General features: G+C 43.7%; 2 non-coding genes across 2 annotated transcripts; both read right to left on the bottom strand.

Moving 5' to 3' along the window:
• Window positions 1-30924: 30924 nt before the first annotated feature.
• Window positions 30925-30999, bottom strand: Trnas-cga (transfer RNA serine (anticodon CGA)). The gene has a single exon. It is a non-coding gene; the product is annotated as a tRNA-Ser (tRNA).
• A 225-nt stretch (window positions 31000-31224) lies between these two features.
• On the bottom strand, window positions 31225-31299 carry Trnas-cga (transfer RNA serine (anticodon CGA)). Its single transcript has one exon. It is a non-coding gene; the product is annotated as a tRNA-Ser (tRNA).
• Window positions 31300-67640: the final 36341 nt, after the last annotated feature.

The raw sequence follows: 67640 nt of genomic DNA, 5'->3' as shown, positions 1-67640 counted from the left end.
CTTGCGTCGGCGACGTACATCAGGCGAAGACGACAAAAGGGTACAAAACGAAAGAAATGAATGACATAGATTAACAAAGATTGTGAGACAAATATTGCCTCTGTTTTACATAATTATCTAATTATCATCTTTTTAAGAAATAATTACATAATTGAATGAATGTTCTTGAGTTACGTAATTTTCCACACGTTCATATATATATAGTGTATGTTATAACACGCTTGTAGAGTATTAGAACGATATGGAGTATTAGAACGATAGACGCACCAAAAGTCCCCCGGACTCTCTGTGTACTTTACCATGTTGCTACAATCGTGTGGAAGGTGACGGTGCTTGGGTGTAATACTATAAGAATCATCTGACCGGACAAATAAGCATTATTCCATATCAGTATCGTTTCGCGAAAGAAAAAGATACCAGAGAAGCAGTTTTGACATACCTTTTACAATTCGAAAGTAGACTGAAGACAAATCAAGATATCATTCCAGCAATTGTGAACGTAGAGAAAGCCTTCGACAACTTGGAAGTGAAATAAGATGTTAACAAGCCTTGAAAGATCGTGGCTAAAGTACAGAGAAAGTCGAATAATCTACAACACTTGTTCAGTATCCTCAAGACAGAATGCCCACTGCGTCTCACTGTACAATCAACCAACTCACTGACCCGTATGTTGATACACCACCTAAATACGAAATTGTCACCTAATTAGAAAGATCGATTATGTAGTGAAGGATTTTATACTTCTAGTGGAATTGCTCCAGATGATAACGATTTCTTCAACAGATATATTGGTGAGTTTTCAAAAAAAAAGTTAAAACAAAAGAAATTCTGTACCTGCTGGAAAAATAAGCATCTCAAAAAATAGTTCAAATGGCTCTAACAGTAAGCAATATGGGAGTTAACATCTGAGCTCATAAGTCCCCTAGACTTAGAACTACCTAAACCTAACTAACCGAAGGACATCACTCACACCCATGCCCGAGGCAGGATTCGAATCTGTGACCGTAGCACGCGCGTGGTTCCGGACTGAAGCGCCTAGAACCTCTCGGCCACCGTGGCAGGCGGCATCTCAAAAAAATTGCCCAGTTAAACACTACCTGTGCTTCAGTTACGCCAAGTGGGAAGAAGAACTTTATTAACAGACGGATCGAGTATCTTTGAGTCCTGTCACCTTTCGCTTCAGATATCTTCACGGAGGCTTATCAGAAAACTGCTCTCCGAGGGACGTTTACAAAACCGTCACTTTGGCTCCGTTATTTGCATGATACGTACATAGAGTGGTCGCATGGGGACAGGAAGCTGCAGGATGTATACAGGTATCTCAACAGCATCAGTGCTAAAATTTCACTGGGAAAAGGGATTGTACTTGCGATCTGCTTTCTGTACCCCGATGTCCTAGTGTACAGAAAATCCGATGGAAAATTAGGATAAGTACCACGACACATTTCTCTGGACGCTGGCAGCAAGTGCGTGTCGTATTAGTGTCGCTGCCAGGTTAAAACAGGAATGATGACAGCCATTAATTAGTTCCCTTGTGAAAAACGTCTTCTGACTGGACCAATTGTTTCCTAATTATTCCTGAGTATTGGAAGGTAGCTCTTCCACTTTCTTTCATTCTTAAATGGTAGTACTGAGGCTCGTTTTATTATATAACTTTTTTATTTTGGCTGTTCGTTAAGAACTTATTGGTTTTTGAAACTGTAGATTGCGATCGCGCAAACCAGATCACCATTAGTCGTCTAATGTGGTCTTCCTAAAAAAATGAAAGTAACGTTTTATTTTCTTCACAGTCTTACTATCTGCAATCTATTGTACCCTGCAAGACAATAATATATTGATGACTGATAAAAGAAAGCGAAGTACGTCGGACATGACGAAAGCAATCGACACTGTTCGGAAAAAGAAGACGGAGTAGAAGAAAGCGTCTTGTCAAGTTGTCTAACAATGAGTGCGGAACACCTAAGGAAACAGTATAAACGAACTGAGGTAGGCTTGTAGTTCTGAGTAAAGATATTGAAGAAGAGATGGTCTGATAGTGTGTTACTGTTGAAACTTCTTTTTTTCTATATTTATACGAGGCGAATCGCGGCTAATCCACACAGCTAAGAGGGGAGACATTAATGCGGCTGTTAGTCCTTTCAAGAACGAAAACGCTGGGAAAAGTGGGTGGCGTAGTCTTTTCATAAAATCCCACGAAGCCACGATTGCTGGAAAGAAAGCTTCTTGGAGCTTCCAACGGCAGGGCTCTTGATTTTAGTGACGAAAACCAACTTAATAACTTTTCATATAATTTTTTGTGTTTGGGTTTTTGTACTAGAGGTCCCTCGAAATGTAATTTTAAAGAAATTACTTCAAAAGTTATTTCTTTGAAACTAATACGTATATTACATATTGCTGTGAAGGATCCACAACAAACTTTGAAAATAACTTTTAACAATATTGAACTAAAAAAGAAATTGAAAACTAAGTGTGGGTTAGAGCATGACTTTTATTTATTTACAATTTTGCCGAACTAGTACAGGGAACTGCTCCCAACTCCTCAGGTTTGCTCACTGACATCGGAACCGAACCAGTTATAACGAAATAAATCTCGGGTGAACAGCCTGATACGAGTGTGCATAGGACATACATCAGCGCACCTGATGATGGCAACGTGGTCGATTGCCGAAATATTGTGTCCTATGCACACACATACCATGCTGTTCACCCGAGATATATTTCGTCATAAAATACGCCTGGAGAAATTGAAGAATCGAACCAGTTATAAACTGACATCTGTATTTTGCTACGATTACTTATCACAGCCTCGTATATTAGAGAATCATTTTCTTTTGCATTTACATATCCATTTGTTTCGTAGCGAATACTCAGCATTTTGATGTTGACAACTGGTTTAACGTCTGCTTTACGTCCCATGTTCGCTTCTTCGCATCACATGCACGGTATGTTTAGTAACACATTCAATGTTTCTTTCCAGTTACGTGTTTTGTTATTGAACCATAGTGCGTCTCCAATTTCTATAGTAATTTATATGAACTTTGAAACATTAATTCCTGACCTGCTTATACGCTTTTTTATTTCTCCTTAGTAGGCTACGTCTCTGACTGAGGACACTCCCGATACATGTCTAATAGAATATCTGCAACTTGTGTAATAATAATATTTTAATATAAATAATGCATAATTCTGATAATGCATAATTCTGATAATGCTTTTACTGCTTGGGATTTGTTTTAAATACCAATTTGTAACAGATTTGATTCTGTCACCTGTTACCACCTGATGGAGAAATCGTGTATGTGGTTTTCGAAACACTTGTCTCTTAGACATCTATCGGTTATTACCGTGAATTATGAGACCACTTGATATTTCTCCGTACTATGAGCATCCAATGGTTGTGTTACCGTGCCTTCGCTAATCTCTGGTTCAAAAGAAAAAAAAAAAAGAAATGGTACAAATGGCTCTGAGCACTAAGCGACTTAACTTCTGAGGTCATCAATCACCTAGAATTTAGAACTAATTAAACTTAACTAACCTAAGGACATCACACACATCCATGCCCGAGACAGGATTCTAACCTGCGACCGTAGCGATCGCTCAGCTCCAGACTGTAGCGCCTAGAACCTCACGGCCACTCCGGCCGGCTAATCTCTGGTTCAAATGATGTGCTATGAGCGGAGATATCTAGGCGTAACTATCCAGAGCGACCTTAAGTGGAATGGCCATATAACATAGATAGCGGGAAAAGCAGACACTAGACTCAGATTCATCGGAAGAATCTTGAGAAAATGTACCTCATCCACAAAAGAAGTGGCCCGATTTTTTAGTATTGTTCATCTATCTGGGATTCCTATCAGGTAGGACTGATAGAGGAGATAGAGAAGATCCAACGAAGAGCGGCTGGCGAGAGAGCGTTACGGAGACGCTAAACAAACTCCAAGGGAGGCGTTGTACATCACGGAGAGATTTCCTACTGAAATTTCGGGACGTTACTTTTCAGGAGGAGCCAGACAACATATTAATCCCCCCCTTCTCCGCTCCCACGTATATATCGCGTATTGACCACCAGGAGAAAATTCGAGAAATTAGAGCCAATACAGAGGCTTACTGGCAATCATTCTTCCCACACACCATTCGCGATTGGAACAAGTACCCTCCGCCACACACCACTAGGTGGCTTGCGCAGTATGATGTAGATGTCGATGCAGATGTACGTGTTTGGTGGTAGGCCATAGAGATACGTTTCCAGAATGAGATTTTCACTCTGCTGCAGAGTGTGCGCTGGTATGACTCTTCCTGGCAGATTAAAACTGTGTGCCGGACCGAGACTCGAACTCGGCACCTTTGTCTAGTGATCTATTGATTTCAGTTGTCCAAGACAGTTTGGCGAATGGTTTGCTGCGCATGTGGCTCATCTGTCTGCTGAAACACCTTTGCCGACGGCATCCCCATCTGCAACAATTTCTTGCCCATGGAAATTAAATGTGGGCGGCGGTTTTCCTCGAAATGCACTCACAGTTTACGGCACGTGCAGAGGTATGTGAAAAGCCGATTGCTTGTATATCTTAGTGATTCATGGTTCACCATTAACAGGGTGTCATATGAAAAGCCCATTGCTTGCACGTTACAGTGGTGGGGTGCCTCATGCGTCAGTATCCATGATGCAACCACAATCAGGTCTAGTGATACCGCTCGCCTTGCCCATCCTGCAGTCGACTGTCACTCCAGCACAAGTACTAGTAATAACAGAAGTTTTACTTATAGTGTGATACTGGACATAAAAGATATAATCAGGAATTTACCTACCTACAAGTCTGCCAAGATGGTACAGTCAGTCGGCCGTGGCCTTATGGTAGCAACTATTCCGGGCATTTGACTGAAGGAATTTAGGGAAACCACAGAAAACCGGAATCAGGATGGCCAGATGGGGATAGGAGCCTCCATTTTTCGAACAGAGGACTGCGATTTGTTTAAAACAGCGCAACAACATTCGGTTTACCCTAGCGTATAATACAGTTTGGTTTACACATTCTTGCAAGTAACTTATTTAATGACATGTGGAATAATCGGGTCTACTGCCGGATGTTTGTGTCGCTCTGGCACAATATTTTGGCCACGTAACTCGTTGCCTTCTTCAGGTGCTACCTGTCTCCGGCCGAAATATTGTGCCAGAGTTACAACTTATTTAATAATGAAACAAAGTACTGCTACAGTGTGCGTTAATTTCTCAACACCAGTCACTTCACATCTCCCCCCCCCCCCCCCCCCCACGCCATGTACACCCAGTACCTGACAACATAACTATGGGAACTTTGTTTGTTTATTACTCACCTGAGAAAACCTCTCCATGATGTTGAAATTCGATAGGGGGTGGTATGTTAACTTTGGTGTGACGGTTTCCAGAAGAAACTCTTGCGATAATGCAGGAATCTCCAAACTATAGCCCGCGGGCCGAAACCGGGGTTCCGGCCCGCCAAATATTTGAGGTGGTACCTGTACTGCCAACAATTGAGTTTTGAGGCCTATCGCGACCAATACACCACGACATTGTCGGAGCTCTATCTTTACAAAGCGGAAGGTCATGGTTAAACTTTTGGCTGGCCATAATAAACAGACAGACCATTCTCCGTGCGATAGTGAAAAAAGAGAAAAAGAACGGTTAATAGACTAGTTTGGCGAAAACATTTTAAGGAAAAAAATTCTTTGCGTTTTATTCTACTCACAAGTCTGGTGCAACTCTTTCAAATGGATTGCACTTCGGCGACTAGCCTTAGTAGTCAATCATTATGGAAGATGCTTCTTAAGCGAGGTTTCACTTTCTTTTGATTACTTTGTAAAATACATACTGTCCACAAATCAAAATTATGTAATTAAATAAAAATCGTAGTTCGTTTCAGTGCTAGCTATTCCCACAACCTTAGATTTTTGCGATTTCATCTTTCCTTTCGGCTTATAGTGATCATGGAGTGCTAGGGTGCTTTAATCCCACTAGGTAGATCTTGGCCCTTATGACTTCGTGGAGGAGCCAATGTGGCCCGCAGCCTAAAAAGTTTGGAGACCCCTGTGATAATGTATTCTGGATAACGAAAGTGTTTCGTAAGTAACTAACTAACTGTTTTAAATTTTTTACCAAGCTCCTACTATTCTGTCTGACTTAATTAATCCTCAGAGTATAGAATTAATTGCTTAACACTTAGCTATAAATTTCCTTTTTAAGCCGCGCGGGATTAGCCGAGCGGTCTGAAGGCGCTGCAGTCATAGACTGCGCGGTTGGTCCCGGCGGAGGTTCGAGTCCTCCCTCGGGCATGGGTGTGTGTATTTGTCCTTAGGTTATTTTAGGTTAAGCAGTGTGTAAGCTTACTAACTGATGACCTTAGCAGTTAAGTCCCATAAGATTTCACACACATTTGAACATTTTCTTTCCTTTTCAACTATTTTTGTGATGGTAATATTGTTTAATCCCTGTAGACGCTTTGTTGTATTATCGTAGTCCTTGGTAGAAAATAGTGATTTGACTTTTATTTTCATACATTCTTAGTAAAGGTAAGTGTAGCCTAGATCTTATTTTATTGTCATTGGCAGAACTGTTTCTGCACTAGTTATCAAGGTTATTTTCGATGTGAAAAACTGACTGGTAAACATAGTCACATGATGTAGATAGAATCTCAAATGTTTCAAACGTATTTTTATAATGAGCCTGATTATTATTTTCCGTTATTATTATAGCCCTTTCCTTCGCCTTAAAGTTTGTTGAGAAATAAGAATTTTTGTAGCGAAGACGTGTGTTGAAATATTATTTCCTCAGTGACCGACTTAGACAGAGCCTAGCTGTCATCTTCGAATTTTCTGGAAATAATATTACTGCGCGTGAATAGCACAACCACAACGAGAGGACTTCCCATTTATAAAACAAATGCGCAACATTGCGTTGACAAGTCAGTTCGATTCACGCACAATAACATTTCCTCCAGAAGATACGAAGATGACAGTTCGACTCTGTCGAAACCAGTCACTGAAAAAATAAAAATATTTCAATAGGCGATCTTGGCTGCAAAAGTTCTTATTCATCACCAGATATCAGATCCCGTCCAATGAAATGTGCAACTTCAAAATTTGTGTTCACAATATGTGCATTTGTTCGCCGGAAAAGAATTCCACAGCTAAGAACTGAATGTCCATGTGAATAGTACGTAGATGAAAGGAACTGGCTGTTATAAAATGATGACAGAGCACTAAGATCATAACATTCTGTCATTCTATTTGCATATTTCTTTGCATGTTCAATCTACTTCAGCTGACATTCAGCAATCATTTCTTGAAATTATGTGTTCGTTACAAGGACTTGCGACAGGTGTGTTCTCTTTTTGTTACAGGAGCTATCCATATACTCATTATTGTATGTCGGTACATATTATATCGACTTAAGGATCCCCCATTAGAAACCTCGCTTACGAGACTCCACTCAAACTTTAGTCAGTATGGTATATTACTGCAGTCGATTTGGCAGTGATTTCAGATTAATATTGTTAGCAGCAGCCGATTGAAATTTAATGATGAGGTTGACAATCTAATTTTCAAAATCTATTTTGAACCTTGCTTCCTCCAGAAATATTTCTGATTCTATGACAATATTATTCTGTTTTCATACTTTCACCGTCCGTTGCCTTGAGCGAATTTTATTTACATTAGTTTTTCTGCAGTAAAGTAACTGACAAAGCATTTTTTGAAAGTGGAAACCGAAATCTTGCAGTGCATTCGTGCTATACTTTAGAATGGACACACAGTAAGATTTGTTTTTCGTTGTACTTTTTATTCTCTAGGCAGAGTGGTTTTGGAATGATGACTCATGACAGAGTCAAGGACTATTCAATCGAATGTCACAGGAGCTGCCAGTTGGGCAAGAGGAATCCCAATAAGGAATATCTGGGAGGCCACATCCAGTGCCGGCGTTTGACTCACAACCAAGGAAACCTCCGAATACCTTTGTTACAACCTTAGGTTTGAAACGATATTTAATTCGACTCTGTGTAGCTATGTCCCAAACTAATAACTAATAAAATAAGCCTATTGCAAGTGTACTTGTTTGTGCATATAAAGAGCAAAATCAATGATTTGTTCGAGATGTGCAGTGTACTAACATGCCATAGCTAATGATAATCAGTTGTATATTAACATTGTTATTTACAACAGTACAACAACGACACATGAGTCACGTGTCTAAGGTTCCGAGTGGAATCTGTATAGCGATACAGCAGTTTTGAAGAGCTTGCACAAAGATATAGCTCACTAAACAAGCCTTCTAAGAAAAAGCAATACAAATTAAGACTACATCTCAGTGCCGGCCCTCTTCTTCACCCGACGGCTGGGCTAAATAACCTGTTCCTGAGTTCGGGACACTCTTGCTTGTAGGTCGTTACTCCAAAGCTTTCACAAGGAGGCATCTCGGCTACACACAGGTTATAAGACCACTGCAGTTCTTTCTGTGCTCTCTTGCGCTGCTCATATCCATTTCTGTCCGTCTACTGCTCAAAGCAATCTCATTTCAGTAAAGTGCGCTCACAAAGCTTCTCCTCTCCTAAGTGTCAGCCTTCCACTATCTTATAAAGAAACTTTGGACATTGTTTTGTAGAAAGTAATCTTCGTTTACTTCCCCGTTTTGCCCATAGATATTTGCTGTTCCAACCATATAGCTAAAATTATAAATCTTTGTCTTGGGGTGGCTGCACTATGTGACCAAATGACTTACAATATCGGTAATGCTGGAATTCAATATGGTGTTGGCCCACCCTTAGCCTTGATGACAGCTTCCACTCTCGCAGGCATGCGTTCAGTAAGGTGCTGGGTTTCCTAAGGAATGGCCACCCATTCTTCACGGAGTGCTGCAGTGAGGAGAGGTATCGATGTCTATCAGTGAGGTCTGGCAAAGAAGTCGGCGTTCAAAAACATCCCAAAGGTGTTTTATAGGATTCAGGTCACGACTCTGTGCAGGCCAGTCCATTACGGGGATGTTATTGTCGTGTAACCACTCCGCCACAGGCCGTGTATTATGAACAGGTGCTCGATAGTGTTGCAGTCGCCATCCCCTAACTACTCTTCAATAGCGGGAAACAAGAAGGTGCTTAAAACATCAATGTAGGCCTGTGCTGTGATAGTGTCACGCAAAACAACAAAGGGTGCAAGCCCCCTCCATGAAAAACATGACCACACCATTACATCACCGCCACCGAATTTTGCTGTTGGCACTACACACGCTGGTAGATGACTTTCACCGGGCATTCGTCATACCCGCCTCCTGTCATCGTATCGCCACATTGTGTACAGCGATTCGTCACTCCACACAATGTTTTTCCACTGTCCAATCGTCCAATTTTTACGCTCCTTACACCAAGCGAGGCGTCGTTTGGGGTTTACCGGCGAGATGTGTGGCTTATGAGCAGCCGCTCGACCATGAAATCCAAGTTTTGTCACCTCCCGCCTAACTGTCACAGTACTTGGAGTGGATCCTGATACAGTTTGGAGTTCTTGTGTGATGGTCTGGATAGATGCCTGCCTAATACACATTACGACCCTCTTCAACTGTCGGCGGTCTCTGTCAGTCCACAGACGAGGTCGACCTGTACGCTTTTGTGCTGTGCGTGCCCCTTCACGTTTCCACTTGACTCTCGCATCGGAAGCAGTGGACTTAGGGATGTTCAGGCGTGTGGAAATCTCGAGTACAGATGTATGACACAAGTGACACTAAATCACCTGCCACGTTCGAAGTCCGTGAGTTCCGCAGAGCGCCTCATTCTGCTCTCCCACGATGTCTAATGACTACTGAGGTTGCCGATATGGAGTACCTGGCAATAGGTGACAGCACAATGCACCTAATATGAAAAACGTGTGTTTTTGAGGGTTTCCGGATATTTTTGATCACATAGTGTATCTCTGCTATGACGTATTTTGCTCCTCGATGTTGCCAGTCGTTGCTACCTCAGCTACGCCATAATTCGCATACTGGATGTTTCCAGTCTGATAATCACTCGAGAGTATGATTGTGGAACATAGTTGTCGAGCACCTGGTGATAACAGTAGTCGAGTCTTACATTCAGACATTATCAGCATATAATTTTGGAAGATAAGAAGTAATTTAGGTACTGCTCTATATAAAACGTTAAGTTCTTTGTGTGACAGTTACGTCACTGGCGTATAAAATAGTATTTAGGATTGCGTCAGAATTTAAAAAGTCCGTTTGCAACGAGAGGTCTTCCAAGGAAAATTAAAACGCTTAGAGAACCCATATATTGTTCTATGTACGTTGTAAATACTTTTGTTAGGTAATTACTCATTCATTAAACTACGGACCTGTTATGGTACAGCCTCTGAGGTAATGTAATTAGGTGACAGAACTACCACCTCTTCTTGATTAGAACATTATCCAAAGCATATTGTAAGCATAAGGGGCGATCAAAATGTTTCCTTTCAAAGGCAGTACAGTAAGAAACGGTACGCCAATTAGGAAAAATCGCAGTGAGCATTGAGGCGATTAACCCCTCGAAGCTCCAGATAAAAGAACACTTAAAAAAAAAAAGAAAAAACGTGTCCTGCAGCGTGAAGAAGTCCGTACCTACCTGCTGCACGTCCTCATCCGACTGGAATCGTCGACCCTTCAAGACCTTTTCCAAGGGACCGAAGGCATGGGGAGAGCTCAGAACTATAGGGTGGGTGCGCGAGTGTTTCCCTCTTTGGATGGCGCAACTTCTGTGTTACGTCATTTTCGACTTGAGGACGTGAGTTAAGATGAAGCTGCAACACCCCTTTTCGCACCATTAGACAGTTGTGGTTTTCGACAGACATTCTGCCCTATACACGTTCTTCATTCTCCGCTGGATGTCTACCGGTCTTTGTCCCACGTCAGCCGAGAAAAGAATAACGGCACGATGGTACTGTTTTTGCCGCATTTGGTAACAACGTATCCATAGTTTACGTTTCCACGTTTACCACGGGGATGTCGGAAAGACACGAATGCCACAGCAATCCCTTGTCTGCGTGTCAGTGCTTGTATACCAGCATCGGAGTCGCTCTACGTTGCATGCAGCTTGCAGCAAGTCCCTCAAAGCGAAAATGTTTGTTCACCCTTTCTATACAGAGCCCATAAGCGTTTTCTAGTCATGGTCTTTTGTTTTTCTGTTACTAGCTTCAATATAAAAACTTCATGTTTGCACGACTTTCAAGTCAAAATCTCAGCCACTATTGCATCATTAGTCATCAGAATGAGATTTTCACTCTGCAGCGGAGTGTGCGCTGATATGAAACTTCCTGGCAGATTAAAACTGTGTGCCCGACCGAGACTCGAACTCGGGACCTTTGCATTTCGCGGGCAAGTGCTCTACCAACTTTTCTTTTTTTTTATAGAAGACAACTTTTTTTTAAGGATGTGGGGCAGGGCGGGGGAGGCAGAGCGATCAGGGGCCATAACCCGAGGCCTGGTCGCAGTGTCCCCCCGTCCGTCAAGGAATCAGGGATGGGAAGGGGAAATCTTTTGTGGGAATTATTATTTAGCTTTATTTACTGTTTGTAATACATTCTTAATGTGGTTTTAATTTATACCACAAGAAAAATAAATGTATCTAGCACCGCATCGCGCTCTGAGAAAAAGAAAACAATATCTCGGCACGTTCCTACACCGAGGTAATGTGAAAAAAAAAAAGTGCTTCATACAGGATGCAGAAGGGTGTGTCGCTACTCTCCTTACGCTTCATCATCCAGGTACGTCTTCACGTATATCATGTTGTTCCACCGAGAATGGGTGTTCACTCAATGGGTATCTTCTCCTACCTGTTGATGATCCAGCTGCGTGGAGGGTCGCGTAGGGCACTCCCTAAGTAATTAGAAAAATACTGTCTGTATTTTGGGTTCCGTACGATCTTGCAATGACGTTCTTGTAGGTAGTTCCAAAGTCTAATACATCTTTAGGTCCATCGTGAAATAAGTAGTGTACCGCATGCGCACGGATCCACGGGACAACATTGGTCTTGGCGCGCGGGAAATACTGTTGATCCGGAAATAGTAGAAACCGAGGTGTAATGTGTTCCGGAGTCACTCGTAGAAAATAAGACAAAATTTGTCGCACCAAGCGCCATACGTCTTCTGCCGCGCCACATGTGAGACGGTGTTCCTCCGTGTCTGGTATCCCGCAGTCTACGCAGAGAGGCGAATCCCCCATGTTTATCTTGTGGAGGCGTGATCGGGTGATCTGTTTACCATTGACTGTGATGTACCATATGGATCGGACGGCTGTGTCCAGTGGAACCGCGTGAATCGTCTTCCACACCACCTTCCAATTAACCTGAAGGCTTTTGGTCTCCACGATGTTCGGTGGGCGTCTCTGCTGTAGGACATGATATACACTCCTGGAAATTGAAATAAGAACACCGTGAATTCATTGTCCCAGGAAGGGCAAACTTTATTGACACATTCCTGGGGTCAGATACATCACATGATCACACTGACAGAACCACAGGCACATAGACACAGGCAACAGAGCATGCACAATGTCGGCACTAGTACAGTGTATATCCACCTTTCGCAGCAATGCACGCTGCTACTCTCCCATGGAGACGATCGTAGAGATGCGGGATGTAGTCCTGTGGAACTGCTTGTCATGCCATTTCCACCTGGCGCCTCAGTTGGACCAGCGTTCGTGCTTGACGTGCAGACCGCGTAAGACGACGCTTCATCCAGTCCCAAACATGCTCAATGGGGGACAGATCCGGAGATCTTGCTGGCCATGGTAGTTGAATTACACCTTCTAGAGCACGTTGGGTGGCACGGGATACATGCGGACGTGCATTGTCCTGTTGGAACAGCAAGTTCCCTTGCCGGTCTAGGAATGGTAGAACGATGGTTTCGATGACGGTTTGGATGTACCGTGCACTATTCAGTGTCCCCTCGACGATCACCAGAGGTGTACGGCCAGTGTAGGAGATCGCTCCCCACACCATGATGCCGGGTGTTGGCCCTGTGTGCCTCGGTCGTATGCAGTCCTCATTGTGGCGCTCACCTGCACGGCGCCAAACACGCATACGACCATCATTGGCACCAAGGCAGAAGCGACTCTCATCGCTGAAGACGACACGTCCCCATACGTCCCTCCATTCACGCCTGTCGCGACACCACTGGAGGCGGGCTGCACGATGTTGGGGCGTGAGCGGAAGACGGCCTAACGGTGTGCGGGACCGTAGCCCAGCTTCATGGAGACGGTTGCGAATGGTCCTCGCCGATACCACAGGAGCAACAGTGTCCCTAATTTGCTGGGAAGTGGCGGTGCGGTCCCCTACGGCACTGCGTAGGATCCTACAGTCTTGGCGTGCATCCGTGCGTCGCTGCGGTCCGGTCCCAGGTCGACGGGCACGTGCACCTTCCGCCGACCACTGGCGACAGCATCGATCTACTGTGGAGACCTCACGCCCCACGTGTTGAGCAATTCGGCGGTACGTCCACCCGGCCTCCCGCATGCCCACTATACGCCCTCGCTCAAAGTCCGTCAACTGCACATACGGTTCACGTCCACACTGTCGCGGCATGCTACCAGTGTTAAACACTGCGATGGAGCTCCGTATGCCACGGCAAACTGGCTGACACTGACGGCGGCGGTGCACAAATGCTGCGCAGCTAGCGCCATTCGACGGCCAACACCGCGGTTCCTGGTGTGTCCGCTGTGCCGTGCGTGTGATCATTGCTTGTACAGCCCTCTCGCAGTGTCCGGAGCAAGTATGGTGGGTCTGACACACCGGTGTCAATGTGTTCTTTTTTCCATTTCCTGGAGTGTATATCCCGCGCCGACACCTGTTTCGTCGGTGGTACTGCGATACGGACATAGCTGTGTTCAATGTAAAAGTTCCCGAAGTAGTAAAAGGGTGGGGGTATGTCTTGCGTCGTCAGTGGGGGCATAAGGGAGGGCGGAGCTAGGGCACCAACAGCAAACCTGTCAAACTTTCAGGGTGGTGGCGCCACAGCTTGATGTGTGAGCTGACGTACGGGGCCACAGCTCTGTCGTGGACATGGACTAGACCAAGACCTCCCCTTTCTGGGGGAAGGGTCAGTGGCTCATAAGTGACTTTGAAGAGCAGTCCTGCACTGACGTAGGCTCTGAATGCCGCTAATAGACTTCGAGCCATCATTAACGGTATTGGGAGAATACGCGCTATGTGTGGAAGGCGCGATGCGAGGTAAACACTGACGAAGTGTGCCCTTTGGAGAATGTCGAGGGTCCGCAGACGAAGGTTGAAGATCTGGACCCGAATTTGTTGTAATAAGCGGCGGTAGTTAAGAGCCGCAGTGCGCCGTATGTCGTCGTGAAACTCTATTCCGAGACATTTGATAATGCCACGAAGCTGTAGGGGTTCGACACACGCTGGGGTCAACCCGTCTCCTATGGCCATGGCGACCGATTTGGCGACGTTCAGACAGCTGCCGGAAGCCACACCGTACGTATTAATCCATTCTAGTGCTCTGTTGACATCGTCGCGATTGCGGAACACGAGAACCAGGTCGCCAACTGAGCTACCGAAGCACGACTCACGCCCGGTACTCACAGCTTTACTTCTGCCAGTATCTCGTCTCCTACAGGAAGTTTCATATCAGCGCAAACTCCGCTGCAGAGTGAAAATCTCATTCTGGAAAACATCCCCTAGTCTGTGGCTAAGCCATGTCTCCGCTATATCCTTTCTTTCAGGAGTGCTAGTTCTGCGAGGTTCGCAGGAGAGCTTCTGTAAAGTTTGGAAGATAGGAGACGAGACACTGGCAGAAGTAAAGCTGTGAGTAGAGGGCGTGAGTCGAGCTTCGGTAGCTCAGTTGGTAGAACACTTGCCCGCGAAATGCAAAGGTCCCAAGTTCGAGTCTCGGTCGGGCACACAGTTTTAATCTGCCAGGAAGTTTCGTATCATTAGTCATTTTACAGCTTTCAGTCTGGAGACAGAAGAGCAAAGTACTGAATCCGTCTACCGTAATTCTTTCGGTGAAGAAGTTATAAAACGATTGTTTCTTTCAATAATCGCACGAAGTGGAAATCATAGCTATTGAGATAACTGTTTGCTGCTTTAGTATCAACTGATTTTGCCTTAACGGAGGAGAGGTCTCTAGACTTCAAGAGAGACCGGCACATGAACGATTCTATTCAGGTTCCCCGAAAGAGCTGTTTTGCTTTCTGTGAGCTGTTTATCGTAGGCCTTTCGAGCACCGAAAGTTACTAACGCGTTAGAAAAAACATAAGTCCTTTCTATTTTCAAGAATGGTTATCGAACGTCCACATATTTTTAGACCTCTATCTTGACGTGAGTCTGTTGTAGAATTATGGAACAGGTATTATGCTCACGTATTGAGTTGTATTCGTCGATGGAGAAATCAGTTTATGAAGCAAGATGGAATGCGCAAATTGTGGTACGGTGAACCTCAACTTGCCCTGGTCGTCCATGGGACCCATAGACAAAGCCTGGGCCCTGCATGGTTCCGAGTTGCTTTACTTTCTTTCGGGAGGTATGCAACACAGTTTGTACTACTTAAAAAGAGGTGCTACAGACTCCAGGTGTCCACTTCTCTTTAAACAGACGTAACGTAAATGTAGAAATTAGTAAGTTATTACCAGTTCGAGGAATAAATGTATGGTGTATGACGTTTCCGTTCAAGTGAAATAATTAGTTTAAAATAGCTTACCCCTGGAGAGCTAAACTTTAATCGGCCAATTAAAAGCAATAATTGTAAAATACCAAAATAGCTCGTCAATTTCCTGAACGTACCCCATGTCTACTTTCGTACCATTAAGTGCGACACCGATGACACAGTTATTTGCAACACTATTGTTAAATTAAACTGCTTCGAGAGTCTTGGTGCGGTATAAATGGCCACAATTTTGGCCATAAGGCGAAGAATTACCAGTATTCCCCATAGCCCGGCGCCAGTGGTACTGAACACAATTTAAGTCCGCTGCTTTCGCCAGGTGATGGGGGGAGCCGCTCAACGGACAGATTTGGACGGTGAAGCTATAAAGCACTAAGTTTCTCGTGGTTTAAGCATGTTGTGCAGTCATCCTCAGTACAACTCTGTCGGCTCCGCTGCGTCAACGTGTGAGCAGTTTTTTCATGAGATGAGTCCGTTTCGTCGTTACTTTGCTTCCATACACTTTCCGCTTTGGTTAGGTCCTGCGCGACTAGCGTAGGGGAGCAATATGCTGTTTCAGTTTTTCTGTGCAATGTGTACGTATCAGTGTGAGTGCTTCATTGGACTGTTTCATTTCATTTCAAGGCGTCCTTTGCCCATATGTAGGGGCTAATGTCAATATAATGAACAGGGTTGCGGATGGAAAGATTCAACTACACTATTGGCCAATAAAATTGCTACACCACGAAGACGACGTGCTACAGACGCGAAATTTAACCGCCAGGAAGAATATGCTGTGATATGCAAATATTTAGCTTTTCAGAGCATTCACACAAGGTTGGCGCCGGTGGCGACACCTACAACGTGCTGACATGAGGAAAGTTTCCAACCGATTTCTCATGCACAATCAGTAGTTGACCTACACTGCCTGGTGAAACGTTGTTGTGATGCCTCGTGTAAGGAGGAGAAATGCGTGCCATCACGTTTCCGACTTTGATAAGGGTCGCATTGTAGCCTATCGCGATTGAGGTTTATCGTATCGCGACATTGCTGCTCGCGTTGGTCAAGATACAATGACTGTTAGCAGAATATGGAATCGGTGGGTTCAGGAGGGCAATACGGAACACCGTGCTGGATTCCAAAGGCCTCGTATCACTAGCAGTCGAGATGACAGGCATCTGATCCGCATGGCTGTAACGGATCGTGCAGCCAAGTCTCGATCCCTGAGTCAACAGATGGGGACGTTAGCAAAACAACAACCATCTGCACGAACAGTTCGACGACGTTTGTAGCAGCATGGACTATCAGCTCGGAGACCATGGCTGCGGTTACCCTTGACGCTGCATCACAGACAGAAGCGCCTGCGATGGTGTACTCAAAGACGAACCTGGGTGCACGAACGGCAAAACGTCATTTTTTCTGATCAATCCAGGTTGTGTTTACAGCATCTTGATGGTCGCATCAGTGTTTGGCGACATCGCGGTGAACGGACATTGGAAGTGTGTATTTGTCATCGCCATACTGGCGTGATGGTATGGGGTGCCATTGGTTACACGTCTCGGTCACCTCTTTTTCGCATTGACGGCGCTTTGAACAGTGGACGTTACATTTCAGATGTGTTACGATCCGTGGCTCTACCCTTCATTCGAATCCTGCGAAACCCCACATTTCAGAAAGAAAATGCACTACCGCTTGTTGCAGGCCCTTACGGGCCTTGCTGGATACAGAAAATGTTTGACTGCTGCCCTGGCCAGCACATTCTCCAGATCTCTCACCAATTGCAAACGTCTGGTCAATGGTGACCGAGCAACTGGCTCGTCACAATACCCCAGTCACTACTCCTGATGAATTGTGGTATCGTGTTGTAGCTCCATTGGCAGCTGTACCTGTACACGCCATTCAAGCTCTGTTTGACTCAATGCCCAGGCGTATCAAGGCCGTTATTACGGCCAGAGTTCGTTGTTCTGGGTACTGATTTCTCAGGATCTATGCACCCAATTTGAGTGAAAATGTAATCATAGGTGAGTTCCAGTATAATACATTTGTTAAATGAATACCAGTTTATCATCTACATTTCTTCTTGGTGTAGCAATTTTAATGGCCAGCAGTGTATATTATTATCATTATTAAAGGTATCAGTAAACGCCTTTTATTTGTTTTTCTCTCATAAAGAAGCCTCGTGCTGTGTTGATTAACGTGGAAAGGAAGTACCTTATCCGTTGCAAGTCACGGTACATAGAAAGTCAACTATCAGCAAAATTTCAGGACAGAGTTCTATCCTGCAAGAAGGCAAAGGCAATTGCTTGTGAAAGGAATAAATTTTATAGTGATTCTACTTAATTCCACACGCACAGCAACATGTACCTGAAATTAAGGGCACCCCGTCAACCGTCCCCAGCCTCACGGCTGCCCCCATCCGTTCACCTCCTCACCCCTTCCTTACCGCGACTTCCGTTCGGTCACTGTCGCTTATTGAACAACACACCACATTACGAATTACTTACATAACCATCTTTGCATTTGGATCAGTACTTAGTTTGTAGACGGAACTCAATACTCCGTTCCCAAAGGCACGAAACCTTCAAATGTAAAAACTACTTCGGGGGTATTTTCAGGGAGTTTGTAGGGTCGCTACTATTTACGATGTAAGTAAAGGGTGTGGCGGACAACGTCACGAGCTCGCGTTTGCTACTGTTGAACATCGCAAAGTGGCAATACGAGAACGCTGTTGAAAAATTCAGTAAGGCTTGCAGTGGATCTTGGGTCAAAAACTGAAGACCCTAAATTTACGTAAAGTACCTGATCAAAAGTATCCATATACTCATTAGTGGGTATTAATATAGGGTACGTCCACACTTCGATGTTATGTCAGGTGGAACTCTGCTGGGAACACTGCCAGTACTGTGTCTGAATGTCTGTGGAGGAATGGTAGCCTATACTTTCTCAAGGGCCGAAAACGGACTAGGTAGTGATGTTGGATGCTGGGCCCTGGAGCGAGGTTGTTGTTATAATTCATTCCAAAAGTGTCCATAGGGTTCATATCGGTACTCCACATAGGCCAGTCCATGTCACGAATGTTGTTGTCCATAATCCGTTCCCTCAAAGGTGTTTATGCACACGTCGTTCCCGAACTGTTCCTTTACTGCTTTAAAATGTGTTCATATCCTTCCGCATTAAAGTTCCATACAGTGACGACCTCCTCACTTGACTGTTGACCCTGCAGATGATAGCAGGTAACTTCTCACGACTTTCTTCACCATCAGAACCTCAGTCGGACTGTCACAGGGCGTAGCGTGATTAATCACTCAAACCACTCTTCCCAGCCATCCCCAGTTCAGCGCCGTCGGTCTCTACGCCTCATCAAAAGCTTCACTTAGTAATGGCTACAGAAATGTGTGGCCTACGAGGAGCTGCTCAACCATTCCACACCATTCCTTTTAAGTTTCTACGCACAGTCAGTGTGCTAGCTGAATAGGTTATAGCATTTTGGTGCTCACGAGTGATTTCTTCTGCTGATTACAAGCGACTTTTGGCAGCCTCCTTCCACAATGCTCGACGGTCTCTGTCCTGTTGTTGAATTTGGCTGTGATTATTCCTCCGTGTTTCCACTTCACAATCACATCATCAGCAGTCGACACCACGACAGGTTTAGAAGAGCTGAAATGTCCCTGACGGCGTTGTTACTGCTGGTAAGTGCAGGTTTGAAGTCTCTGATCTCTTTTCTGCGCTGCCTCTCGTGACATCTTGTGCTCATTTGCTCATTTCCGCTTCACATAGGGATGGCCGGATACTTGTATCAGGTAGTGTATTTAGGAAAGTTGTAACAACGGAAAAAGGGTAGGAAGACCTGCATACGACCGACTCTTGGTACAGCGACAGGTAATGTAACGTATTAGATATAAATAGGCGGAAAGGGCAGCTATTATTTGATTACATTACCGAAAACAGACACAATCTTGAAATGTCATAGGTACTTGTCCGTATCGGCCTAAAGTAGAACGACCACATAAAACAAGTTGTAGGAAGAGAAGTGTCTGACAGAAAGCATCGCTCGTGCGAAACGCAGCTTGCTCTTTTCTCACATGATATACTGCAAACTGTGGATGAAGGGAACAGGGAGGTTTCCGGAAAGCATTCGACACTGTATCCCACTGGAGACTGTTAACAAAGGCATGTTCATACAAAATAGGCTCCCAGGTATGTGACTGACTCGAAGACTTCTTAAGTAATAGAACCCAGTGTGGTTTCCTCGACGGCGAATATTCATCGGAGACGGGTAACATCAGCAGTGTCCCAGGGAAGTCTGACAGGACGCTGTTGTTCTCTATATACATAAATGATTTGGCGGACGGGATGGGCAGCAATCTGCGGTCGTTTGCTGATGCTGCGGTGGTGTGCATACAGGCGTCGAAGATGAGTGACTGTATTTTGATTGAAGATGACCTAGGCAAAATGGCAGCTGGTCTTCAATATAGAAAAATGTAAGTTAATGTCGATGAATAGGAAAAACAAGCCCGTAACGTTCGGAGACATTAGTAGTGCCCTGCTTCACACAGTCACTAAATATGTGGGCGTAACGTTGCGGAGCGATATGAAATGGAACGAGCACGCGAGGATTGTGGTAGGGAGGGCGAATGATCGACTTCGATTTATACGGGGAACTTTTAGGAAAGAATGGTTTATCTGTAAAGGAGACCGTATAAGGACGCTAGTGCGACCCATTCTTGAATGTTGTTCGAGTGTTTGGAATCACCACCAGGTCGGACTGAAAAAATACGTCGAAGTAATTCAGATACGAGCTGCTGCATTTGTTACCGGTAGATTCGATTAGCATGCAAGTGTTACGGATATGCTTCGGCAACTTAAGTGGGAATCCCTGAGGGGAAAGAGACATTCATTTCGAGAACACTACTGAGAAAACAGCTTCTGATGCCTCTGAGCAACAGTCATACAATATTTTTTAAAGCAACACATCGCCGTTTGATTGTTTCACAAAGCAGTCCCATGGTGGTGTGTTCCCTTAGAAAAAAAAAATACTGAGAAACTTTGGAGAACCGGCATTTGAAGCTGACTGCAGAACGATCCCACAGCCGCCAACACACATTTCTCGTCGGAACCACAGAGGTAAGATACGAGAAATTAGGGCTCATACGGAGGCATATAGACAGTCGTTTCTCCTTCGCTTTATCTGTGAGTGGAACAGGAAAGGAAATTACTAGTTGTGGTACAGGATACCCACTGTCACGCTCCGTACTGTAAGTACGTAGATGTAGATGATTCACTGGAAGAACCTTAAGGAAATGTAATTCTGCCACTAAAGGATCGCCTTACAAAACACTTGTTCGACTTGTTCCTGAGTGTTGCTTGTCAGAGTGTTGCTTATAAGATGGGATTAAGAGAGAGGATACGGGGGATCCAACGAGGAGTGGCATTTCCTGTGATGGATTCGCTTAGGGAGCGATAGGTTGCTATGAAACCCCAGTGCCAGACGCTACAAGAGAGGCGTTTTCCCTCAGGAGAGAATTACTATTCAAATTCCGAGAGCGTGCGTTTCCAGATGTCAGGCAACGTAATTACTTCATCACACATGAATGATTACAACGGGGAAAATGAGATAATTTGAAGATCACACTTAGGATTTCCAACACCATTTCTTACCTCTCACCATTGGTGACTGGAAGTCATAGTACCCTACACCATACACCATAACGTGGCTTGCGTACGTGCAACTGTAGAATGACCAGTGCCTCAGATTTTCCTTGACGGAATACGGGTAAGACGATAGTGAACAGCAATTGTGCTAACCCGGAGTACGTCCCTGCAACAGAGAAGACCCCGAACTAAAAAAAGGCGGAGTCAATTTAATTCCAACCTGGGACCAAAACGGGATTTTTTTGTCATTGATTATTTTCAAAACGTCACGACCAGTACATTTTTAATATTATTCACTTCTGTCATGAGTTTCGGTGTAAAGTAATCTCATATGGAAAACAATGAATATGCAAAAGTATCATCACACGTACAAAATTTAATCAGTAAAGTGTACCCTCACTGAGACTGAGGAGTATACTTCGTAATGAGTATTTTAATTTAAAATAAAACCGACACTACGTTATGCTGTCTTCTTCTTTGGCAGTGCGGCAACTCAAATCCCTATTCGACCAACCTGATTTAGGCTTCCCGTGGTTTCGCGAAATCACTTATGAGAACGTGACATTTCTTTAAAACGGGTATGGCCGATATCCTGCCTCCTGCTTCCCTATTCTGAGTTTTACTCTGTCACCAATGGCCCCGTTCTTGATGGGACGATGACATGTACTTTTTCTTTTTTCTCTTCACCAACTCGTTAGATGGCTACATTTATTTGTAAGATTGATGTTATAGCACTGTATCCGGCTATGTAGAACTGTAGTATTGATTTACTAAGCAGTATGTTGCCGTCGAATAGGTGCCTTTGTGGTCGGTCTACGTTTATTTTATACTTAGCTGTAAAATATGTATAGCTGCGATACTCAGATTTCACATACAAAGTATTGTTGACGTCGCTCTAAATTTATGTACTTATACACTGAAGTGCCAAAGAAACTGGTATAGGCGTGCATATTCCAATACAGAGATATGTAAACAGGAAGAATACGGCTCTGCGGTCGGCAACGCCTATATAAGACAAGTGTCTGGCGCAGTTGTTAGATCGGTCAGTGCTGCTACAATGGCAGGTTACCAAGATTTAAGTGAGTTTGAAAGTGCTGTTACAGTCGGCCGTGAATATCAGGAATCCGGTAAAATGGCCGGAAAAGGATCCTTCAAGAACGGGGCCAACGACGAATGAAGAGAATCGTTCAACGTGATTGAAGTGCGACCCTTCCGCAAATTGCTGCAGATTTCAGTGCTAAGCCATCAACAAGTGTCAGCGTGCGAACCATTCAACGAAACATCATCGATATGGGCTGTTGCAGTCGAATACCCTCTCGTGTACCCCTCATGACTGGAGGACACAAAGCTTTACGCCTCGCCTGAGCCCATCAACATCGACATTGGACTGTTGATGACTGGAAATATGTTGCCTGGTCGAGCGAGTCTCGTTTCAAATTGTATCGAGCGGATGGACGTGTGAGGATATGAAAACAACCTCATGAATCCGTGGGCCCCGCATGTCCGCAGGGGACTGTCAAGCTGGTGTAGGCTCTATAATGGTGTGGGCCTGTGAAACTAAGAGTGATGTGCGATCCCTGATACGCCTGGATACAACTCTGACAGGTGACGTAAGCGTCCTGTCTGATCACCAGCATCCATTCATGTCCATTGTGCATTCCGACAGACTTGGGCAATTCAAGCAGGACAATGCGACACCCCACTCGTCCAGTATTGCTACAGAGTGGCTCCAGGAACACTCTTCTGAGTTTAAACACTTTCACTGGCCACCAACTTCCCAGATATGAACATTATTGAGCATGTCTCGGATGCCTTGCAACTTACTGTTCAGAACAGATCTCCACCCCGGATTTATGGACGGTCCTTCAGGATTCATAGTTTCAGTTCCCTCCAGCACTACTTCAGACATTAATCGAGTCCACGCCACGTCGAGTCGCGGCTGTTCTGCGTGCTCGCGGGAGTGCTGCACGATATTAGGTATGTGTCACAGTTTCTTTGGCACTTCGGTGTATAATTTGTATTAGAAGTGAATTTAGGAGGGGACTGAAATGACACTTTTTATTGGGGGATTCTTTGTGATTAATAAACTGGTAATTTTGTGACAACCGAGCGAGGTGACACAGTGATTAGCACACTGGACTCGCATTCGGGGGGGACGACGGTTCAATCCTGATTTAGGTTTTCCGTGATTTCCCTAAATCACTTTAGACAAATGCCGGGATGATTTCTTTGAAAGGTCACGGCCGATTTCCTTCCCAATCCTTCCCTAATCCGAGCTCGTGCTTCGTCTCTAATTACCTCGTTGTCGCCGGGACGTTAAACACTAATCTCGACGGCCGGTGTGGCCATGCGTTTCTAGGCGTTTCAGTCTGTTACCGCGTGACCGCTACAGTCGCAGGTTCGAATCCTGCCTCAGGCATTGATGTGTGTGATGTCTTTAGGTTACTTAGGTTTAAGTAGTTCTAAGTTCTAGGGGACTGATGACCACAAATGTTAAGTCCCATAGGGCTCAGAGCCATTTGTACCATTTTGAACACTTATCTCCTCCTCCATTTTATGACAGATTACTCTTCTACTTGCAGACTGGTAGTTCATCAGTTTTGTGCCTCACCTGCCTGCATGATGAAGCTCTTTGCTTTCTTGGATATAGACAGCTCTCATCTGGTAACGACAGTACGAAACGAGGAGCTTCTAGTAACAACACATTATTGCTGGAGCCAGAAATAACAATACGTAAGTCCTAATAGCAAGTATGTAAGTACTCGCTGTTTTCATTATAATGCACTGCCTCGCAAAAGGAGTGAAATACCCAAAAGGGGAGGAGAAAACGAAGTGAAAGACGGGTCGAAAGTGGATGCGATGTTATTTCAGTTGTTAGAAAATCGAATTAAATTTAGAAAGAATTTGGCAGTATGAACCCACTTATTGTTATAACGTTGAAAACCTTCAGGCCTGCATACGCTGATTCGGTTGGGAGGGGTGTCGTGAAGCTGCTCTCGTGAGGCAAACTGGGTCACAGCTGTTGTCTGTGCTCCATGATGTGCTGGATACAGGCACTGGTGTGAATTTGACGTCGTAGGTGGTCCTGCTTGTGTTCTATCGTGTAAAGGTCTGGGGATCTTACTGGCCACTGGAGTATCTCAGTATCACGCAGACAGACAGGCAGACACGTGTCATGTATGGACGACTATTGTCCTGCTGAAAAATGGCACGGCGATACTGTCGCGTGAGAAGCATCAGTTGAGTACACAGAATGTCCGTGAATTACCTTTGCCCCATCAGTGCTCCTCCATTCACAACCGGCTGTGCCCTGAAGTCAATCACGATGCGTCCCATAACATTACGCCAGGTAACACAGCTGAGCTTCTCTAAAATATTGGAAGAATGGATCGTCTCCCCAGGTTGCCACCATTCTCGGCGACGATGATGTTGGCAGTAGTCCAGAACTCCAATTCATCGTTGAACCGAATTAGACGCCACTCACCAGCAGTCCATACTTTCTGGTCACAGCACCATTCCAAACGCAGCCGTTTGTGTTGTGTTGTGTTAACGGCAGCCTACGCAGGAAGCGGCAGTTCACTATCCACGTTGCTGCTCGTTTCCGACCATTGGTTGCAGGCAGTTCGTTACTTGTTCTCGGATGGCTGGAATAGACGTAAAGGTGTTGTGTTGTGCTAGGTACGCGCTACGGCGATTGGCCTTTGTGGTGGTCAGATGTAGTCGATAGGAACTTTGATGGTGAGAAACCCTGCCCTCACGTTCCCATGCAGCCCAGCACCAGGCCGCTGTCACAACTGAATGCTCCACAAATCTGGATAATACACGATACGAAAATATGACAAAATGGAGATCCTCAGTGAGCCCCCTTTTAAATTTATAATGTACCTCCTTCTACCTAGTTGTTGCTATTGTTCACCAAAGTGCAAAGTCTTTTCTGAAAAGAAGTGAGATTACAATAATTTTTTTAGTTTACTTAACTAAAGGAGTATGTCCCTTTACAAACTCTTGCTGCTGCCGGTCACACTGTCTCACACGAGTTCGTGGCACCTTCATATCCTTCAGCGTTCACGCCACACCTTACGCTGCTCACGCCACCTATGTACTCTCCCACATGTAAGCACGACAACGCTAATGCACTCTGGTGGCCATTGCATCTGTCACAGAGGACTGCAGTCCTTATATTTACACACCCACTGATGGTCTGTACATATAGTTAGTTACGTTGACTTAGCATCTGGTTGCTTCACTTTTTTTGTCAGGCAATGTATACGACTGCTCTCAATGGTATCGGTGTAGTAATAAATAATAGTATTAAAATAGTTTCTTTGGTGGTCCTTAATAAAGATTTTTCTGACATAAAACAGTTCAGCGCATTTTCAATGAAATGTGTATATTTTGTACATCCGTAATTCTCTTTTTAAGTTTTCATTCCAGTTTAAATGAAATTTAATGTATTCTATAAATATGTTGTAATGTTTTATGAAACTTTTTGCAGTTTATATGTAAAGAAAACGCTTTGGTCTGCTAAGAGAAGTATTGTTGTGCAAAATTCTGCTAAGAACGAGCTGACAAACGAAAGCAGTTAGTCGGTGCTGGGACACACACAGTGATGCAATGACGGCTGGAGAAAGGAACGTCACGTAATTAGTGAAAAGAGCGGTAATTTCGAGGAAATCGAGGCAGTTTATTTGCGCTACAAGGAAGTTTTATGTAAAGGAGAGGGATATAGTAATGAGGGGGAGAAAGTAGTTAAACTGTGAAGAGACAAGAGGAACGTAGAAATTTCCGGAAAGCTATTATTGAAGCACTGTTGCAGTGAAACGCTAAAATTCCAGGAGAGGCACGTTTCTGAGATTTCCAACAAAGAGGAAGGAATGCTATTATAGGAAGACTGCCGGAAATAAGACAGCAAGGAAGAAGATCATACTGAGTTAAATACGATGGAGTTCGATACAGAAGGACAGACAAATCAAGACACTGATATATGAGAATGAATAGTCGTCGGCACAAAATGTGAAAATACTACGACTCTGCTGAGACGGAGTACTGAATAGCTATCAGCTTTATTATTTTATGAATACTTGAGAATTTCAGCTGGAGAGCGATCATGAACTGAATGTAAAGAAAGCACCAGATATAAAGTTTAATTGCCTTGATCGCATGTGGGTTTACTGGATTACTACTTTGGGCAGGGCCAAGTTGCCGTTTTCAGATGCTCATTAGAAGCATTATTTCGTAGCCTGTACACTGAAGATTTGAAGACGGCAGCCTAGCCCTGCCGAAACTAGTAATCCAGTGTACCTACATGTGATCAGGGCAATATACCCCTCCGCGAATACCTCGCTGGTCCCAAACTTTTCATCTCAGAGTAGCACTTGCAACCTATGTCCTCAATCATTTGCTGGATGTATTCCAATCTCTGTCTTCCTCTACAGTTTCTGCCTTCTACAGCTCCCTCTTGTGCCATGGAAGTTATTCAATGATGTCTTAACATATTTCCTATCATCCAATCCCTTCTTCTTGCCAGTGTTTTCCATACATTTCTTTTCCCGCCGATTCTGCGGAGAAGGTCCTGGTTACTTATCTTACCAGTCCACCTAATTTTCGACATTCTTCTGTAGCCCCACGTGCCAGGCACTTCGATTCTCTTCTGTTCCGGTTTTCCCACAGTCCGTGTCTCACTGTCATACTGTGAAGTGCTCCAAACGTCCATTGTCACAAATATTTTCCTCAAATTAAGGTCTGTATTTGACACTGTTAGTCTCAGCCAGAAATGCCTTTCGTGACAGTGCTAGTCTGCTTATCATTTCCTCCTTGCTCTGTCCGTCACGCGCTGTTGTAGCTGCCTGAATAGCGGGTTAGGTGAAATGCAAGAGTTGAAAGTCCAAGTCCAATGTTCTTTTCTAAACTAGCTCTAAAAATTCAACAGTGAGAGGTGTACAGTTAAACGGCGCACCGGAGTGACAACCGGAATTATTTTCTTCTTTTAAATTAATTGATTCATTTGCAACATAGTGCCCTGCTACCTAGTCGTTTGCCCTCTGTCCGCAGAACATCCGTCACGGCCAGCCGCGGTGGTCTCGCGGTTCTAGGCGCGCAGTCCGGAACCGTGCGACTGCTACGGTCGCAGGTTCGAATCCTGCCTCGGGCATGGATGTGTCTGATGTCCTTAGGTTAGTTAGGTTTAAGTAGTTCTAGGGGACTGATGACCGCAGCAGTTGAGTCCCATAGTGCTCAGAGCCATCCGTCACGTGACGACTCCAACAAATGTCAGCCAACGCAGATGAGTCCCGGGAAGACAACATCTACGAGACGGATAATGTTTCCACCACTCAGTAAATATTTCTCTCGGAACAGAGCTTTACGTGCGGACATTAACGAAAGCTAGACAAATGTAAAAGACGTTAAAGGTACCTAAATATATTTTATTTCACTTAGACACAGATTTCTCTCGCAGCCAAATGTTGTTCTGACACTTTTAATTTGACACTGAAGTGAACTATGTTCAAATTTTATTGCAAGTGTCAAATACTTCAATTTCAGGCTTGTGAGGTACGCGCGCTGAGTGGGAACTTTGGAAGTCCACATGCTTACATCCATGCTAAATGATATTGACTGATTCAGTCCAATGCCGTACAACAGAAATTTCATCGAAGACACTTCACAAGTTGCCGGCGTCTTGCGATCTATAATTTCACATGGAAGTGGCTCAGTAATTTTGATAATTCATAACCAATTATGCATCTGTAACTTTACTCAAGAAAATTCACCTTCGTTTATACACAACCATTCAGTCGTCAGACAGCCTCATTCCAGTTACGCACAGAGCGCTAATTAAATGATAATAAGTCATAGTAATTTATTCGTTCATAGTTCTTTACAATAAAAGACGTGTGAAATACACTCCTGGAAATAGAAAAAAGAACACATTGACACCGGTGTGTCAGACCCGCCATACTTACTCCGGACACTGCGAGAGGGCTGTACAAGCAATGATCACACGCACGGCACAGCGGACACACCAGGAACCGCGGTGTTGGCCGTCGAATGGCGCTAGCTGCGCAGCATTTGTGCACCGCCGCCGTCAGTGTCAGCCAGTTTGCCGTGGCATACGGAGCTCCATCGGAGTCTTTAACACTGGTAGCATGCCGCGACAGCGTGGACGTGAACCGCAAGTGCAGTTGACGGACTTTTGAGCGAGGGCGTATAGTGGGCATGCGGGAGGCCGGGTGGACGTACCGCCGAATTGCTCAACACGTGGGGCGTGAGGTCTCCACAGTACATCGATGTTGTCGCCAGTGGTCGGCGGAAGGTGCACGTGCCCGTCGACCTGGGACCGGACCGCAGCGACGCACGGATACACGCCAAGACCGTAGGATCATACGCAGTGCCGTAGGGGACCGCACCGCCACTTCCCAGCAAGTTAGGGACACTGTTGCTCCTGGGGTATCGGCGAGGACCATTCTCAACCGTCTCCATGAAGCTGGGCTACGGTCCCGCACACCGTTAGGCCCTCTTCCGCTCACGCCCCAACATCGTGCAGCCCGCCTCCAGTGGTGTAGCGACAGGTGTGAATGGAGGGACGAATGGAGACGTGTCGTCTTCAGCGATGAGAGTCGTTTCTGCCTTGATGCCAATGATGGTCGTATGCGTGTTTGGCGCCGTGCAGGTGAGCGCCACAATCAGGACTGCATACGACCGAGGCACACAGGGCCAACACCCGGCATCATGGTGTGGGGAGCGATCTCCTACACTGGCCGTACACCTCTGGTGATCGTCGAGGGGACACTGAATAGTGCACGGTACATCCAAACCGTCATCGAACCAATCGTTCTACCATTCCTAGACCGGCAAGGGAACTTGCTGTTCCAACAGGACAATGCACGTTCACATGTATCCCGTGCCACCCAACGGGCTGTAGAAGGTGTGAGTCAACTACCCTGGCCAGCAAGATCTCCGGATCTGTCCCCCATTGAGCATGTTTGTGACTGGATGAAGCGTCGTCTCACGCGGTCTGCACGTCCAGCACGAACGCTGGTCCAACTGAGGCGCCAGGTGGAAATGGCATGGCAAGCCGTTCCACAGGACTACATCCAGCATCTCTACGATCGTCTCCATGGGAGAATAGCAGCCTGCATTCCTGCGAAAGGTGGATATACACTGTACTAGTGCCGACATTGTGCATGCTCTGTTGCCTGTGTCTATGTGCCTGTGGTTGTGTCAGTGTGATCATGTGATGTATCTGACCCCAGGAATGTGTCAATAAAGTTTCCCCTTCCTGGGACAATGAATTCACGGTGTTCTTATTTCAATTTCCAGGAGTGTATATTGACACACAGCAATTCGATGAAAACAGTAGAAAAAATGTGTCATTAAATTAATTATATAAATGTCTCTGTAATTTAATATTTGTAACTGTTTTTACGAACGTGTGAATGTGTGCAGGTATGTCTTCTGTCACTTGTCAAAGGCAAGAGAACGTATGAGGCTAGCAGCTATAGGTTCAAAAGAAGACTTAGTCTAGTATTGTATTATTTTAGCGAAACCGTAGCATACAAAGGATGTTGCACTTAGAGAGATCATTATTGACAGTAGACATTCAAACGAGATTCATGTTCTTTAGTCGGTCTTGAACACATTATCTGCCACCTGTGTTATTTAGGCAGTCACTCAGTATCAGTAAAGCCACAGGCAGACTCTCCCACATCTACATTTATTTAATTTCAATAAAACCATTTCATCCTTAAAATGTTTTCTCAAATACCTAAAAGTTGTGGAGCAGTGATTAAAAAATCATACTGATTACCTACTAGAGCGTAAAGTAATAACTGAAGAATATTACCTAAGACTTTTGGACCTACTGGAATAAAACATACCTGATAACAGAAATTGATTGCTAATTAGAAATAAGTCCTCATCGCTTAGAAATAAAATATTGGTTGGGCAAAAGCGAGCAGTAACAATAATATATGGTGTTCACCCTCGGTTGCCATGTACGTACCTCTTCAAGGAACCGGGCATTTTAACTATATCGTCGCAGTACATACATTCGACAATCAAATATGTCATAAATAATCCATCACAATTAAAGAAGAATAGTGATATCAATACCCACAACACTAGAGGGAAAAATCACGTTTATTCTCCATTATGAAATCTGTTCGTGGCTCTGAATAGAGTTCTATATACAGCAACAAAAGTTTTTGATCATTTTATCAACACCATAAAATGTCCGACTAGTAGAAAAACAACATTTAAATCTAACTTAAAATAACTTCTCTTACTAGACAGCAACTTCTATTCCATGGACGAATTTATGTTTAAAAACTGATAGCCTGTAAACAAAAGCCTAGAAAAAACAAATTTTTAAGTGTAGTGGCATGAGTAGGACTAAAAAAATGATTTCTTCATTAATGTTAATGCTAATCACGTACTCTTGCAAACTGAGTCGTTCAGCATCATGTCGATAATATAATCGTTAAAATAAGCAATGAAACAAGTAACTAACTCAGGACAATACACCTGCTGACAGAGGCACATTAGCTGCGTGAAGATGAGGAATGGATCCAGAATGAGATTTTCACTCTGCAGCGGAGTGTGCGCTGATATGAAACTTCCTGGCAGATTAAAAACTGTTTGCCCGACCGAGACTCGAACTCGGGACCTTTGCCTTTCGCGGGCAAGTGCTCTACCAACTGAGCTACCGAAGCACGACTCACGGCCGGTACTCACAGCCTTACTTCTGCCAGTATCCGTCTCCTACCTTCCAAACTTTACAGAAGCTCTTCTGCGAACCTTGCAGAACTAGCACTCCTGAAAGAAAGGATATTGCGGAGACATGGCTTAGCCACAGCCTGGGGGATGTTTCCAGAATGAGATTTTCACTCTGCAGCGGAGTGTGCGCTGATATGAAACTTCCTGGCAGATTAAAACTGTGTGCCCGACCGAGACTCGAACTCGGGACCTTTGCCTTTCGCGGGCAAGTGCTCTACCAACTGAGCTACCGAAGCACGACTCACGGCCGGTACTCACAGCCTTATTTCTGCCAGTATCCGTCTCCTACCTTCCAAACTTTACAGAAGCTCTTCTGCGAACCTTGCAGAACTACGGTAGGTCAGTTGGTAGAGTGACTGAACGTTGGCGAACTGGTGAGGCAGCGCCACGCCGAACTTGCCTTATGCGCATGACAGGGGTTGGTTGGGATTATTGTGGTGCGTCATGAAGGCAGCAACACCTGGAAGCCAGGCCTGGCGTCTAATGGACTGCAGCGGCGTACGAGGCTCTGAATGCGGGGCCGGGCCATGCTGGGCGAGCCATTGGCTCTTGTTGGTCTCCCAAAGTCGCTGACCGAGCGAGGTGGCGCAGTGGTTAGCACACTGGACTCGCATTCGGGAGGACGACGGTTCAATCCCGTCTCCGGCCATCCTGATTTAGGTTTTCCGTGGTCTCCCTAAATCGCTTCAGGCAAATGCCGGGATGGTTCCTTTGAAAGGGCACGGCCGATTTCCTTCCCAATCCTTCCCTAACCCGAGCTTGCGCTCCGTCTCTAATGACCTCGTTGTCGACGGGACGTTAAACACTAACCACCACCACCACCAAAGTCGCTGGCTCTGAGAGTTCGCAGAGCAACGGAGCCTGGCCAGACGGCTGGGAGATAGATAAAGGCAGTCGGTACCACCAGCACTTGATTTATACATTAATCTGGGCTAGCGTTGGGGGAGGGGGAGAGGGTTGCCGTGGGCGGCGGCGGACAAGTCTTGAGTTCGGCGGCGGCGTGGGATGGCATGCCAGCCATGCTTGCCTTTGCTATCAGCTTGCTGGCTAGAGGGTGGACTGCAGTCGTCAGCTGAAGGCTCTGGGACTGCAGCGGTCAACACATGGCGTGACCGGCTGTCAAGCAGACATCGTTTGGCCGTGGCAGCCTACGGTGTTTTCCTTCGTACATCCAGCAACTGGGAGGAATTGTGGAATACAGTTTCAGTTACATAGGTTCTTAGGGCTTAAGAGTAATTCGTATCATTGAGTGTGCCCACCTGTGCTCGTGTACTCTCGTTAGTGTCACAAGGATATGAATTGTGATAACTCAGTGTGGACATATTGCACCTATATTACTACAGTACTGCTTACCTAGTAGTTTTTGGACTGAAAATGCATGGCGACGCCATGGTGTGGTTTTCTATTGTAATTCTTTTCTTCAGGCTATCATCAAAAGCGGATATATGTTTCAGTAAACTCGTGACACAAGGATGCATTAAAACTATTTACTTATTTACTATGAGTTTCGGTAAGCGACCGTCATTTGGTACGAAAAATTGGCATGTGACTTGTACTGGCAAATTTTTCATACCAGATGATGGTCGCTGATTGATGCCGGTAGTAAATAAATAAATTGTTCTAAAGCAGTCTTGTGTCATGAGTTTCCACAACTATATTATAACTGTAATTGAATCGAAAAGCCATGTCGATGCCGTGGTGCGTATAATTGTGTCATAGATAAGCTTCGTAATTATTTCAGTTGTTTATGCTTGACTCTGTCAATGTAGAATGTGTTGTTCATACGAGATCTCAAAGGAAGATCAGCGTTTAATGTCCTATTAACAGCACATTCGTTACAGATGGAGCACCGACTCAGATTCTGAAAGGACGTGGAAGGAAATCTACCACGCGCTTCTTCAATGGGACCATCCCGGCATTTGCCTGGAGTGATTTAGGCAAATCATGGAAAACCTAAATCTGGATGGCCAGACGGGGATTTGAACCGTCATCCTTCCGAAAGCGAGTCCATTGTCCTGACCATTGTGCCTTCTCATATGTGTTTTCTCTCCAGTGTATGGTTGAGGTGTTGGTCGTTGTTGGGCATTATTGCATTTTCGATAAGCTAGTGTTATTGTGCTGAATTCTTTCTGTGGATCTTTCTGTGCGCCGCAGCCATATTTCTTACGAATAATATGTATACGCTGATAAGGCTAAACATTATGAAAACTGCCCACCGCGACGCTGGATGCCGCCTGGTGGTGCTGCGGCACTTCACCAGGAAGCAAAAGTGCGTAAGCGGAGTAGATACGGAACGAGGATCACCCTGTAAGTAGGCTGTTTAGGTTCTTATATTGGTAACTCCGCCGCCACGTAGCGCTCTGTATGAAAATCACTGGCTGTGCTGTGTGCAGTCTGTGGCTGGTTTGCATTGTTGTCTGCCATTGTAGTGTTGGGCAGCGGCAGCTAGATGTGAACAACGCGTAGCGTTGCGCAGTTGGAGGTGATCCGCCAGCAGTGGTGGACGTGGGGAGAGAGATGGCGGAGTTTTGAAATTTGTAACACTGATGTGCATGTTTATTTCTATTCTTTTGTAAAGCCTGTATTACTGCAAATGTTATCTGTACTATTATGTTCTTTAATGATATATTTTGTACCTTTGTCACTGAATTCTCATGTTATAAAATTGTAATTGACACCAGTTCATCAAATTAAGTAACTTGTAAGTTACATTTCACTGCACACGTTTCTGTTGGTCATAGTATATGGACAATATGTGAGAAGTAGGGACTGTTAGTGTTTGCACATATGTTGATAATTTAGCAAGGGACTGGTTAACAGCATTGCTGGTTCTAAGGACAATTCCAAAAACTTTGTGCGTGCACATGTGGTGGTTGATGGACTTGCTATATTCTCCGCTAGACTCTTCGATGGTGATTGTGCACTTGCACAGTCGCAACAGATGGCTGCTGGCCGTCTGTACAAGGGCTACAGTGAGTCTACACCTTCGATGGCCCACCAATACCATTATTTCTACAAGGACTGCAGTGGGTCTGCACCTCTGGTGGCCCACCAATACCCTCTACTAGGACTACAGTGGGTCTGCTCTGTGATGACCAACCTACCAATATTCTTCAAAACTTCGACTGACTCTGCTGTGGATTTGTTCTGTTGTGGCCCGTTACCTGTCTGCATGTCAAGAGTTCCGTTGGAAGGACAACACTACTTCTTCAAGACTGCATGGAAATCCACTACTTCTGTGTCCATTTTCTTTTACTGCTCAGACTTTGAGAAAAACACTGCTATTTTACTGTGATGAATGATCAGGACTGTCTTTATGGACTGTGAGAAAATTTTAGCTTTTGACCAACATTGTATCGATAAGTGTGTGCATTTGATTACCTTGTTATTGTAATTATAATTATGAAAATTTTTTTCAAATCTGTATTGGCCAGTGCCCAAAACAATTTGTAAAATTTTTTGTGGGGAGCATGGGGGCTATGTAAGTAGGCTGTTTAGATTCTTATATTGGTAACTCCGCCGCCACGTAGCTCTCTGTATGAAAATCACTGGCTGTGCTGTGTGCAGTCTGTGGCTGGTTTGCATTGTTCTCTGCCAATGTAGTGTTGGGCAGCGGCAGCTGGATGTGAACAACGCGTAGCGTTGCGCAGTTAGAGGTGAGCCGCCAGCAGTGGTGGACGTGGGGAGAGAGATGGCGGAGTTTTGAAATTTGTAAGACTGGATGTCATGAACTGCTATATGACTACTAAGCTAAATACATAGTTTGTTCTCTATCAAAATCTTTCATTTGCTAACTATGCCTATCAGTAGTTAGTGACTTCAGAAGTTTCAATCTTTTATTTAGCTGGCAGTAGTGGCGCTCGCGGTATTGCAGTAGTTCGAGTAACGAAGATTTTTGTGAGGTAAGTGATTTGTGAAAGGTATATGTTAATTTAGTCAGGGCCATTCCCTTGTAGGGATTATTGAAAGTGAGATTGCGCTGCGCTAAATATATTGTGTGTCAGTTTAAGCACAGTCTTGTATAATTGTTCTAAGGGGACGTTTCAACCCTAGTGGGTTGCAAATTGCGAAAATCCATTGAGACGAGTGACTTTGACAAAAGGCAGATTGTTATTACATAGGCCCTTTGAACGAGTAACTGCAGTGGGCATCTACGGAAAGAGATAGGACAGTGAAACTACCAGTAAATGCTTTACCGTTGGACGTCCACGACTCTTCACAAAACGTGGGTTTCAGAGGCTCGTCTGCTGTGTAAAATAGGATAGATGGTGATCTGTGGCATTCCTACAGAAGGAGCACAATGATGATGCAGGTACCAGTGTTTCGTAGGACACGATTCACCGCACATTGTTGAACAGGGAACTCCGAGCAGACTACCCCCACGTGTCCACATGTTGATCCAACGACAATTACGTTTGCATTGGGCATAGGACCATCGGGATTCGACCGTCGATCAGTGGAAACGTGTTCGCTCTTCAGGTGAATCACATTTTTGCTACCGTAGGTCGATGGTTGTCTCCACAAAACCCATTATCGAGGTGAACGGCGGCTCGAAACATACAGTGCGCCACGGACTCAGGCCGGTGGGAGCAGTATTATGTTGTAGGAGATATTCTCCTGCCCTTGCATAGGACCTGTGCTAGTAATCTAAGACACGTTGACAACTGTGGGCCACCAGAATCCCTTTATGCTTGATGTCTTCTCTGACAGCGATTCATCTTTCAGCAGTGTAACTGACCGTGTCTCCGAGCCAGAATCGTGCTACAGTGGTTTAAGGGGCATTATAGTGAACTCACGTTGACGTCTCACCAACCAAATTCACCTGATGTAAATCCTATGAAACTCATCTGGGTCGCAACCGGGCGCCATCGCGGCGTACGCAAATCAGCAGCCTTTTATTTACGCGAATCACAAGACCTGTGATCAGACTTCTAATGCCACGTACCTCCACAAACCTACCAATTAACTGTCTGATCCCTGATACACAGAATCAGTAATATCTTTCGTTCGAAAGGCGGACAAATAAGCTGTTGAGCAGGTGTTCATAATGTTTTGGCTTCTTATTGTGCATGTGTCTTAGTTTATGTACTGCTATATGTTCTTGGTGCGCCTTTTGAAGCTTTTTGGCTTTTATTACACTAGGGCGAGTATTTACCTTTTGTAAAAATTAGCCGCGCGGGTTTAGCTGAGCGGTCTACGGCGCTCCAGTCATGGACTGTGCGGCTTGTCCCGGCGGAGGTTCGAGTCCTCCCTCGGGCATGTGTGTGTGTGTTTGTTCTTAGGATAATTTAGGTTAAGTAGTGTGTAAGCTTATGGACTGATGACCTTAGCAGTTAAGTCCCGTAACATTTCACACACATTTGTTGTAAAAATTATTGTTTCGTTTAAAGTTAGTTGATTTGATAACTGATTGCAATACTTTGAACTGTTTACGTATGTATGCGCTCTGACATTGTAAATTGCTATTAATAAAATGGAACATTTTGTTAAGAAGCCCACACTCACGCAACTCCCCACCGAAATCTTGTGCCACAAGTGCTAGTATAAAAGAAGTTCGGTTACAGTGTGCTTTTAGTAGCTAAAATTTTTCAGAAACAAAACATAAAATCCTCTAACAAAACAACATCCTCTAACGATACAATCCTTCTTAATATAATTTACGTACTCTACCGAATAAATCAAACGTTCTCGGAAGTCTACAAAGTCTGAAAACCAGTACTGAGTGAGGACTCTGAAAATCTACTACAACTCCTGCTCATCGCTTCCATAGGGATCACGGAAATTAGACTAACGGCATCATGCTCAGGGGCATTTAAGCAATTATTTATGTCATGAGCATCATAGCGGCTTGCAGAATTCAGCAGAGATATATATAGATTCTGTGAAAATTCTGCCATACACAGAGACGTCCAGACACTCAGACAGCCCATCCTGCAGCGCCTTCTGACCAATGAGCAGCCTCAAAGCACTGAAGCCTCGATGTGCATTCGTAGACAGTCGTAGTTAATCTTCTGTGTTGCCAGAATTAAGTGAACATTAACTTTAAAAAACATGAACTGGCACATTAAGATAAATAAATTCTTCCATGAATATTTCACGGCGTTGGTAAGGCTTTCTACGTCAGACCCGTCAATATTGACAAAGCATATTTCACGGTCTTTTTGCAGCTCCTTTCCAGTTAGTGATCGGTACTTTCCCTCACTCTCGGCGTAACGAATGACATCCGTTCCTAAATCGCTACCTGCGGTCTGCCATGCTAATCACTACCTGTTATTCGTAAACACCAATGCCAGTGAAAATTTTGCCAACACCATACTTACATTATTGGATCATAATATTATCTCACGTGGGTGTGAAGGCGCTTCGGTCGACTTATAGTGAGATTTTATCGTCATAATTCAGGAGGACACGCTGAACCACTTGATAGTATATACACAACTGTCCTGCAAGCATTCCCATTCCGATTTGCTTTCCGTAGTAACAACTGAACTTGTTTAATGTAACGCCACCGCATGTTTCCGTTAACGGCCATGCGAGGCCAAGTGCAATAATAATGTGTTCAGCTAGTAACACGTCTGATGCTGTACCCTGATTAGAAAACCAATAAAAATTTCTTTCGTGGTGTAGACAGCATAGTCAACGGTGCCACGTTGTTCAGAGTGCATGAACCCAAGATATGACTTTGAAATCCAAGTGCAGTTTTAGCCTAAAAGACAAAGTCATTCACTAGCAGGCTTCGAATTTATCTTATTGCTCTCATTTCCTTTTATATTCTCATTGACAAGCCAATATGTTGCCAATTGGTGTCTACTACAAGGGAGTTTCAGAGAGCGGTCATGAATAACTCAATGGAATGGCGTTTTTTCTGACTAATCTAGATTCTGCCTACCCTACCACGATGGTAGGATTAGAGTCTGGAGACAAGGTGTTGAGGCTGTTGAAGTATTGCCTTACGCGTCGCCATACTGGCTCTGGACCCAGTATTATGGTTTGGGGTGGTGTTGAATTCCACTCCCGCACCCTCTAGTAAGCATTGCTGATACGCTAACCGTCAGCCTTACATCTCTGAAGTGTTTCAGCCTGTTGTCCTTTCATACCTTCGGAGCCTACCGACGGCCACATTGCAGCAGGATGATGTGCGCCAACATGTGGCACGATATGTTCAATACTTCTGCGTAGCCCATCGGATTTCATTACTGCCTTGGCATCCTTTTTGTTCCGATATGTCGTCTATCGAAAACGATTTTTCGATAATTGTGGAACGACCGGCCTCGGATGCACCACCCGGTGCTATACTAGATCAACTTCAGCAATATGTGGAAGCAACATGGACCGCTAAACGCCAACAACACTTCCAGAGTCTTTTTAATTCAATGCCACGGCCTCCTTGTTCTCTCGTCTATCGAAAACGTCTGGTCGACGACTGCGGATCGACGGGCCGGGATACACTAACTACTGCAGCACCAAATCGTCTTTGGCAATATGTGGAAGCAGCGTGGACTGCTATGTGCCAACAACGCATCCAGAGCCTCTTTGATTCAATACTGAGGCGTGTAGCTGCAGTTATAGCCAGGAATGGCGGCAACATTCATTATTGATTTCATTGCCGTAATTATTTCACATGATGCTGTATTTTCACTCATATATGAGCTCTGCACAAAGTGTTATCTCCCAGATCAATTTGATTGTGACTTCTACGGCCATTCTTGATGTTACATTTTGGATGGTCAGCAAGGTATTATTAAATTCTTATGCGATTTGCGATTATACAGTGTGCGAAATTTATTACACAGGGCTGTCACCTCTGGCAGCAGCAATAGCTTTAACATGATGTATGTATTCATACGGAAGCGTCGAATGAAAATTTTGTACCAATACGGGATTAATTAAAGCTCCTATGTCTGGGTTTCAGGAAGGATCCCCCGTTTCCTTCGATTGTGAGGTGCTATTCCAACACAATCAGAGGACCTCTGCAATGCTACTCGAGTTTACAGGGAATACCAAGTGGGCTGAGGGTTGAATAGAAAGTTATATTTGGAAGGGAGGCGTGCTAGGAAAGTCCGTACATTGCGCCACGTCATTATGCCAGGTTGGCGTAGTCGTTACCGGTTCTCGCTAGTTAGCAGGAGATCCAGTTTTGAAACCTGGCCTTGGTAAAGGTTCGGAGTTTTAGTCCGCATCTCATAGATCTTTGAGACCTGAGAAGTCTCTAGAGCCGTATAGTTTCATTTGATTAATAGCTGTGACCTTGCTGACTATCGACTCACAAATGGGGACGTCATTTCGCGCTGTCTCACATCTGTTCCAGAGTTATCAGTAACAGTGGTTAGGAAGTGGTAGCTTGTCAGTTTCCTAGCAAAATGTTTTCAATGGGTGAGGGATCTGGAGAGTGTGCCAGCCAGGGCAACAGTCGAATGCTCTGTACGAAAGTCAGAGCAAGCAGAGGCTACAAGCGGTTTGCGTTATCTTGGTGAAAGCGTCATCGAGACCTTGAAGACAGACACAGCACCGGACTTAACATTCATAAATGTTATGCCTGCTTCCACATCACCAGCTCTGCTAACCAGAGGTGATGGTGTTGTGTACCCAATGGTACCCGATAGCACCACGCCAGGCGCTGGGCTAGTTTGACGATGATAAATGCAATCTGTAACATACGTGCCATATGGCGCTTCTGGACACGGATAGAAGTTCATCCTGTACGCAGAATCGACACTGGTCTTCAAAGACGTCGTGGTGCTACACCTGGCTCCGTAGTTGTCTTCGAACACAGCGCTCACAGCGTGCCTGTCTCTGATGCCGTGTCAAGGAAAGCCGCAAAACTTGTCTCCATGTTGATGGTCCATGGTGATCTAGACATCAACGCACGTCCATGTGGATCCTTGTCTTGCAGCAAACAAGTCCGTTTCCTGACTGAAGATACGAGTCGTCGTTGTACGATCCTGCACTGCCGATCGGACAAACGTCTGTCCTCTCGGGGGATAGTTGCTTGGGCCGTTGAGATTACCCATGGTGTTAGTCCTTTCACATTCCGCCGTAGTGTATCTACGTCTTAGGAAGACGTCGCAGACGTATCTCGTCATGTAATCATATGGGCCATTTCAGATTGACGTAACTGACGTCCCGTCTAGTCATGATACATAATAATTTTCAGAGCAAACAATATGAATTAAAAATCAGCTGAAAGCCCAACACTTAAGGCTAAAAACATTAATTAAAAAAACCAAGGCCTTACGTAAAACAGTTCTTAATTAGGCAAAACTCAAGCAAAACAGAAATTTAAAAGGCAAAGCCTTATCTTAAAACAGTTCTTTAGTTAGGCTGAAGGCCCAAAGAATCAGACACTTCAAGAGCGAACAAGTTAAATTCAAATCGACTGAAGACCTAACACTTAAAACTCCATAACATTATTTTTTTAAATACCAAAGGACACGTGAAACAGTTCTTTAATTTATGCAGAAGGCCTTAAAGAGCAAAACAACTCAAACTCAGAATCGGCTGAAGGCCCAACACTTAAAGTTCAACAACATTAAAACTTTTTAAATGCCAAAGGTCTTACGTGAAACAGTTCTTTAAATTAGGCTGAAGGCCTAAAGAACCTTACACCTTAAGGGCAAAACAAGCTTAATTAAAAAAAAAAAGAAATCGGCTATAAGCCAAACAAGTACAAACAACAAAAACAAATGTACACCCAAGGGCGCTGAGATGTTCGAGGGTCGGCTTGTAATTCAAACACTAACGCTCGCTTAGGTGAGACAGGCAGTCGGGCCAACCATTCACAATCTGACGACAACCCAACCGACCGACAGTCAACGGACCCACCGACAAGATATCTTCCACTTCTTTTTACTTATAATCCGTCTTGAATGCAAAATTTTTATTCATATGCCCGGTTTCGGTTCATCCAGAAGCATCTTCAGATCTGATATTTCGGTTACAGGAGTAACCCGTCCAAATCCAGCGACTTTCATATGCTGCGTCAAAGCATGTGAAAGACGCTGGATTTGGACGGGTTACTCCTGTAACCGAATTATCAGATCTGAAGATGCTTCTGGGTGAACCGAAACCGGGCATGTGAATAAAAATTTTGCATTCAAGACGGATTATAAGTAAATCGTAAAATCACTGATTGCTGCTACCCTATCAGACATGATGTCTGTTTTTGCAAAATCTTCCACTTCACCCGACCAGGGCACAACAAGGAGTTCAACGGAAGAACGTAGAAGATATTGGCGCCCACGTCAATGGCCATGGCAGATAACTGGAACGTTTACGGCCACAGGGAACAAGATTCCACTGGTGGACTTCAATTCAAATAACCAAATACAGTGAAACTCCACCGGAGGGTGGCTAGAATTTTCCAACTTGAAAACCACGCTGTTGCTAACGGGAATATCCCAACAGCCGACAATGAACTCCAAACGACACAATGTGAACAGTCCCGATTTTCTGGTAGATTAAATGAAAATTCAACTTTCGTGTCCAGGGTCGATGAGCCACGACCCTCGTGATAATGGGAACAGCCCCAAACACCCGACACCACGTAGAGACCGCCAGCGGGCCCCGGCCAAACTGCGTTCCGCGGAAAATTCCTCGCTGCTCCACGCCAACCGACCGACTGGTCGTACGCCGCCCAGATGGAAACTACACTCCTGGAAATGGAAAAAAGAACACATTGACACCGGTGTGTCAGACCCACCATACTTGCTCCGGACACTGCGAGAGGGCTGTACAAGCAATGATCACACGCACGGCACAGCGGACACACCAGGAACCGCGGTGTTGGCCGTCGAATGGCGCTAGCTGCGCAGCATTTGTGCACCGCCGCCGTCAGTGTCAGCCAGTTTGCCGTGGCATACGGAGCTCCATCGCAGTCTTTAACACTGGTAGCATGGCGCGACACCGTGGACGTGAACCGTATGTGCAGTTGACGGACTTTGAGCGAGGGCGTATAGTGGGCATGCGGGAGGCCGGGTGGACGTACCGCCGAATTGCTCAATACGTGGGGCGTGAGGTCTCCACAGTACATCGATGTTGTCGCCAGTGGTCGGCGGAAGGTGCACGTGCCCGTCGACCTGGGACCGGACCGCAGCGACGCACGTATGCACGCCAAGACCGTAGGATCCTACGCAGTGCCGTAGGGGACCGCACCGCCACCTCCCAGCAAATTAGGGACCCTGTTGCTCCTGGGGTATCGGCGAGGACCATTCGCAACCGTCTCCATGAAGCTGGGCTACGGTCCCGGACACCGTTAGGCCGTCTTCCGCTCACGCCCCAACATCGTGCGCCCGCCTCCAGTGGTGTCGCGACAGGCGTGAATGGAAGGACGAATGGAGACGTGTCGTCTTCAGCGATGAGAGTCGCTTCTGCCTTGGTGCCAATGATGGTCGTATGCGTGTTTGGCGCCGTGCAGGTGAGCGCCACAATCAGGACTGCATACGACCGAGGCACACAGGGCCAACACCCGGCATCATGGTGTGGGGAGCGATCTCCTACACTGGCCGTACACCTCTGGTGATCGTCGAGGGGAAACTGAATAGTGCACGGTACATCCAAACCGTCATCGAACCCATCGTTCTACCATTCCTAGACCGGCAAGGGAACTTGCTGTTCCAACAGGACAATGCACGTCCGCATGTATCCCGTGCCACCCAACGTGCTCTAGAAGGTGTAAGTCAACTACCCTGGCCAGCAAGATCTCCGGATCTGTCCCCCATTGAGCATGTTTGGGACTGGATGAAGCGTCGTCTCACGCGGTCTGCACGTCCAGCACGAACGCTGGTCCAACTGAGGCGCCAGGTGGAAATGGCATGGCAAGCCGTTCCACAGGACTACGTCCAGCATCTCTACGATCGTCTCCATGGGAGAATAGCAGCCTGCATTGCTGCGAAAGGTGGATATACACTGTACTAGTGCCGACATTGTGCATGCTCTGTTGCCTGTGTCTATGTGCCTGTGGTTGTGTCAGTGTGATCATGTGATGTATCTGACCCCAGGAATGTGTCAATAAAGTTTCCCCTTCCTGTCACAATGAATTCGCGGTGTTCTTATTTCAATTTCCAGGAGTGTATAAGCGTCAGGTCAAAGATAGTCCAAGGTGCGAATATCGATACACACCACTACTGCCTCCCGCGGAAGGAGAGGGTAACAACATATTCGTGATAACTGCGGAAGACTAAATACAGAATTGAAACGAAGGTATAATCCAGCACATAGCATGGACCAGCCACGGGTCGGTACTGAACGAATATCATTTGTGATCAGTGTATCATAGGTAGGTGTTAGCAATGTGCCGCCACTCTCAGCCCCATCTCGTGGCCGTGCGGTAGCGTTCTCGCTTCCCACGCCCGAGTTCCCGGGTTCGATTCCCAGAGGGGTCAGGGATTTTCTCTGCCTCGTGATGGCTGCGTGTTGTGTGATGTCCATAAGTTAGTTAGTTAGGTTTAAGTAGTTCTAAGTTCTAGGGGACTGATGACCTAAGATGTTAAGTTCCATAGTGCTCAGAGCCATTTGAACCATTTGAATCGCCACTCTCACTGTACGCTTCCTTCAGGAGAGTTAAAGAAATGGACAAATTGGTCTCTTACTGCAGCGTTCGCCTTTGTAGCTGCAGCAGCAGCAGTTCTCTGTGGAAATTTCCAGCATGGGGTGTATGCATCCAGAACATCTCCTGGTGACCTATCTGTTGTAACGTCACTTACTGCACATATGGTTGTGTAGTATTACTGTGGCTTTTATTAATGTATGTACAATGACAAGATTGCATTGCAGTGGCCGAAAGTACAATCTCCACCACTGCCGAAAGAGTTTTCAACAACACGTCTGCACCGACGCGCTCTGTAGGTTGTAAACTCTTTTTCTCATCGTTAAGTTTACGGCGTTGATAGGGACGAATAACGTACTGCTCCAGGAGGAAACTTTCATCTGCCACAATAACTTAGGGAACGGGCACTCCTCCTGTTACTAGTGGCTCGTCTTTCGACATTGCAAGGCTGTACGTAGACATTGTTTTCCTAAGAGTACTGTGTGAAAATGTGATGGAATCGCATTCCTTTCCTTATGATCCCACGTCTACGGTTATAAACTAATAATCAGCATCTACCAAACTCAACAACGCTGTAAAGTGATTTTCTTTGTAAATCATAGGAAGACGATCCTGGCGAAGATGGCGCCTGAATTCTGATGTTCGCCATCTACTTCACTGATGCAGTGAGGGAAATTCCACACTGTGAAATCCTGCAGCACGGTACCTTGCTGCAGGACCACTGTACGCCACAAAGCGTCACACACTGGCTTACAATCAACGGTGCAGTAGTGATACAGACTCTGTAGCTGAAGCTCATAGTAGTGTACGAATCTCCAGTAGCGACAGGCCTAAAAAAATGTTGTTGCAGAGGATGTTAAAAAAAACAGATGAGAAGAAACTGCGAGATGCCCATAGCACCCGGGTTCGATTCCCGGCGGGGTCAGGGATTTTCTCTGCCTCGTGATGGCTGGGTGTTGTGTGATGTATTTAGGTTAGTTAGGTTTAAGTAGTTCTAAGTTCTAGGGGACTGATGACCACAGATGTTAAGTCCAATAGTGCTCAGAGTTTTTTTTTTTTTTTTTTTTTTTTTTTTTTTTTTTTTTTTTTTTTTGCCCATAGGAATGCTCTCTCAAGCAGAGAGACAAGAAGTGGTGAAGTTGCAACAAACTTGAAATCCTGGAAGAATGTGAAGTAACTTGAGTTTTTATTGTCCACATTGCCAGTTCAAAACCCGTAAGTACTTTATTTTTGAACTGATATTTTTAAACAGAATATTATACCAGGTATGCTGGGACCTTTATACATAAATAATTGAAAGGCATATCCTCCAGTATAAAAGTAATTTTTGATTTTATTGTTGAAATTAATTTTTTCAGTCATGACAGTAATATTCCTGACGTTTTAGATGAATCAAGCAAACGGTGTCGACACTGTTAATGCTGAAGTTCCTGTGCTCAAGATAACGGTTAATTTGTCAGCTCTGACCATAATATCAACACAGTCCGGAACAAACCCAAATCAGTCACAAAGTTCTGAATTTTCTGAAAATTAAACCGAAAAACTAACCTTTTCGTTCTGTCCCTGAGGACGCAGATTTGTTTTTGGCAGCATATCATTGTCGGTAAACAAATTGCCTCGAAGATTATAAAACAGAGTAAAGAGAAAAGTTTTAGATGCCGTAAGCCGACATGAAGATGAAAATGACTCATTGACACCAGTAGTGCATCAAATTCGTTCTCCATTGCTGTCTCCAAGTACCCTTTCTGGCAACTCTACATGGTCAGCTAAAAACTATTCCAAAGATCCTTCACCATAAAAATGGTGGATCAGTTACAGAGACTGGCGCATTCCTCCTAGCATTAAAGAAGACAACTAACAGAAACTGGCGCATTGCTCCGATCATTGGAAGAAGACGCAGATACTGATTTGTTAGTGGAAAACTATTCGGGACGAACAACTGAAATCAGATTTCAAACATTTTAAGGGCAAACCTCATGAACTTAAATCTCATACTGAAAATACTTCTTACGTAGATCTTTTTGTGGTTGTCACTTGTTAAAATATTATAGAATTTTTTATATTTTTTCTTATCACCGTAGCCGACAAACATACTCGTGCCGTTTCCTACAGCCTTATAAAACAGGCCACATTTCTGTTTTGACGTTATGGACAAGGAATTCTTATCTTTGACAAGCAGCTAACCGTTCTTCAGGAGGTAGAAGGTAGAGATTCTCTGTAATTTGTGTCCTGTTTTTCAATGTCACTGTGTATGAGGGATAAAACTTTATGGAACTGCATTTCATTAAGCCTAAAATAAGTTTTAAACTTTTTGTCATCAGGCTATAACTCTTGCATTAGGTCGTGGTATTCGCCATACACTGTTTTAACATTTATCGAATGAACTCAGTTGGATGTACCAGATACTGAATATAACAACAACAGTTCATCATCATTGTCGCTACTTGAACTGTACTCCATCCACGACACACTAGAGTTGAGATCTGGCTCACACCAAGGCGACCTGAACGCCAAATCTAGTACCATCTACAAACTGCCTCAACAAATGAGCAAATACCGAGATAAGATAGAAAACGTAGTTCACAACACCTAGCTTTCGGTCTGAAGGGTACATATCTCGAATCAGGGTGCATGCTACGTACTGTGACGTCTTCCAAAGACGGAGCTAGAGATACGCTAAGTCGGTGTGAAAGGACCTTAAGTGTGGCATTCTTGAAAGTATCGATTACATATTCACACTGTCGTGGAATACAACGAGAGTAGCGACATCGCGGCATTGTAAAGCGCAGTCTCAACAGTCCGCCATTATTCCCGCGCTCTGGAATTTCAACACCTGCTCGTAGATGTTACTCCTCCTTATAAGAAGCATGGCAGGTTCTTCTCAGAGACAAACCGACTTTAAAATCCGATACTTGAATGACGAACCACTGCAAAAATGTTTCGCTACGTACTGAATGTAGATGGCGTTATTTCTAATTACTTTCTGCGGTTGCGCTGAAAAGTTAATCATCTGAGTATCCAAGCAACAAGCGACAAGATAAAGGCTCCAGAGAGGCAGTTCTGACATTGTGGTTGATAAGGGAAGTAAGACTGAAGAATAATAAAGACACATTCGTAGGGTATGTCGACCTGCAAAGCGTCAAATGGTGCAAAATGTTAGAAATTGTAAGAAAAATACAGGTAGGCTATAAGGAAAGCAGGGTAATACACAATATGCACAGGACCCAAGAGGGAATAATAAGATTGGAAGACCAAGAACGAAGTGCTCGGATTTAAAAGGGGTAAGGCAGGAGTGTAGTTTTTTTATCGCTACTGTTCAACCTATACATTGAAGAAGAAATGAAGAAAATACAAGAAATATTAAAGTGCATGATAAGAGTCGCTAATAAATTTGTTATCCTCAGTGAAATTCAAGAAGAATTACACGATGTGTTGAATGGAATAAAAAAAAGAAAAAAAACAAAATAAATCGTTCAAATGTCTCTGAGCACGATGGGACTTAACTTCTAAGGTCATCAGTCCCCTAGAACTTAGAACTACTTAAACATAAGTAACCTAAGGACATCACACACATCCATGCCGGAGGTAGGATTCGAACCTGCGATCGTAGCGGTCGCGCGGTTCCAAACTGAAGCGCCTAGAACCGATCGGCCACCCCGGCCGGCGGTATAAACAGTCTAATGAGTACAGAGTACAACTGAAAGTAAATCAAAGAAAGACGGAAGTAATGAGAAATAGCAGAAACGAGAACTGTGAGAAACTTAACATCAGAACTGGGGGTCATGAAGTGGAAGACGTTATAGGAATTCTGATACCTAGGCAGCAAAATAACCCACGATGGACGGAGGAAGAAGGACCCAATAACAGTCTAGCACGGGCAAAATGGCCATTGATGACAAAGAGAAGTCTAGTCTAGTATCCAACGTAGGCCTTAATTTGAAGAAGAAATTGTCGGAATGGACGTTCGGAGCACAGTATTGTGTGATAGTGAGATGTGGACTATGGGAAGACCGGATAAGAAGTGAATCGAAGCGTTTGAGATGTGGTGCTATAGAACAATGTTGAGTATTAGGTGGACTGATAAGTTAAGAAATGAGTAATTTCTCCGCAGAATCGACGAGGAAAGGCATGTATGGAAAACTCTGACAAGACGACTGGCCCGGATGATAGCACATCTATTAAGACATCAGGGAATGCAATTCGTGGTACTAGAGGGAGCTATAGAGGGTAAAAGTTGTAGAGGAAGACAGTTTCGAATAAATACAACAAATAACAGAAGTCATAGGTGCAAGTGCTACTCTGTGATGAAGAGGATGGCACAGGAAAGGAATTAGTGGCGGTCCGCATCCAAGCAGTCAGAAGCCTGGACATTTCATGCCAGGTAGACATTTATTGCATGTTGCATTCATTGTGCCGCAATTTTAATAACTAGTTGCCTTAATAGGATCCTTTCCATTGCTGGCCGTTCGAATAACTTGTTTGCAACACTGAGATACAAATTATACTGAGAAGACAGGTATTCACTTTCCGTCTAGCATGCAACATGTCATGTCACACCTGGTGTTAGCGTGTCTTAAGACCGGCTACCGGCGGCGTCTCCTACGAAGAAAGCTATGCGCCTCAAGGCACCAGGTACGTTAGTAATTGCGAATAGAGGGAAATGATATTCGTGTGAATGGGCTTTTGTGTTATTCGTTTTTCAGTATTTGAAAACAGCGTTGCCTCTTGGGAGTCGTCGTAAGGAAACGCGTAAAAATTAAACATCTTTTAAGTTTAAAGAGTTAAAGCAGCGTTAAACCTGATGCCCAGCACCTAAAAAGGATATGACTTTGCTTTAACTTCAGAATATTTGTTGTTGTCTACTGTCTGCGAAAACTGCAACACGATGACGAATAAACAGAAACAAATTTGTTTCAAAGTTACCGACAATGATATAAAGAAAGCTATTTTAGGTGAGTGCTCCATTATTCACTGTAAGAATTATATCGACTGACTATCGTACGTGGGGGCTGGTTTACACTTTTTATCCCTATTTCCCACGTGGTATTGCGTCGTGAGGCAACTTTGTGGACTGACTGAGAATACTCCTGTTTCAAAGATCGGCGATCATTTCATAACTTTCGTTCAGGCCGTGGTTCAAGCGTCTCTTAACACTTACATCTGTCACCGGTAGAACATGTCTGGGACCAATTCGACGTCAAATCTGTCCCAGCGCCAGTTTCTGTGATATCAAGGACCAGTGTGGGACATTCTCAGGAGAGGTTGAAACGGCTTAATGACGCTGATAAGTGGGCTCATACAACGAAGTTCTTTGCAAGTTTGGCTCTATTTTGTGACGACTGATATGGCATGCACCAGGGGCTCTTCTTGTAATCACGTAACGTCGAGATCTTTCTTTACGAGCGGTATCTGCATGTATCCTCATTGAAAGAGAGCTGTCATGTCGTACATCAAGTGGAAATGCCGTGAAGTTGTTCTGCATTGACTTAAAAATGACCTAGTGTCGACGCTTCTTTGCACATTACGGCATCATCAGTGCTAATAATTGTATCTGTTAAATCGTTTATGTATCTTGTTAGCGCATGTTGCATTTTTGCGCTTCATTGCAGCTTGACAGGTTTAATTTCGTTTCTTTCGTGTTGGCTATACCACATCCAGTGTATCGTAACAACCATAAATTCTTGTAATTAATATATTTCTGTATAAAATCTATACATTCCTTTTTGGCTACCAGTCAGGTATTCAGGTAGAAGGCAAACGAAGGTTTTCAAAGCCTACTTTTAATATGTATAGCACTTCTGTATCTACATACATACTCCGTAAACCATAGTATGGTGCATGGCGGAGGGCACCTTGTACCACTACTAGTCATTTGATTTCTTGTTTCATTCGCAAGTAGACCGTGGAGGCGAGGGGAAAACGATTATCTATACTCCTCCGTACAAGCCCTAATTTCTCTTCTCTACGTGGTCGTTACATGAAATGTGCTTGGCTGCAGTAGAATCGTTCTACAGTCAGCTTCAAAAACCGACTCTCTAAATTTTCTCAACAGCGTTTCGCGAAAAAAAAAGACAGAAATAAAGTCGCCTTCCCCCCAGCGACTCCCACTTCAGTTCACGAAGCCTTTCCGTAGTACTTGCGTGCTGATCGAAACTACCGGTAACAAATGTGGGAGCACACTTCTGAATTATTTCGATGCCTTCTTTCGGTCCTTTCTCGTGAGGACCCAAAAAGCTCGACCAACAATAAAGAATGGGTCGCATTAATGTTCTGTACGTGGTCTTTTTTACAGATGAGCTACACTTGTAACTCAACAACTCTGTGGATTACTAATTTCTTCCTTTCAATTTTGCTGTTACGATGTGTTTTTTTCTGTGGAACAAAGAGGTCGTAAGCAATTGTACTCATATTTTTCTTATGAAACGTTATACTGTTTTTCTGTCCTAAAATTGAATGAATAGGTAAGATAGCTTTATTTAGGCACGCTGACTTAGGGTTACACACTGTTAAAGAGTATAGTGAAGTTGCAATCGCATTATCGCTGGGTGTGCGAGCGCACCAGTTGAACAGTGTAGAGATGTGTACAGTCGAATCGAGTCGTATACGAGAACGGGGGAGAGCGCAACAACGTATCGTGTGTTGAGACATGGTCGTAAGTCAGCGGTGCTAAAATATGTAATGGATCGGCGGAAGTATGGTGTGGCCAAGCACAGTATAAAGCGTTAGTGGGCACTGTACAGTCACTGCAAGAGGATACCCATTAACACGAAAAGTACTGTGGGTCAAATTTCGTTTATTGTGGAGCTGCAAGAAGAACAGCGTGTGCCACTCATTGACAACCAACAATACTTCACATGCATCAACAACGACTCAACAAGAAGTAAGATCTAACCAGTTACTTGATTCGATTTGTATACGACTAGCATTTAATATTGTAACTGAATAACCGCAAGATACTTCAAAGTATTGATTATCAGTTGTACCTCAGACAGTTTATCAAAATAAGTTCCATTCTACTCACAGTTACTAACCCGAGAAAATCCTAATGATTGATAAGCAATTGCAATGTTTTTCTACTTAAGAATTAAGTCAAATAACTAAGCAGTGAGTAACTTTCTGCTATGCTGAAAGAAGTAACAGTTATTAATGTTCCAATTGTTTTTAAGGAAGTATTAACGTAAGTGTCTACGTCTACTAATTCGAAGAGTAATTTCCAAAGCAGTGCTTTAGTAAAATCCAGTAAAAGATATGTTTTGGGATTTTTTTCAAAGGTAAGTTTTCATTTTACGCAGCTGCCATCAGTGAGAAGTGTTTGTTAAATAATGCGCATATAATGGTAGTAATTTACAAAGGGATTTTCAGTAACTGCTAATGAATAATAGTCAAAGCTGAAGTTATTTGAGATCAACAACTCAGTAAAATCATTTCTCGAACTTTGATATACTTTCGCAATTGACACTTAGCTTTGCATATTACGTAATTCTGAATTACTGAACACGGCCCTAATCATTATGATGTTTTCCAATTCCAATGCCAGCATTTGATAAGGATTAAGCATAAATAGGTTTTGCACAAAACTGACACCAGTGAGCATTATCGTGAGTTCCGTCACGCTTTTGCATTTTACGTAACCGTCTGCAGCTAATAAAATTTTGTTGTTCTGTGTTCATTACTGAATTGTTACGTGCTTTATGATTGAATTGAAAAGTATTTGACCACTGTGACGTATCCAGTTGAAGCCGTGCTAACGCAATACTTAACAATTTAGTCTAATTTTCGCCCAATGAAAAAACTGAGTATTCTTACGTAAATTCGCCAATAATACAAATAGTAATTGCAGAATCAGTAATTGTACTCGCGTAGTTTATTCACTAACTAAAGTCAATCATTTTTTTCCAATTTTCTAATAGTTGATTCCAATTCATTCTTTATTTTCATTTTACTTTAACTGAAATTATTTTTTATCTTCATTATTAAAAGCATTGAGTATTGATTATTCGTTCATATCGCCACTGGCATTTATTGTTCGGGATAGATGCCTTTCTCGCACAACAAGGAACTTCAGGTACATGGTTAATTTAAATCGTAGTAGTAGTAGCAGCATCCGAATCCCACTCCAGCTACGGCCGGGTCTGGGTGCTGACACGTCCTCTCCATTTGGCTCCGTCCTCCCACCACTTTTCTTCCTCCACTTGCTGCCAGGTCACTTTTCTCCTTTGCATAATTCTCACTCCCGTTTTCCACCGTGTCCTTGGACGCCTCCTAGGTATTTTTTTAACCATCTCTGCCCACGAATCGTCTTAACATGCCTGTACCATCCCAATCTCTTTTTTCCGATTTCTTCTCTCATACTTTCTTGTTTAAGGTCCTTTATAATATCTACATTCCTTACTCTGTCGACTCTTGCTTTTCCCTTAACTGCTCTGAGAAATATCATTTCCCCTGCTAGCAGTTGGCTCCAGTCCGTTTCTGTCATTGTTCATGTTTCTCCTCCATAGGTGACAATAGGGAAGAAATAACTCTTATGCACAAGGAGTTTCGCTTTTTCTGAAACTTCCTTATTCCAAATCAGGTGTTTTATTGTTTGGTAGAAATTGCCTCCCTTCTGACACCTCCTATTAATTTAGTTGGTTATTCTCGCATCACTAGATATTTCATTCCCTAAATAAGTGAAACTGTCTTCCGCTTTGAGGGTTCTCCATTCAAAGTAATATTCCTAATATTCCCGTTGATCCCTTTGTCTCTTCCAAACACCATTACTTCAATCTTTATTTATTTTAGATAAGAGTGAAGTAATTGTATTTGGAAGAGACAAAGGGATCAATGGGAATATTACTTTGAATGGAGAAGCCTAATTAACGGGAAGTGTAAAGGGGTTCTTAACGCTTTCCTAAGATCATCCCAATAAAGCGATTCGACCATTCGCGTTCCCTACTAGCGAAATTACGTGCTCGTTACACTTCAAATCGCTTTCCAACGTCACGCCGAGGAGTTTAATCGATGTGAATGAGTCAAGCGTAGCACTACTAATGTTGTATTTGATCATTATAGTATTGTTACTCCTAGAAGTCTAGCGCCTTGGCTAACTCCTACTTACTATGTTTATTTTAATGTTTTAGCGTTCTCTGAAAGCTGCAGTGAATTGTTTCAGGTCCAAGTAGTTTTGACTTACACAAACCCTAAAAACAGGAAATAGCAGAAAATCATATTCCCAAACACTGCGTTCTATATCTTCATACATACCCCTCAAGCCACCATACGCTGCGTGGCGGAAGGTCAGTCAGGTGGGAATATTTATTACCTCTACAAAGCTGCAGTTAATATAAAAATAATACTAAACGCTACAATAGCTTGGAGGGAGGCTGGCTCGTCATTGGCTTTCAGAAACACATTTTGTGTGAGTTTGTTCAGAGTTCTGGGTCGTCGTGAGTGGTGGGTGTGCAAATAGTGCTAGAGGTAGGGTTGCGTGTAGTGAGACACAAAGTTTGTGAGATATTCCATAGCCATCACATTGTTCGTTTGGAGTTGTCTCCTTACCTAGGATCAGTTTGTGGCACAGTTATTTCTATCATAAATGATTAGCATAAGACACGTGCTTAATGATGGAAGTTCAGTTGAGTAGCTACTCTTAAGAAAAAGATTAGCGTAGGATTTAACTTATGCTTCATGAATGATTAGTACACGATTTTGCTTGTGCTTCCGTAAAACGATTTTACGAGAGACACAAGTATAGCAATAAGAACTAGTGTCATGTTGTCTCTGATTTTTGTGTTTCCATGTTGGGGTCCAGAGGCTACCTTGGCGCTCTGATAAACGCCACTGTTGTTGTTTGCCTGCTACGGGCAGAGTATTGAGTGTATCTGTTGCACGACAGGCCACAGAGGCGACAGTATGGGTTGGGAACAGTTTTTCTAGGGTAGTATGCAGCAGATCTCGGTCCACAGCATTCACTGTGACGGACACAAAATTCTTACAGGCTTGTATTACAGGGGCTGCTTCGGAGCGACCCACGTACTAAGCAGCAGAGCTGTACAGACATTAGTGAGAACAAAGGATCAGACACACAGAACAATGTGTGGCGTGCTGGTGCTACGGTTCTGAAGCGGCCTTCCGCGCCCTCTGCCGTTATTTCCTTACCTGTTACTCGCTCCGCTCCTTGTGCTTTACGACTTCCTTCTAGGAAGTTCGCCCAGCTTTCTCTACTTTTTCTGTCCTTGAACGACAGCTGTCGAGCCTAGAATGCAGCATTAGTGTGGCGAAGTGAAGATTCATCTTGTACTTTTAATTTAACAATCGAATTACAGTCAGGATTTTTTAAACACTTTCCAAAGCTCTGTCTCCATTAGCAGATAACTTTTGCAAATGATTTTGCAAGCACTTATTAAGACGTACGAGGGTGAGTCAAATGAGAACATTAAATATTTTTTTAATATTATTTATTGTGCTGAAGTGGTACAAATCTGTATCACTTTTCAACATAATCTCCCCCACGCTCAATGCAAGTCCTCCAGAGCTTACAAAGTGCATAAATTCCTTTAGAAAAAAATTCTTTTGGTAGTCCGCGCAACCACTCATGCACCGCGTGGCGTACCCTTTCATCAGAACGGAACTTCTTTCCTCCCACTGCGTCTTTGAATGGTCCAAACATATGGAAATCACTTGGGGGAAGGTCTGGTGAGTATGGTGGATGAGGAAGACACTCAAAATGCAAGTCTGTGATTGTTGCAACTGTCGTACTGGCAGTGTGGGGCCTTGCATTGTCATGTTGCAAAAGGACTCCTGCTGACAGCAATCCACGTCACTTTGATTTGATTGCAGACCCCAGATGATGTTTTAGGAGATCTGTGTGTGATGCAATGGTGACAGTCCCTCTAGGCATGTAATACACTAAAATGACGCATTTTTCGTCCCAAAAGAGAGTCAGCATAACCTTCCCTGCTGATGGTTCTGTTCGAAACTTCTTTGGTTTTGGTGATGAGGAATGGCGCCATTCCTTGCTCGCTCACTTCGTTTCCGGTTGTTGGAAGTGAATCCAGGTTTCTTTCCCAGTAACTAATCTTGCAAGAAAGCCATCTCCTTCTCTTTAAAAGCGCCGATGAAGTTCTTCACAAGCACCAACACGTCGTTCTCTCATTTCAGGAGTCAGCTGCTGTGGCACCCATCTTGCAGACACTTTGTGAAACTGGAGCACATCATGCACCATGTGGTGTGCTGACCCATGACTAATCTCTAAACATGAAGCAGTGTCATTCAGTGTCACTCGGCGGTTTTCCTTCACTATGGCTTCAACTGCTGCAATGTTCTGTGGAGTCACAACTCGTTGTGTCTGACCTGGACGAGGAGCATCTTCCACTGCAGTCACACCATTTGCGAACTTCCTACTCTATTCGTAGACTTGCTGCTGTGACAAACATGCATCACCGTACTGAACCTTCATTCGTCGATGAATTTCAATAGGTTTCACACCTTCACTACGCAAAAACCGAATAACAGAACGCTGTTCTCCCCTGGTGCAAGTCGCAAGTGGGATGGCCATCTTTATACTGATACTGCGACGGTATGTGTGCATTTGCACTATGCTGCCACCTGCAGGCCATTCTGCACGCTGTTTGTAGCACGCTTACCAACCTACAGGATAACGGCGCGAATTTTCGATTTGTTATTACAAATTTAAGGTTTTCATTTGACTCACCCTCGTATAAGTTACAACAAAAACTTGCAAAGGTTTGCTTCCGCAAGTCGCTTGGCCAAGGAAATTGTTGAAAGTGTTTGTAGAAGTGTTTTCACCAGAGTAGCGTAGTGAGAAAGACAAGGGAAGTTTAGTGTCGGCCTAGAAACAGAGGAGCCGCCACCGTTGTTGCATTATTATTATTGAAGGAAAATCGTGACGAAAAGCAAAAGTTTAAGAAAAAAGAAATGTGCGGGCGAATAAATGGATACAGAGGCGCACATATTTATCAAGAAAAGCTATTGAATGATCTAGAATCACAGGACTTTACACATATTAAAAACTACCCGAGAACGTCGTATGCTATATAACCCTCCTACCTCTCCGGCTAATTAGGCTTTTCTATACAACCGTGTACCTAAAGTACCTAATCTGAGGGAAAAGGCATCTACTCCGAAGAGTAATGCAAAACTGAGAGAAGTAGAAGAAGTTAAAACCTAATCGCCACTGCTCAGACCGATTAGAAACAAAGTTTGGTTAACTTTATATATTTTTATTACGTAAACTAGTTTTTAATTAACAGTAGTTACTGAGCAATTTGGAAAACAGGTTTTCAAAGTATGTCATTAATGAAAATAACTAACGGTCGCCGACATTATTTATACTATAAAGAAAGATTTCATTATTACGTAATTGTCCAAAAGTTGGAAAAGTTACGTTTTGATAATCGAATAAATTAATATCCACTTCATTTTCAGTTAATTTTCTGATTATCTCAATTCGTACAAAGAGATGGGATGGATACTACTTGGATAATGTCTTAGGAAAATTTTTTACGTGACAATATGCACGACAACAATATCATTGCCGGCCGCGGTGGCCGAGGGGTTCTAGGCGCTTCAGTCTGGAACCTCGCGACCGCTACGGTCGCAGGGTCGAATTCCTGCTTTGGGCATGGATGTGTGTGATATCCTTAGGTTAGTTAGGTTTAAACAGTTCTACGTTCTAGGGGACTGATGACCTCAGATGTTAAGTCCCATAGTGCTCAGAGCCATCTGAACCAATTTTGAACAATGTTATTAAAGCAATAAAATTCCAACTACGCTGGTCAGCCTATTACAATTTTAGTTATAAAATGTCTAGATCTTACTTCAATTTATGATGCCGTTGGTTTGTCGAGTAGCTTCATTTAGCGGTAAAATAGTGCACACATTGATCTTCTTGCCATATCATAGCCAATAACAAGGGCCCACAGTACTCGATGTTATGTGAATTACTCTTGCTGCATTTGTACTGTACCCAGTAAGAGCCATAGTTTGCCCATATTAAACATCCGCCAAATCAACCACTTCAGTTTTCACTGCCCCGCACTTCGGAAACAGACTTTTTATCTCCGCACTTTTGCATAGCCACACCGCCGAATACACACAATCGAAGACACCCACGTCTCCTGAGGATACGATTCTAGAAGTCAGCCAAGCGGGAGGGGCGGGGGGGGGGGGTGTTCCTAATGGGGGGGAAGGGGTTTGGGGGAATGGAATATAGCTTAACAAAAGGAGAGTTGGGGTCCTCTACCGACAAATTGGTAAATTTTGTTGTTGCTTAAAGTAGTTTTTGGTACAAAATGTGTATTAATAAATAATAAGACGCCTATTTTTAGGTAAATGATATCTGTTGGTTTAGGTAGTAAGCTATTTGCCGCTTTCTTTTGTTAAAATGTGTTCGGAATGCATTGCAACATATATTGCTACACAATTATAAAAAATTGATTGAATCTGTTGGAGTAATACATTCGCTGATTTCTGAAGTCATTTTATCCAGTGTAATATGATACTCCCTCTTTGACAATATCTTTCCCCTGACTGGGCCAGCGTGTCCATGCGTATTCTCTTTCTTAAATAACAAATAGCGTTTGTAACTTGACAACATGTTTACAACAATAATATTCAGCACACGTAATAAAACAAACTTCACAAAACACGTAGCAAATGTATGATCATCCACAGAGTTGCGGTGTTATAGCAAGTTCCGATTTTAACAAAAGAATAAGCGCTTCAAATAGCTTACTACCTAAACCAATAAATATCATTTAACTTAAAATAGGCGTCTTTGTATTATAAGTCAAAGATGGATACAAAAAATTCCATGAGCCCCATCACCAAGAGATCGCCATTTAATTCTGCTGGGTCTTACAAACAATATTTGTAATTTTTATTATAAACTAGCTGAGTACCCAGTGTTGCGTGGGTATGTGTTTATTTCAGTTATAGCAGTCCATCTCTTTCCTCCCCCCTCTCTCTGTCCATTTTCTTTCGCCCCTCGGTCTACCCATCTGCTACTCCCCCCTCTCGGGTTCATCTTCTCCTCCCCCTCTCTGTCCGCTTCCTTCTCTTTTCTTTCTATCTGCTTTTCCTCCTCCCCCTGTCCATGTCTCCCCGTCCTTTACTCTGTTTCCTACTCTCCGCCCTCTTTGTCGTACAGTGACATAATTTTGTAGGTACATCGGCGGCATATGTAGATACTGTCTGCAAAACGTGTTGCGAAAAGAGTTAGTGGCAAAGAAGTAATAAATAAACGTCATACAAAACATGGAAATTTCTCACGCACCTCTGTGCTTATGACACATCTCTTGAACTATGTATAATCTCGTGATATAATTTAATTGGTGCATTTAGCGGCATGTGTGGATACTGTCTGCGAAACTTCTTGCGAATAGAATTCGTAGCATAGGAGCAACAAATTTAAACGCCATGCATAATTTCATGATGCAGCAAGCAGTTTCTCACACATCGGTTATAACGTCATATCTTCTTGACTATGATAGGTATAGATGGTTATTACCCCTACAGTGATTTTTGCTTGAGACTAAGGGATATGTGTACGAAGCTCTGAAATGGCTTCTGTGATTTAGGAGATGTGGAACAACAAACACACACACACACACACACACACACACACACACACACACACATATATATATATATATATATATATATATATATATATATATATATATACGTAAATATTTTAATATGTTATTCTACAAGCAAAACTAAAGAAAAAAATTCAAATAAACATAGGTCTGCAAATTTTTCGTTACGGAGTTATGGCTACTAAAATATTTTGCCTGAAATTTAGCAATTTCGCTGATTTGAAGCCATCGCAAAACTTTACGAGGTTAAATTAAAGCACTATTTACATTTATTTTATTGTTACTGGTCTGGTGAATCTAATAAAATATTTCCCACACGTGTATCTGCAGTAGTTTTCTAGAACATCCAGAGAAGACATGATTATTATACAAGTAATTTTTTTATATTTTCCATTAAGAATGTAGAAACATTTGTCATTGTTGGAAACCGTTAGTGAGTTGTTTCTGTCGTTTCCTAACCTTAATACGAGTTAATCCTCTGTATTGTTCAGTCAAAGAACATAATAACAAGTGCATTTAAGTGAAACCACATAGTAACTGTTGTAGTTTGTAGATTATTTATGAATAGGGATGCCCTTCAAATTTACGACAGAGGATATGGTGTTTATTTATGGCAAATGTGATTGTAATGCTACGAATGCAGCTAACGAATAGCATGTACGTTACACAACTCGGAGGATTCCGAATGGGCGAACCGTTAGTGGAGTATTTTGAATGTTACGGGAGACAGGTTCTCTACCTAGCTTCGAGTGACTGAATTTCTTCTGTGGGAAGTTCGGGCTTAGATTAATTTCCGGTATTAGGTTTGTGGGCTTGGAAAGTTTTCCCATTTTAACTAGTGAACTCTTAACTCTGAACAGTAAATAGCCAGCGGAAGTCATCTGGAGACTTGGGCTCTGAACCAGAACTACGATTAATGGCTCTAGAATGACATTAACCTGAGGCTCAATCGCTCATGTATTTGCTTTTCAGATACACACGTCTTAAGTAAAGTTTTGATACGAAATTTCACTTCTTCTACATCAGTGTTAATCGATATCTTGCGGGGAGTAACAAATATTTAGAGAGTTAATAACAAGAAAGAGTTTTGTTTACTGAACTTCATCTGTGTTGGAATACGTTAGCTACATTCTGTCTGCACTTAAATGACAGTTATAGTCATTTATACCAGAACCTTGGAGTAGGCCTATGTGACAGACGTGCACTTGGACCCCTAGACACCGTATGTAGCCAATAGCCAGTCTTGATTTTTATATTAAACCCGAACGAGCTCTCCACTAACACACAGAGCGTATCTATCACAACATCATTCAATAATTTCTTAGTACCATAACAAGCACTGAATTCGAACCATTTAGAAACAAAAACAATGTAGTAACGTCGTTAACTATTGCTAATACTACCCTTGCAGTCTTCAGTTTACAGCAAACACGAGCCAGTTTTTGATGTTTAAGTGGAAACGTCATCAACTGATATAGAGGTGCCATAAATATCAAATATTTCCAAGTGTTTTTGATACCTGCTGTTGAACATATTTTAACAAAATATTAATTCGCAATCGAAGAATATCATAAGAGACACGCCATCAACATCTTTCCGATAGCTAAAACATGTATGTGTAACATAAATGTGAAATAACAGCCTCGGTAAAATCGCACTACTACAAAAGACAGTTCACATTATTGCATCACATTCTTTTACTCCTGTTATTGTGATGTAATACATAAAACGTTTCGGTATTAAACAAGTTTACAAAAAGTCCTTAGTCGGCCTGGGCCTAGGACTTTTTTGTCAGTTGTCACTTCTGCCATCTCTGGATATGAACTGTTTACGTGAGAAATACCAAGTTTCAGCGTGGCTCAGAGCTAACATTAATATGTCGCCTTCCCCTTTAAGTAGGTCACTTGCGAGGTCAGAGGAAATCAAGGAGAATATTACAGGAAGGTGATATCTACAGTGAGACTGTGATGCTCCAACCAAGGGCAGTTGTACCTTACAAAACTTAGTAATTCCATTGAAATGATAAATACTACTCTAGCCAACAAAATTTTACTTTCTTGTATCTGGGATGAAAACAGCTAATCTTTGTATCCTGTGCAGATAATGAAAATGTTAAAGCAAATGCAAGTTAGCTCTTGTTTTGAAGTTATAGTTCCCTACGTTATTGTTTATAAAAGCTTGGTGTTAACCCTCGGGGAATGACTAAAGGCGCAACCACTTTGCCTGGTGCTTGTAGTTTTCTACTGGTGATTCACTGATTAGCGTCCGGCAGTAATCGGTTAACGTTGATGCACTCCACTTTTCCTCTTATCTCATTTCCAAGTCCGAAATTTGCTGATGGAAGCGTTTTTCGTGGTCGTCGGTTACAGCACCACAATTTTCTGGAAAGAAGTCAAAGTGGAATCTAGGAAACGTAACTTTAAGGACATTTCGCACCCCAGTCTATTGTAGCAGTGCAGAAGATTTGCCCCCAAGATCCTTATAGTTTTCTTACCTCTTATTTCATGTACCGTTCGTTAACACTTGAACAAAGGTATCTCAAGCTAACATTTCATCACCTATCAGGATTGTGTTGAAACGCTCATCTTTGCATAATTTGACTATCTGGGGAGCCACGAAAATCGCTTTTATTTTTGCTTCCTTAAGACGAGGAAATTTCCCGTGCAAATAGAGAAATGCTTCCCCAGTTTTGTCCAAGGCCTGAACGAAGTTTTCAATTAGGCCCAATAATATGAAGAGCAGGGAAAATGCTTCGTGCATAACTGACGCTTAGGTCAATCTTTCATCTTATAATGGAGTGCATGGACCCGGCTATCCCAAATGCGCAGGAAATAACAGAATTTGGTGTAGCCGTGTCGTAGCCCAAATAATTTGCCTATGACTATCATATTCCCGGAAATCTGCCATCTAAACTTGTCATAATTCAATCGCAAAACAATTGTTTCATTTTATCATATGTTTCTATCGTGTAAGGTGCATACCAAATCGAAATCGATGGTAACACGTCTCTATTAAGCAGTAGCACACACCTGAGGTTTGCTTTGGAGGAGTCGAACAACCTCCACTGATTTATAGTAAATGCCCGTATCTGCTGTTATGCCCTGTACATTACTACAAAACACCAAGTTCTTTTCACTTTCGAAAATGGAGGGAATGGCATATGGTTTGTAGGGAACGCAGTCACATTTAGCGTCTTATCAAGACAATTCCACTGTTATAGTCTCGACGCCAACAGTTCAGCTTCACATTTCGGCAGTTCGAAATGTCTCACTAGGTCATTAAGTCAACACTATGCTGTTTTGTGAATCTCTGTGCACTCATGGTTACGCACCAAATCAGGATCTTTCGAAGAACTTGGTTTTGAAGGTGATGGTGCAGCACTAGTTTCGGTACCGCCTCGTTACCATCAAAATAAGGCAGGACAGAAACACACCGTCCGTTTCCGTGAGGCATAAGTCGTATGACCGGCGGTATGCTAGGATATGTCAAGGAAGACTTTTTCTTCTTGTAAATACCATGTGTTATTGGAGTCGTCACACAAAAGTAACAATCATTAGCATTATTTGACGGTTCTCGCCAAATGATGGGATTAGCAAAGTCCATGGAAGATGTTTCACGATTCAGCCACGAATGAAGAATCGAGACACAAGATTCGGATTTCACAGCCAAAGTACACTCTGTGCGTCTTCCTAATATACGGCGTTGTTGGCCTTCCTTACGGTTTCAATGTAGTCTTCCGCAAATGTGGCAAAAATTGTCAGCACTGTTAACGCATTTGCGAGGCATATTGAATTATAGGAATTACAATGACCACACGCACTAACTACACTACGGTAACACGCTCTCCCAGCACACGAATAGAGCACAGCTTGGGACAGACTGAAACTACGCTTGAATGGAACATGCTCCACTCCTCTCTTCCTCTTCTCCTTCTCCTTCTTGCTGCGAGGCCGGGCTAAAAATAATGACAAGATACACTCAGCTTTTTTTTTTTTTGTCATCAGTCTACCGACTGGTTTGATGCGGCCCGCCACGAATTCCTTTCCTGTGCTAACCTTTTCATCTCAGAGTAGTACTTGCAACCTACGTCCTCAATTATTTGCTTGACGTATTCCAATCTCTGTCTTCCTCTACAGTTTTTGCCCTCTACAGCTCCCTCTAGTACCATAGAAGTCATTCCCTCATGTCTTAGCAGATGTCCTATCATCCTGTCCCTTCTCCTTATCAGTGTTTTCCATATATTCTTTTCCTTTCCGATTCTGCACAGAACCTCCTCATTCCTTACCTTATCAGTCCACCTAATTTTCAACATGTTTTGAACTTCAGCCTACTCTTCATCACTACTATAATGTGATCTGAGTCTATATCTGCTCCTGGGTACGCCTTACAATCCAATATCTGATTTCGGAATCTCTGTCTGACCATGATGTAATCTAATTCAAATCTTCCCGTATCTCCCGGCCTTTTCAAAGTATACCTCCTCCTCTTGTGATTCTTGAACAAGGTATTCGCTATTACTAGCTGAAACTTGTTACAGAACTCAATTAGTCTTTCTCCTCTTTCATTCCTTGTCCCAAGACCATATTCTCCTGCAACCTTTTCTTCTACTCCTTCCCCTACAACTGCATTCCAGTCGCCCATGACTATTAGATTTTCGTCCCCCTTTACATACTGCATTACCCTTTCAATATCCTCATACACTTTCTCTATCTGTTCATCTTCAGCTTACGACGTCGGCATGTATACCTGAACTATCGTTGTCGGTGTTGGTCTGCTGTCGATTCTGATTAGAACAACCCGGTCACTGAACTGTTCACAGTAACACACCCTCTGCCCTACCTTCCTATTCATAACGAATCCTACACCTGTTATACCATTTTCTGCTGCTGTTGATATTACCCGATACTCATCTGACCAGAAATCCTTGTCTTCCTTCCACTTCACTTCACTGACCCCTACTATATCTAGATTGAGCCTTTGCATTTCCCTTTTCAGATTTTGTAGTTTCCCTACCACGTTCAAGCTTCTGACATTCCACGCCCCGACTCGTGGAACATTATCCTTTCGTTGATTATTGAATCTTTTTCTCATGGTAACCTCCCCCTTGGCAGTCCCCTCCCGGAGATCCGAATGGGGGACTATTCCGGAATCTTTTGCCAATGGAGAGATCATCATGACACTTCTTCAAGTACAGGCCACATGTCCTGTGGATACACGTTACGTGTCTTTAATGCAGTGGTTTCCATTGCCTTCTGCATCCTCATATCGTTGATCATTGCTGATTCTTCCACCTTTAGGGGCAATTTCCCACCCCTAGGACAAGAGAGTGCCCTGAACCTCTATCCGCTCCTCTGCCCTCTCTGACAAGGCCGTTGGCAGAATGAGGCTGACTTCTTATGCCGGAAGTCTTCGGCCGCCAATGCTGATTATTTATCAAAATTTAGGCAGTGGCGGGGATCGAACCCGGGACCGAAGACGGTTTTGATTATGAATCAAAGACGCTACCCTTTTTTTTTTGCATCTGCTCGGGGCGGACGTCATAAGACATCCATTTATGTTCGTTGTTGATCGATTGACTCAGTTTTTTACTACAGAGGGCACGTAACCCTCTGACAGAGCACGCTGAGCTACCGTGCCGGCTAACCCCTAGACCACTCAGCTATTGTTGGTTGAAACTTCATCAGTCTGCCTACGATCAGCAGGACTTAGAAGCCTACATGGGAAGCGATTGGCAATGAATGTTAATAAACTATAATCAAATGTATCCCCCCACCCTTTAACTTGGAATCGAAAGCTGCATCAAGTTTTTCGTTATCGTTTTCGTTATCAGCGTGGTCGATATAGTTAACAAACATTTCAGACATTTACTTTATCCCACTTATATTTTCACTTTTGGCTAGTGTTATTTATCAGAATGTTTGTTACCTTTGTGAACTCCGTTTCATTTAACTTTTAATGTTTATATGTGCGTTATCTAATATGCATGTAATTAAAATCAATAACTGACACTTAAAGGTCAAAGGAGAAAGATTTAAAAGTGAGACTCTGCAAAAGACAGACAGGGATGGATTAACTGAAGTCGGCCGGTGTGGCCGAGCGGTTCTAGGCGCTACAGTCTGAAACCGCGCGACCGCTACGGCCGCAGGTTCGAATCCTGCCTCGGGCATGGATGTGTTGATGTCCTTAGGTTAGATAGGTTTAAGTAGTTCTAAGTTCTAGGGGCCTGATGACCTTAGAAGGTGACTCCCATAGTGATCAGTGCCATTTGCACCATTTCTGAAGCGCTTAGAACCGCTCGGCCTCACCGGCCGTCTGCTAAAGGATTGATCGGTTGAGCAGATACATAGTGATCAGACTCACATGAGTTAGAGATTAGACAGAAATGGATAGGATGGGGCAGTGAGCAGTGAGAGGTATCAGCACACACAGCCTTCAGACTTTTTGAGTCTGATAGATACATTCATTCAGATTTTCTCACTTCTTGACATACTCATTTTTGCTCGATGTTGAATGGACGAATCATTGCACTCCGATGCACGAATATTTAAGCATCCAATTGCACTTCATTGTCTAACCTCATCCTCCAAATACTATGCTGGCGCAGCTCTTGTGAGATAATACCACAGACAACGATTGCAGAGAGTACAAACCTAGGAACACCGTGTCAGCTACAGGTGCGCTAGGCCAGAGGGGATTAAACAGGCCACACAAACAATAAGGGTGGTCAACATGTGGTGTCAACCCAGCAGCTGTAGCACAGAATTTCAAGCAAAACTCTTTTGAAACAAATCATCCCCACCCCCAACTTGCCCAATTTCTCAGTAACTAATTAATTAATGTTATGCTTAATCAAATCGACCCTGAGTTACATCTATATTGATGACAGAATAATGTAGATAAAAGGTTCCTGCTTTAATCCTTCAATTTGTTTCACAATATTTTTGTCGCCCAGGCGATCGTATTTGTCATTTCATACATCATTTTTTCCATTTAATTAAATTTTTTCTTTCCAGTGAGGGACAATTACTGCAGACAGTAGTCGCCAACAGAGCAGTTCCAGGAACACCGTCAGCGAGGGGCGTACCATACCATATGAGATGCCGTTGGCCAGAGTGGAAGAGGTAGTGAGTTAACCCACACAGGGTGTCAGAGTAGAATCTCGGAATACGTAAGATACTGACATGAACTGCCTGGCACACAAAGAGCAAGAGGTTATCATTGCCCCGCGATGGTCTTGGATCTGGCACAAAAACTGTAAGGAAAAGCTGAGTGCCGCGAGGAGTGTACCATATCACGAATTGCGCGGCCTCTCCACGTGAGGTTCGAGTCCTCACTCACGCATGAGTGAGTGTGCTGTTCTTAGCGTAAGTTAGTTTAAGTAGTGTCTAAGTCTAGGGACCGATGACCTCAGCAGTTTGGTACCTTGGGAATTCACGCAAATTTGAGCTCTTTTTTTTTTTTTTTTTTTTTTTTTTTTTTAAACTGACTTCCTTGCGTGGCGAGATGAGGCTATTCATTCCTTCCCTTCCCCCATTTGGCCAATCACCGAGACGCCTCTATTCCTAGTCAAATCATCTCTGAGTTGCACATACTGATGTTATAACAACAAACATTAATCTATCCGTTTTTAATTCTTCAATTTCTATTTTAATTTGACTACATTTTCCGTTCATGGTTAGTGTGCACAAATGGCTCCAGTGACTCGTCAACCAACTACTCTTACAGAACTATGTGAACACTCGAGGAGGCGCAGCATAATTGATTCCTGAACTGCCTGTGGAGGCTACAGCAAGTACTGATACGAATGTCTCAGCACGGGTCGATAATTGAGACACCTCATAACGGCTTGTATTATTGACCTGTAAATGTAATCATTTCATGTACTCCACACGCACTGTTGCAGCAATAAATCTTGAGTGCACTGGAAACCTCTAAAAGGGTGTACTAATTTTCTTTGTCAGTGTAGACAGAGTTACCCGAGAAAACAATATCTCCTTTTATATAAGAACTGTTTTATTCATTCTCGAATTATGACTGTTGTTTCTTCTTTATAGATGACATGAAAGCTGATGGCAGTGATACAAGGTGTATGGTATACACTGAGATAATCCTGCTAACAGGGGAGAGGAGCACCGGTGTCTCCACACAGGCTTTCAGCCAGCCAAAGCCACCCAGACACACCAAACATTACCCATAGTGTGGGGGTGAAACGTCTCTGAAAATTCCACATAGTTTGCTCCATCGCTGACAAACCAGAAACTGGCCCATCGGAAACGGTGCCGGATGAAGTAATACCAACCTCTGTTCTGGCACTGTTGAGTAAGGGTTCAGAGCGTAGTGCTTGCCGCATCTTGCTTGAAACTGCGGTCAGCCGTACATCAATAACGAGAATTTTCACCTCAGGTAAATGGCACCTTTCGAAAATGCATATGTTACAGCATGTCATAGAGGGGTTCAATTTCAGAATAGGTGACACGCTAACTGGACAACAGCTGTCGTTTTTCCTATTACGTACTGTTTACAGATAAGTCTGATTTTATTTGAGAGGTCAATGAAGTCTCATAACCCAGCGTGGGTCGCGACATACTTGTCCAGAAGCTAATTCTCAAAACCGAGCTGACGTGGGATTTTGAGGTCGTCTGTTCCTCGGTGTTGTTGTTGTCTTCAGTCCTGAGACTGGTTTGATGCAGCTCTCCATGCTACTCTATCCTGTGCAAGCCGCTTCATCTTCCAGTACCTACTGCAACCTACATCCTTCTGAACCTGCTTAATGTATTCATCTCTTGGTCTCCCTCTACGATTTTAACCCTCCACGCTGTGTTTCTCGGCACACGAGCGATTGTGTACACGAGTGAAACGGCGACAGGATCAGTCTAAGACTTTTCAGGTCTCTGTGGATGAAGACAGTACAGAAAGTTTTGGATATCGGGGTACAGCACCTAGAATCGCACGGCCACACCGGCCGGCTCAATAACCTTAGCCCAGAGGTTGTAAATTCTTCTTAGTGCACAAAGTTAATTAACTCTGACAGGTCATTTACATAGTATGTGCTATAGGCATGTTCATCTGAGGCTGCTGTCGTTCACTGGAACTCTCGAACTCTGGCAAACTCCAATTCGTTTGGCGCCCGAAGGCCTCTATACACTGTGTTTGAGGCTGTTTAGTTACCGATGATACGTGACTGCGTCGCTTTTTACCTCCAATTGGCAATAAATGAGTATGAAATCTTAATGCACTGACGAGAGCGACTTTCACTGGACGTCTCTTCCTAAAAAGGTACATAGCTTACAGCTAACACTGATACTTCCAGAGTTTTTCTCTTTTCTTTGGCAAACTTTTATGTTTCGGTCATTACACCTCCCTTATCGAGGGACGATTCACCTTAGAATTTTAGACTCTAATTTATACTGTTTGCTTATACAAGTAACAATGGT

This window comes from Schistocerca gregaria, chromosome 4, assembly GCF_023897955.1.
Source record: "Schistocerca gregaria isolate iqSchGreg1 chromosome 4, iqSchGreg1.2, whole genome shotgun sequence".
NCBI lineage: Eukaryota > Metazoa > Arthropoda > Insecta > Orthoptera > Acrididae > Schistocerca > Schistocerca gregaria.
Note: the sequence above shows the minus strand (reverse complement) of the source record. Positions and strands in the feature narration are given on the sequence as shown.